The sequence below is a fragment of the Cydia fagiglandana genome, chromosome 15 (genome assembly GCF_963556715.1).
Source record: "Cydia fagiglandana chromosome 15, ilCydFagi1.1, whole genome shotgun sequence".
Lineage (NCBI taxonomy): Eukaryota > Metazoa > Arthropoda > Insecta > Lepidoptera > Tortricidae > Cydia > Cydia fagiglandana.
Window position 1 is genome coordinate 2460261 of NC_085946.1, and position 69201 is coordinate 2529461.

The window sequence follows — 69201 nt, forward strand, 5'->3', positions numbered from 1 at the left end:
GACATCTAGAAGCCCAAATTTCATGAAGCTAGCTCAAACGGTTATAAAGATATGAAGGTCAAAAAGTCGTAAATTTTAAGACTGACTGACATACCTATAGTACCTAAACCTAACCTACTTCCAGATGACCTAGAAGGATGAAATTTGGAATCCAGCTCAGTTATTGTGTGAAAGCGTAGGAAAAAATCTAAAAATTTAAAAAAGTTATAAAATAGGGGGGGTCCCCATACAAAAAAACCATTTTTTATTGTGACTGACATATAAGTACCTAAACCTAACCTACTTCCAGATTACCTAGAAGGATGAAATTTGGAATCCAGCTCGGTTATTGTGTGTAAGCGTAGGAAAAAATCTAAAAACAAAAAAAAGTTAATAAATAGGGGGGGTTCCCATACAAATTTCTTTTTTATTGTGACTGACATATAGTACCTAAACCTAACCTACTTCCAGATGACCTAGAAGGATGAAATTTGGAATCCAGCTCGGTAATTGTGTGTAAGCGTAGGAAAAAAACTAAAAATAAAAAAAGTTAAAAAATAGGGGGGGTCCCCATACAAAAAACCTGTAATACGCGCTAAACAACCGGCCAACGGTGTGTCGTTGGCGGCGCGCGGCACCACATAATTAATACAAAGAACAGAAGTAAAAAACATGCAGCGGAAACACAAGAAAAAACATTAAATCTCAATACCTGCCTAGTTTTCTTTACAAAAAGTATTGATATCCCATCAAAAACATAAATGTAAAAAAGGAGAGCCAAGTTCAATACAAAAATTATGCTTGGCTGTGGGGTTCGCCGCAAAAAGAATGGAGATTTAAATGAGTGCCAAGTTCTATGCAAAATCCAAATATGTATTTATAGGAACAAAATAACATTATAAACAAGTATTAAACTCTATTTCTTTGCTTTATTGGATACCTATAACAATTGCTGTTATTTAAAAAAAATGTGAGATCTTAAAGTAGGTTAGATTTGGCTTGGCCAGTTTTTATCAGAATTACAAAATATATATGTTGAATAACTTTATAAAATGACTGATGTAATGAAAACTGGCCAAGTCAAATCTAACCTGCTTTAAGATCTCGCATTTTTTTTAAATAACAGCAATTGTTATAGGTATCCAATAAAGCAAAGAAATAGAGTTTAATACTTGTTTATAATGTTATTTTGTTCCTATAAATACATATTTGGATTTTGCATAGAACTTGGCACTCATTTAAATCTCCATTCTTTTTGCGGCGAACCCCACAGCCAAGCATAATTTTTGTATTGAACTTGGCTCTCCTTTTTTACATTTATGTTTTTGATGGGATAATATTTACAACAAGTAATAACAATTTCAAATCATCCTAACCTAACAAAACAATTCACTGTATACATGTTACCTAAAAAATCAATAACTCAAGTAGGTATGGAACAATGCAGGTTATCTTAGTTGGCTTGGTAGGTACCAAATAATTTTATCATCGTGTTACTTAGCTATAGTTGAAAGTAGAGACACTGATAAAATATGAATACGAAAACGTGTAGTTCTTGTATTTAATTTTTAAACGTTTTAATCAAACAATCAAACGGAAACTAGATACCTACTTAATCTTTGCAGGGGCAGACTCTAACCAAAACGTGTTCAAAATTCGCATTGAAAGGGTTAAAAGATACGTTGTGTATTCTAATGACTATAGTTAGCAACATCGATAAAAATCAGCATCACCTAACGCATGCTTAAAGGCTTGGCCACACACAGAGCGCGACGCAGCGCCGCGTCCGCGCCGCGTCCACGCCGCGCGACCGCGGCACATGCTAACAGGTTACCGACGTCAAACAGACTGCGTCCCGCCGGTATCACGCCCCGCTTCTGTCGCGCCCCGCGCCGCGCGGCCCCTAGCGTCCACGCGGCGCGTGCGCAGCGCTGCGCCGCGCGGACGCGGCGGCCCGCCGCGTCTCGCAAGGTCACGTCAGTAGGATCGGACGTTAAGCAGCGAGCGGTGCGCCGCGTTCCCGCGCGGCCGCGCCGCGTTCACGCGCGCCTTGAGGGCGTGTTGAGAGCGTGAGGCCGGCGCGATCGGCGCGCGCCCTGTTTGACCAGGCTTCGCGTCGGCATCACGCGGCGCGGACGCGGCGCTGCGTCGCGCTCTGTGTGTGGCCAAGCCTTAAATGCAATATTGTCTGTTTTTTTCATTCTGCGCATCCGTATTTCATTTTGGGATTCTGTCCGTAAGTTTACGGCCGCTAACTAGGTCCAAGCATATTCTCCGGCTTTACCCATTGGTCGAACTGTTCCGCCGTGAGTATACCCAGTTTGATGGCCGTATCCTTGAGGTTGCCGCCTTCTTGGTGAGCCGTCTTGGCGATTTTGGCCGCCTGAATGTATAAAAATAAGATTAGATTACAGCTTGGCAAAAGAGTAGAAATTAAAAAGTGGCAACACTGTATATAGTGTCATCCCGTTTTCTTTTATTATTGGTTTGAAAGGGACGACACTTACGCTACGCCCATACAACCATTTCCAGTCGCCGTTACGACGCGGTGTAGACACATCTTGTGTCGACACCGTCTGTTTCGGTCACAATTCCAGTCGCAGAGTCGTCGCCGTGTCGACACAGTTACCAGAAATGGGGAAGGGTCGACACATGACACAAAGTGACATAAAGTGTGGTCGCCGTGTGCACACATTGTTTCGGGTTTGCGACTACTTTATGCCAAAATCATTCGTTCATTCGTTCATTTTGTTCCTGTCAAATGGAAACTGTCAGATGGAAAAATAGTTAAATAAAAATAAGTGACATTAATACGCCATCTCTAAAACGGATTACAAGACGTAATTATATATTGTTTGCATTTATATTAAAATAGGACTTAAATTATTATGGGGAATTAAACTGCTCGAGTGATTTGATAAACTAAGTGTAATATAATCAACGCGCCACCACATTGTTTTAGTTTAGCCGGAAATGAAATTGTTTACTTCTCAGTGCTTGTGTTCATAAATATATTATTTGATGCATTTTTAGTACTTCGATGCGTATACTATACTTAAATAACAGAAATAACGCTTTACATACCACGAAACTTGTTAATTATGATGTATAAATATGGTTTAAGGCTGAGAAATATTGCAGTCACAAAGTAGTCGCAAATGTTTCGACTTTGTGTCGACTCTGTGTAGACACATGACACGCGCTGTCAAAAGTAATAACAAAGTTACTGGATTTGCAAAATGGCTCCTTGTGTTAATTTGTTTTCAGATATTCTCAAAGTGTAAAAATGACGTGGTCAGAGATGGGACTTAATAGATTAACTGTTTATTCGACTAATTAATGGAATAAAAAAAGTTAATCCTCAAATTTTAATCACGATTAGTTTAGTCGACCTAACATACAGGGCGTCCCACGGCGATGCCACATGGAGGGAAAGTACCTTAAATATCATAGATAGCATATTTTGCTGAAAGAAGACTTCATTTTATTTTTAAAACTTAGTTAAATTGCATTCATACTTTTTTAATTTTTTTTGAAAAAAAATGTATGGAAAAAAATTATCGCGTCATTGGAGGAAAAGTACCTTAATTATTGTAAATGAACATCTTACTGAAAGAAGACATTATTTCGATTTAAAAAAGCAAGTTGAATTGCATTTTAAATAATTTCATGGTTAAACCGGGAATCGAACCCGCTACACGAGAAAAAAAAATACCTTGTAGCTTTGTCATACCGATCGAAAGGCTTCAATGTGAGAATTATTTTTTTGGTACAAGGTATTTTTTTTTTCTCGTGTAGCGGGTTCGATTCCCGGTTTAACCATGAAATTATTTAAAATGCAATTCAACTTGTTTTTTTAAATCGAAATAATGTCTTCTTTCAGTAAGATGTTCATTTACAATAATTAAGGTACTTTTCCTCCAATGACGCGAAATTTTTTTTCCATACATTTTTTTTCAAAATAAATTAAAAAAGTATGAATGCAACTTTACTAAGTTTTAAAAATAAAATGAAGTCTTCTTTCAGCAAAATATGCTATCTATGATATTTAAGGTACTTTCCCTCCATGTGGCATCGCCGTGGGACGCCCTGTATATTGAAATTGAATTAGTCTGAACATTAATCGAATAAATTATCGATTAAATCTCGGTTGGAAGTTGACAGGGGGCCATTTTTGTACGTAAAAATAATAGAAATGTCTTGCATGCAGTGGCCTATTTTATAAAGCTACAAGTTACAATTTACAAGCGGAAGTCTCGTTCTAACACATAGGGTTAGAAAGAGACTTCCGCTTGTAAATTGTAACTTGTAGCTTTATAAAATAGGCAACAGATGGTAGCCAAACACTTTGTCATAAAAGTCGAGATGGGTGTCGATTTATAGGTTTTAGGGAGTGCCGATTTCGAAAATGATGACCATTTTGGAATCCAAAATGGCGGCCATGCACTGTGTCATAAAAGTCGTCATGGATGTCGTTTTATACGTTTTAGGGGGCCCCAATTTTGAAAATGATGATCATTTTGGAATCCAAAATGGCGGCCATGCACTATGTCATAAAAGTCGTCATGGGTGTCGTTTTATAGGTTTTAGGGGGCCCCGATTTAGAAAATGATGACCATTTTGAAATCCAAAATGGCGGCCATGCACATGTAATAAAAGTCGTCATGGGTGTCGTTTTATAGGTTTTGGGGGGCGCAGATTTAGAAAATGATGACCATTTTGGATTCCAAAATGGCGGCCATGCACTATGTCATAAAAGTCGTCATGGATGTCGTTTTATAGGTTTTAGGGGGCCCCGCTTTCGAAAATGATGACCATTTTGGAATCCAGAATGGCGGCCACGCACTATGTCATAAAAGTCGTCATGGGTGTCGTTTTATAGGTTTTGGGGGGCGCTGATTTCGAAAACGATAACCATTTTCGATTCCAAAATGGCGGCCATGCACTATGTCATAAAAGTCGTCATGGATGTCGTTTTATGGGTTTTAGGGGGCCCCGATTTAGAAAATGATGACCATTTTGAAATCCAAAATGGCGGCCATGCACTATGTCATAAAAGTCGTCATGGATGTCGTTTTATAGGTTTTGGGGGGCGCAGATTTAGAAAATGATGACCATTTTGGATTCCAAAATGGTGGCCATGCACTATGTCATAAAAGTCGTCATGGGTGTCGTTTTATAGGTTTTAGGGGGCGCAGATTTCGAAAACGATGACCATTTTGGATTCCAAAATGGCGGCCATGCACTATGTTATAAAAGTCGTCAATGTCGTCATGGATGTCGTTTTATAGGTTTTAGGGGGCCCCGCTTTCGAAAATGATGACCATTTTGGAATCCAGAATGGCGGCCATGCACTATGTCATGAAAGTCGTCATGGGTGTCGTTTTATAGGTTTTGGGGGGCGCAGATTTCGAAAACGATAACCATTTTCGATTCCAAAATGGCGGCCATGCACTATGTCATAAAAGTCGTCATGGATGTCGTTTTATAGGATTTAGGGAGCCCCGATTTAGAAAATGATGACCATTTTGAAATCCAAAATGGCGGCCATGCACTATGTCATAAAAGTCGTCATGAGTGTCGTTTTATAGGTTTTAGGGGGCGCAGATTTCGAAAACGATGACCATTTTGGATTCCAAGATGGCGGCCATGCACTATGTCATAAAAGTCGTCATGGATGTCGTTTTATAGGTTTTAGGGGACGCAGATTTCGAAAATGATGGCCATTTTGGAATCCAAAATGGCGGCCACGCACTATGTCATAAAAGTTGTCATGGGTGTCTTTTTATAGGTTTTAGGGGGCCCTGATTTCGAAAATGATAACCATTTTGGAATCTAAAATGGCGGCCATGCAGTATGTCATTAAAGTCGTCATGGCTGTCGTTTTATAGGTTTTAGGGAGCGCAGATTTCGAAAATAATAACTATTTTGTAATCCAAGATGGCGGCCATGCACTATGTTAAAAGTCGACATGGATGTCGTTTTGTTGGTCATGGTCATCATTTTCGAAATCTGCTCTTCCTAACACCTATAAATCAACATCAATGACGGCTTATATGACAAAGTGCACGGCAGACATCTTGGAATCCAAAATGGTCATCATTTTCGAATTCTGCACTCCCTAAAACCTATAAAACGATATCCATGACGACTTTTATGACAAAGTGCACGGCACACATCTTGGATTCCAAACTGGTCATCATTTTCGAAATCGGCACTTCCTAAAACCTATAAAACGATATTCATGACGACTTTTATGACAAAATACGTAGCGGCCATCTTGGATTATAAAATGATCATCGTTTTCGAATTCTGCACTCCCTAAAACCTATAAATCGACATCCGTGACGACGCAAGTTATCTTTATTTTCAGATCTAACAAATTGCTACAGAATACAAAGGACAAAAAAAGAAGCGAGGAGGTAATGAAACAAGCAAAAAATACAGATGATTCCTCGACGCAATAGGATGCTTCTTAAATTGTGTCCAGATTTTTTTGTCATAAAAGTTTTTATTTTTCACGTATTACTCTCACAAGTTCCGTGACATTTCGACCTTGTAATTTTTTAAGTAAATGTTTTTGTTTATCTGTGAGGATCTCACTAGAATAATATAATCAAGGTATGTTTATATTTGATGATTGAAATAGTAACGCAAAAAAATATATATATATTTGTGTCTTATATTCCTGCCGAAGACTTTTATTTTTCCTTTTCCTTCTACACAAGTTTGGTCAAGTAATAAGAATTTAGGGCTCTCAATTTTATTTTGACTTCTACAACAGTAAAGCTACGAGGCCATGTTTGGTATCGTTTTCGTATAAATTCGCAGTATTTCATATTAATTCGTATAAATTTGAGTCCCGAGACAGGACATAATAAGTTATCTCAAAAATCATCCTTCAAAGGTGCGAAATGAGGTGTAGGGAGGAATTCAGAATTGACTTCTTGAAGTTAATACTGTTTAAGTTTAGGTTTGAAGTCATGTTTTTTTTATAATTTTTAACTAAATCAAAGATAGACCATCCCAAATTTAATATAAATCGGTTCAGCGGTTATTGATTTCCCGTACAAATTTCCACGCCACTTTTCACACCTTCAAAAGATGATTTTGGTTATAAGATCCATCCTATGTCCTGTTCCGGGACGCAAACTATTTCTATACCAAATTTCAACGAAATCGGTTCAGCGGTTAAGCGTCAAGAGGAGTTTAAAAAAAACCGACCAAGTGCGAGTCGGACTCGCGTATTAGGGGTTCCGTACATTAAGTCCGACTCGCGCTTGACTGCACATTTCTAATAGGTTTTCCTGTCATCTATAGGTAAAGAACTATTTTGTGTATTCAGACAGACAGACATACAAACGCACGAGTGATCCTATAAGGATTCCGTTTTTTGCTTTTGAGGTACGGAACCCTAAAAAGATTTTTTTAATTTTGTGGAATGGTTTCAATGTGATACCTTAAATGGATTCAGCAACCCAGATTTATACGAAAACGATACCATACACGGCCTAGCACCTTCACTGATGTAGATATATCAAGATAAAATTGAGAGCCCTAAATAAACTTTCAATAGCGGATATCTCAAAAACTATTCAACATATCGAAAAATTGACTGAATAAACTTGTAACAAATCAAATTAACTTTCATTTTGTATAAGTGGCCATGTCGCTAAGATGCATAGTTTCCGAGATATAATCGAAAAACCGGAAAATGGGACATTCAAAGCCCCCTCTCTTCCCCCCGCTCAAGGGCTACGGCCGGGGACTTTTGATATGTTCACCTCCTAACTTGTCCAAACCAAGTTACAGAGTCAAAAATTGTGTTCCGAGCATTTCCCTCTACAACTTTTTTGAGCATTCGTTGGCTGACCTAAGTAGCTTATTGCATTTCTTTAAAAACTTTTCTGTAAAAGGTTGACGGGTGTTGGGTGTTTATATGGTTTTGGTCGATTATTATCATTTGCATCGCCCATGATGACTTACTAGAATTACTTACGAGCACACGAGACACTAATAGTAGTTTGACAAACCTTGGTTTTCAAGAGGTATTTTATATTGACATTTGCTGTCACAAATTTGCTGTCAAATTTAGTCGCAAACCGCACGCAAAGTGCACACAAATGTGTCGACACCTTGTTACGGAAAAGTGTACACACGGCGACGACACTTTGTTTCGAAACAATTCTAGACACATTGTGTGGACTCTGTTACGACACATCTGACATTTAGTTACCACTTTGATGATTCTGCGACTGGAATGGTTATATGGGCGTCTTACGTAGGCGAACAACGCGCGAACGCGGCGCGGCGCGGCGCGGCGAAAGCGGCCTGACATTCGCGTGCAAATCGCGCCGCACCGCGTTCGCAACGAGATCGCTTACGTAGGACACTTCTATGGGCATCAAAGGATTGATTTCGCCGCGCCGCGCCGCGCCGCGTTCGCGCGTTGTTCGCCTACGTAAGACGTAGCGTTACAGTGTTGCCACTTTTTACTCTTTTTCTACTCATTTTTGGTGTAGCCGGTGTAGGTAGGTACGATCTTGGACATAAGGTGTCCAACACTGATACTGACAGGTATAGCTATTCAGAGCTCTAGCTAAATTGGACATTCCATATCGTAAGTTTTAAATAACCAATTTAGCTTCCTAACAAAAGGGCCACATCGTAGTTAACGAAGTTGACGCGGGCCGCACTTTGTTAATATTTATGACTTTATCAGACATTAACGTTTGTAATGCTTATATGCGATGCGAAGCATTCGGCAATGATATGAGAACCCACCTTATCGTATCCGATGTGGGGGTTGAGCGCGGTGACCAGCATGAGCGACTCTCGCATGATCTTGGCGATCTTCTCCTCGTTCGCCTTGATGCCGGCCGCGCAGTTCTTGTTGAATGCTTGGCAACCGTCACCTATGAAGTCGTTTGGTAATGGGGTTTTCCGCGATCGAGATTTTCACTAGATGGCAGCACTGTGAAGAGAGGTCTTTTTGACAGCTGCGGTCAAAATGGTTAAACATGATTGGTGGATTATGACTGCTAGACCTCTCGCCATGACGGTGCTGTCATCTAGTGAAAAACCCTCATTATCGGGACAGCTGTCTCTGTCTACCCCCACACTAGCGTCTTGAGAGCGTCGGTGTCTAGTCAGCGCTATGGAAGGCATCGCCGCGCAGTCGCGCCAACGTTGCTTTGACTATAATAGACGCCGACGCTCGGGAGACGCTGAGAGTGCGGATTAGCCCTAATGACTAACTCGAACGCTAACCAATGAGCCTATTAGACCGCAGCACATTAGCCACCAACATGTTGAGTTCGAAGTGTCCCGTGTGGCTTCGCCCATGGTGCAGGCCACGTGGTTGCCACAGTTAAGGCTTCCAACTACGTCGGGTCCTCCCACCGACTTGACATACTTAAACACTAACCAATTAGCCTAAGAATAGACCGCAGCACATTAGCCACCGTCATGGTCTTGAATACGTTAAGTTAGAAGTGTCCCGTGTGGCTCCGCCCATGGTGCAGGCCACGTGGTTGCCATAGTTAAGGCTTCGCACTACGTCGGGTCCTTCCACCGACTCGACATACTTAAACACTAACCAATTAGCCTAATAGACCGCAGCACATTAGCCACCATCATGGTCTTGAACACGTTGAGTTCGAAGTGTCCCGTGGCGCCGCCCATGGTGCAGGCCACCTGGTTGCCCATCACTTGCGCCGCCAACATGGTGAGCGCTTCGCACTGCGTCGGGTTCACCTTACCTGATAATATTTTAGAATTAACCTGTGAAGCAAGGGTACATACATATCGAAGTTGTGGGGTTTCAAAAATGTAGGTAAATTTCTCGTGATTGAGTGGAAAATTATAGTATAAAAAGAAAAGGGTCCATTTTGAAAATTGAAGACTCCGTTTCTCGTACGAAATTGAGATAAATTTCCGAAATATAAGTACATTGCGGTTGCTGTAAGTTTAGGTCGATCTGTCATATATTTATTTAATTCTTAATTTTTCACTTAGTGCAATTAATGATTCATGAAATGAATAGATGATTTCATGCAAAAAGTTATGTGTAGGTACATACTCAATATACTCATCCCACCTTTTAAACACTATGATTACCAACCAAGGCGAGTTATTATTTTTTCACCTCGGCAGCTCGAACAAGGGTACTTTGCTTCTTAAAAACAGTGAGCAAAATGCGATTTTGCTCACTGAGTCATTTTGTCTCACTCAGTGAGCAAAATCGCATTTTGCTCACTGAGTGAGACAAAATGTCATTCAAGTGACCTTTATAGTCAAATGTCATTTTTAACATGCGGGGTCTAATACAAGTTCGATATACCTACTTGGGTTCTATTATCTCTGTCCCTCTAGGTATGTCCTCACTACTTAGGGTGAAAAATTTTGTGTACTGCACGAGATCAAAGTTATTTACATCTCGTGCGCTTTTGAATCCCTTACTACGCTCAAGATTCTAAAGCAGCAGCAGCAGCTGCATGTATGTAAACAGTAATGTCAATTAGACCCAAACGTGACATTTTTAGCCAGTGGCCAATGTCTAAATAGGCAAGAAACAGTGGAAAGGAACGATGCTGCTAAAGGTTGATTCATGAAAGCTGGCACGAATGGAATGAATACATTTATTTTATTGTATGAGTGCCACATGTATAGTCAGTATCTTGAGGCATTTAAATAAAAGTAAACAAACAATTTGTACATCTTCGGGTAGTTATAAATAACATTTATTGGTTAACCGACCAAATAAAAAACCGCCTGGATATGTCACTGAACGACATGACACCTACATTATTTGATCGTGTAATTTTTTCATCTACCCTCAACTGGGCGCCATTTGAGGGTAGATTTTGTTTACTTTTATTTAAATACCTAAAGATACAGAGTATAGGTATCGATATTATCGGTAGTCAGAGCAAAATATAGATATTTTCATTCATTCCATTCTCTCTTGTCAGTCGGCCTGTATACGTTACCGACAAAGTAGGTGAAAAACTACCTTTCCCTGACCCTTTTATTGACCCCGTATAAATCAAATGCACTCAGTAACTTACACAAATATATTGCTTATAAATAATTATTATCTTTATTGGCGTATAGTAAATAAAACTCTTAAAGAAAAAACAAAATGAGGATGTACAAAATTTACAATACAATACGTTGGAAATAACCGAAAGATATATTATACATATGTACAGTAAAACATGATAATAAGTACAAATACAATTGTCGTGGTAGGTATACGTTCGGAATCTTTATTCAAATAGAAACAATAAATTGAAGTAGGACACAGAAATGACTAAATGCAAACACATTTATTTACTTTTGCTACAATTAGCAATACAAAAGTTCTAAATTCTATACATCCAATTCATGATTTTATAAATTACTTAATTTAGATTTTATGATAGGATGTTTATAAAAAGAAAATACTGGAATATTGAAATCCTCGAGATTTTCAAAACATAATATTCACTTAATTTTATTTACGGTACTTCTCCCCGTTTTTTAAATGACTAAATTGGCAGTTATCTTGAAAGGGAGAAATATTAGCTTTTAACGTTTTGAGCTCACTTAACCGTCAAATCATGTTACAGAAAGACGGTATCCTTGATGTCATTTATAGTTCGTTTTTTTTAGCATTAGAAAGAACTTCGCAGAAGTAAGCGTGTGGTTCCAAATCCGGCAATTTTAGCGGTAATAATTCGAAGTAAATTATATGTATTGACCGTGCTACATTAGATAATTCAATCATTATTAACAATTAAAGAGCCTGATAAAAACTGTACGCTTACTTCTGTGGAGTTCTTTCTAATGCTAAAAAAAACGAACTATAGGGCCCGTTATCACTCTCGAAAGAAAAGTAATTATAATTATTCCTTTCGTTATACGGATTTACATTTACGGTAGTCAAGTGTGTAATTATACAATTACACATTTGTATAATTACACAATTACACAGTTACAATATCTTAACTAGATTCGTACTCAAGGAAACTCAAGTTACAATATTAAGTCGCCGTACAACGAGTGCTGTAAACACACCAAATACATTTTGCAGCACTTTTCCACTTTACAGTACTTTTATTTATTTATTTGTGAAGTATGAAGATGCTATTTTTTTAACACTTCAGATGAAGCTAAGAAACCGACCTTTGACATGATAACTTAGATTTAAATTCAATGAATTATAGGTAAAACAGATTTTTGCACGTTATTAAGGTAATCGTATCACGCCACAGATAAAGCAGACCTTATTTGTGGAATGCCCTTATAGCTCAGGATAGTATACCGCCTATCCAATATCTTTGTCCAATGTGTATTGCGTCTCACATTTAGCTTAATGAGAGAGTGATACGAAATGACATTGGACAAAGAAATTGCACAGGTGGAATACCACCCTCGTTTTTCTCCAGTATTTCAGCACCCTCCGTAGATCATATTTCTTGATTAGTTGTTTACTTGGGTCCCAGCATGTCTTCGGGTCTGACCCACTGGTCGAACTGTTCCTCAGTAAGGATGCCGAGTTTGATGGCCGTTCCCTTGAGGGTGCCTCCTTCCTTGTGCGCGGTCTTGGCGATTTGGGCCGCCTGGAAATGGAAATGTTTTAGTTAGTTTTCAATACTTAATGTTAATATTAAGGAAGTATTGTTCAGTTGGCATCAAATATATCGGAGCTGCCGAGTTGCTCGTAAATACCTGAACATGTGCTTTAACATCTTGAAAATAGAGGCTTTGTTCAGATATTTGTGAGCACATTGGCCACTCCGATATATCCGATGGAGCGATGGTGACTGTAACAATTGAACCATTCAGGGTTTAAGTTCCAATTAAAGCATTAAAAAAATGGAATTTATTTTGTCGTGGTGAAAAAGTAGTCTAGGAGTGTGACCTTTTAATTCGGAGGTCGTGGATTCGAAACCAGACTGACAGTATTTTTTTAAAAGCTGGTCACCTTATCGTATCCGATGTGGGGGTTGAGCGCGGTGACCAGCATGAGGGACTCGTTCATGATCTGGTTAATCTTGGCCTCGTTGGCCTTGATGCCCTTGGCGCAGCCGTTGTTGAAGGCCTGGCAGCCGTCACCTGGAAATAACATAATAATATTCTTAGAACATCATCTAATAGACCGCAGTTCGTTAACCGTGTCTCCACGGGGTCACGTGGTTGCCCATCACCCGCGCCGCCGCCATAGTTATGGCGTCACTGTGTAGGGTTCTTACACTGACTTAACATAGGTACTCGAACACTAACCAATAAGCTTCAAAGACCGAAGCACATTGTCCCACGCTGCAGGCCACGTGATTGCCCACCTGCGCCGCCAACACGGTTAGCGCTTCACACTGGGTGGGGTTCACATGGGCCAGTAGAGTAAGTACAACATACCGATGAGCCTGATGGACCGCAGCACATTAGCCACGATCATGGGCTTGAACACGTTGCGCTCGAAGTGTCCCGTGGCTCCGCCCACAGTGCAGGCCACGTGGTTGCCCATCACCTGCGCCGCCAACATGGCTAGCGCTTCACACTGGGTGGGGTTCACATGGGCCAGTAGAGCAAGTACAACATACCGATGAGCCTGATGGACCGCAGCACATTAGCCACGATCATGGGCTTGAACACGTTGAGCTCGAAGTGTCCCGTGGCTCCGCCCACGGTGCAGGCCACGTGGTTGCCCATCACCTGCGCCGCCAACATGGTTAGCGCTTCGCACTGGGTGGGGTTCACTTTGCCTGAAATTTTAACAGTATTGTAAGAACATTGTATTAAAAAAAAACAACTGTGGGCGTCCGCTAGCTGGCGGGGTTACAAAAACTAGTATGAGCAATGCTAAAGCTCTGGTTTCCTAGGATAGCGTGGCCGTCATATAGCGGTCATCTCCATACAAAAAACTACAACATCCATATATAGCCTTATTATTTTGTATGGAGACGGCCGCTATATGACGGCACCGTTATCCTAGGAAAACAGAGATTAACTGGCGCGGACGCGTGCGACGGATTTTAGCGCCAGCTAGCGCAGACGCCTGTGACTGCTACATAATGAAAGGCATTAAAATACAAGTGGGTTTATGAAACGAACATTGTGTGTTTCATATGATCAGACGAGTGTTTTAATGCATGATTGTACTTTATAGAATACGACTATTAAAAATACTTAGTAAAATGGAGAAAAATGCCTGGATCTTGAATCCGATTGATTTTAAACAATACGAGGCTAATTATGATACAATTGTAATCTAGTGATCTTTTACACAAAAATTACAGTAATTTACATTGAATCTAATCAATTTTATATTAGGTATACTTTTAAAATTTAAAAACATTTGATGTATACAGTACAATTTGAAGTTTACAATAAAAAAGAATCAACAATATTTACCCATATATTAGGTATTCTTGCAAATGAAACATTTCAGATTTTCTGTAAACGTATCGCACGATATTTCATACTCTTCATTATTTTTTTCAACACTCGGGTAACAAAAGCCGTAATTTTTTACTTTTCAGTTTCATAAAATCACATTTAAAAAAACTGTTGGGCAAGCAAATAAAATTAAACATTACATTTAAAAAGCCTCGCGACGCAGTTCTATATAAGAACGTTTGATGGTAGTATAGTGTACTAGACGTAAATCTTATGATGTTATATAGTGACAAAAAAAAAGTGTTTTATCAAATATTATATTTTCGATACAAAAGCTTTTGTAGCTGACTTTTCTTTCAACAGACAACTAATACTCATCGAGACAATTCTATCAAACCAAAACTAAATTAGTTTGCATACACATACACACCCGGCATAATCGAAGAGCCAGGTTCATTCTCCGGCAGCATAAGTTCTCCTAACCCACACCAGGGCCCAGAAGCGAGCAGCCGTATGTCGTTGCCGATCTTCATGAGCGAGCAAATAACGTGTCAGCTAGAAATTTTGTATAAGTGGTCTGTGCTATGAAAATTCCCTAGCCTTATTATGTAGACGCAAGGACTGTTGATTAGTTTAGAGTGTTTTTGTTATACATACCGGGCATAATCGAAGATCCAGGTTCATTCTCCGGCAGCATAAGTTCTCCTAGCCCACACCTAGGCCCAGAAGCGAGCAGCCGTATGTCGTTGCCGATCTTCATGAGCGAGCAGGCGATGGTGTTGAGCGCGCCGTGCACCTCCACCATGGCGTCGTGGGAGGCGAGCGCTTCGAACTTGTTCGGGGCCGTTTCGAACGGGATGCCTGGAAATAAGTGTGTTAAGGATTGTAGTCTTAAAATAATTTCGCCTGGCAACATTATCGTTCAAACTTTAAAAAAATATACTTCCCCCCCTTCTCGTATCGCAAATGTAACATGTCGGGCGCATCTCGCTGCGCTAGTTATTATTTTCGAATATTATCGTCTCGGTTCATCTAAAAGATTCAATTTCGTCTGTAAACTGTGTGTACTCATTGTGGAAGGCTAATCAGTTGAAGAAGCACTGCTCCTGCTCCTTTTCGGTGTCCACGCTGGTCCAGGTAACTCGGATTCGAGGTAAGTCTAGACGAGCCGAAGGTCTGAGAAGCCTGCGCCAGCCTCCACCGAGAGCTGCACCGTCATCTACAGCTCAGCAAGGTGAGTGCTTTTACCAATTGACCTAGCCTGTCCTAAGTTCCACGGTATATCGTTTCGTATCGCGTCTCGTAATTCGCTTGAATACAGTCCACATAATTTTTAAATATCGAAGTAAAATAATCCCCTTAACATTTTTTGGTCCCACGATCCGGATAACTTGTAAGGTGACCGTGGTTATTTTCGCTTTAAATATCAATTTTCGTCAATAAATTGTTCATTGTAAAATCATAAAAACATTGGAGGGTAAGATTGAAACACTTGGCTTGGGCGTTTTTCCGTTAGTTAAACTATCGAGCGTTTAGTTCATAGACTAAAATTGTGTGTCGAATTAATTACGTTTCTGAACGCAACTTTTAGCTGTCATTTTTGACAAGTTGTCAATTGAAAATCATAACCTATCATTATTATCGAATCAAATAGTTTTGTTGTTGTTTTAGTGATTCAATATACATATTTTTACAAAATAAACATGACACTTGGTGGGGATTCGTCCGAAAGTTTCGACAAGAGCCGTGTAGGTCGGGATTATGCGTTCGTGCGGATGGAGTATATAAAGAGTTCCGATCTGCAAGGTTATTGTTCACAAGATGTAATTAAACTTGAAAGTGAATTTCATGCCTTTCAAATTGAATTGCTTTCGGCGATTCCAGCTGGTGATAGGTCAAGTGAATTAGAAATATCATCACAGTTCGAACAAATGGTAAAATCCATAAAAATACGTTTAGCAGAAATAAAACCTGAAGTGTTAAATAAAAGTGACAGTTGCGGTTCAAGTTCGAGTGTTAAATTACCTAAAATTAATATAGTTCCTTTCGATTCGAAAATTGAGAATTGGGTGTCGTTCATCCAGATCTTTGACTCGCTGATTCACAGTAAAAATATCCCGGCAGTAGAAAAACTGCACTATTTGTTGTCGAGTGTTACCGGCCATGCTTTCGACTTAATTAAAAATTACCCATTATGTGATGAAAATTATTTAATGGCCTATAACACACTAAAATTACATTTTGGGAAAAAAAGGGTGATTGCCAGTATATTTTATGAAAAAATATTAAACTGTGAGGCGGCGAAGTCCAAGACTGCATCGGAATTAGTTAGAGTTTGTCGAACCTTTAAGGAAAACTTAGAAATTTTATCAAAGTATCAATTGCCTGACAGGAACTTTATGTTATTTCATGCACTTTGGTCAAAATTAGATGTTAGTAGTAAGGAAGCTTTTGAGTTGCAACTTGAATCAAACACAGAAATTCCTAGTTATGAGGAATTAATTTCGTTTATTGAAAAGCGGAGCCAGGCATTAGAGAACAGCGTTGGTAAGTCGTTAACATTATCTAGTAAACCAATGTATAGTAAGCCAGTGTCGAATAAGGCTAAGCCTGCTCTCCTTGTGCCGCCAGTGAGCAACTGTGCTATGTGTTCCGCACCGGGACACAAATTGGATAACTGTACAAAATTTTTGGAACTGCAGCCATTGGAAAGGTTTGCTCAGGTTAAGGAGAGGAGACTTTGCATACTTTGTTGTAGGCCATCACACTCGGTTAAAAATTGTAAATCATCGGTGACTTGTGGCATCTGCAAGCGCAGACACCACACATTATTGCATTTCGAAAAGGATAAGGAGTTGGAACCAACAGCTCCGCCGACCCAAGTGGCATTGGCTGTGCATAATGCAAATGCACCAAGTTTGTTCTCGACAGCTATTGTGATGATAAAAAATAAATTTAATAATTTTGTACCAATTCGAATGCTGATGGACAATGCCTCGGCTTGTAACTTTGTAACATTGAAGTGCGCTCAAAAACTTGGAATACCAATTAGAAATAATTCACCAACGGTGAACGGTGTTGGTCTGTCATCGACTGACACTTTTGGAATTGTCGATTGTGAGATAGTTCCTTCGAATGGGGACTCCTCATGCAAATTGTCGTTTGAAGCGTTCGTGCTTCCCAAGATCTGCCATGATATGCCACCAGAACCACTGAATGTGTCTTCTTGGAGGCATCTGAAGGATTTAGATCTTGCTGATCCGTCTTTCCACAAATCTGGACCAATAGACATGTTGGTTAACGTCAACCTTTTCGCTGCTGCACTACAATCTGGCGTTGTCAAGGGCAACGCAGATGAGCCCATAGCTGTCCGCACTGTTTTCGGCTGGTTGGTAATGGGTGAGTGCCCTATAAACGTTAACACTTCTCGTTCTCGTTGTCATAAAGGTTCAGAAGGTGATACTCAGAGGTGCTATCTCGTGTCGAGTCTATCATTAGACAATAATATCAAGCGCTTCTGGGAACTGGAAAGTGTAGATCCTCCCAAAAATATCGTTTTGTCGAAATCAGAAATGTCGTGTGAAAACCAAATGGAAACTTCATATTGTCGCACTCCTGAGGGTAGGATGGTCGTACCATTAACTTATGTCGACCCTCAGGATAAACCCAGGTTTTCAAATTCTCGTGAGATAGCTCTCAAGCGTCTCTTAAATTTAGAGAGGAAATTCAAATTGAATCCTCAGTTTCGGACAGCTTATGTCAATTTCATGGATGACTACCTTAGTTGTGGTCACATGGTGGAAGTTGATCCTCCCTTGTCGTCTGAAGGTCAGTTTTATTACATCCCCCACCACGGAATTTTGCGCCCTGACTCCTCCACTACTCCTCTTCGCTGTGTTTTTGACGCTAGCGCCCAGGATTCTTCAGGGAAGTCCTTGAACGATACACTGCTTGCCGGCCCTAAATTGCAAAATAACATATTTGACTTGCTGGCTCGTTTTCGATGGCATGCAGTAGTGTTCACCGGTGACATCAAACAAATGTACCGGCAGTTCCTTGTCGATTTACAGGACTGCGACTATCAGCGCATTTTGTGGCGCCCGTCACCTGATGATCCCGTGAAAGATTATCGTTTGCTCACAGTGACCTATGGTGTGTCCTGTGCTCCATATCAGGCGCTCTGGTGCATATCGAAGTTAGCAAAGGAGTTTTCGTCTCGTGCTCCTCAAGGTGCTGCAGTGTTGGCTAGGGATGCGTATGTCGACGACGTTGTGTCAGGTGCAGACTCTGTCGAGGATGCGTTAGTGTTACGACAACAGTTGGTGGAAATATTATCGTCTGCTCAGCTTCATCTGCGCAAATGGACCTCTAACAGCCCTGAATTTCTAGGAAGTTTGCCTGGTTCAGAGCTGTACTCAGATCAACTTCACAATTTCGAAAACGTCCATGATTTATCGTTAAAAATTCTCGGTTTGTCGTGGCTTCCCAAGGAAGATACTTTCACATTCAAGACCTCCTTGAATGATTGTCGTTGTACGAAGCGATCGATCCTCTCGGACATCGCTCGTATTTTTGATCCTCTGGGTCTATTGTCGCCTGTCGTATTTTTCGCAAAATATTTAATACAACTTCTATGGGTTTCTGGTGTCGATTGGGACAGCGAGGTTCCTATCGCTATCGCTCAAGAATGGCGTAAATTCAAATCGCAATTGGCGGAAATGAGCTCGTTGTCCATTCCCCGTAGAATGGTTGTATCTTTCGTATCGTTACAGCTCCACGGGTACTGTGACGCCTCGGAGAAGGGTTACTGTGCTGTCATTTATTGTCGTGTCGTTCAAAATGACGGATCCGTTGTCGTGCGTCTTTGTTGCGCTAAAACGAAAGTGGCCCCACTTCGTAAATGTTCTATCCCGAGATGTGAGCTGTTATCTGCTGTCTTGTTGTCAGATTTGATTGTCTCGTTTGCAGAAGCTCTAAAAGATTTTCACACTTTTGATGATATCCACGCTTGGTCAGATTCTACTGTCGCGCTGACTTGGATTCGTTCGTGTCCATCAAAGTGGAAAACTTTTGTGGCTAATAGGGTTGCGCACATACAAGAGAACGTCCCCCCTGAAAATTGGCACCACGTGTCTGGTTCGGATAATCCAGCGGATTGCGGCTCCCGCGGTTTGTTACCTGCTGATTTAATCCAGAATACGCTATGGTGGGCGGGGCCTACTTGGCTGTCTAATCCTCAAGAATCTTGGCCGCAATCTGAGATCCTTTCTGATCAAGCCGCTTCGAACGAGCAAAAAATCTATAGTTTGTTCACAGACTCTAATATATCGTTGATTGACAACATCTTAAGCAGATTCTCGTCTTTACAACGCATATTGCGTATTTTCGCTTATTGTTTTCGGTTCATGCATAACTTGCAAAAATCATTGTCGAAAATCACAGATCCGAACCTGTCGTCTGAAGAAATTACGAAAGTTCTTCACTTTCTCGTGAAACATGTCCAGGAGCGAGCTTTCGCTTCAGAATTGCGGTGCTTGTTGACAGATAAGTCACCCCACTCTCTATCGAAGCCCATGCGGAAATTGGCGCCGTTTGTGGATGAGCGTGGAATGCTAAGGGTGGGCGGTCGCCTTTCTAAAGGAGACCTGTCGTTCGATGTGAAACATCCACTATTATTGCCTCGTGATCACAGGTTGACTACGTTGATCATTGAGGACTACCATCACCGGTTTATGCACCCTGGATTGCAAACATTGCAAAATTTATTAGCCCAAGAATTCTGGGTTCTATCGGCAAGAAGGGCTATAAACTCGGTTATTTCATCTTGTATGAAGTGCTTTCGCGCTCGGCCTAAAGTGGCATCTCCTCCAATAATGGGCAACTTACCATCGTTTCGAATTAATCAAATTAAACCATTTTCGTCAGCGGCAGTAGATTACGCTGGTCCCTTTGATACTTGTTTGGCCCGGGGCCGTGGTCTACGCACATTTAAATCGTATATTTGCGTTTTCGTATGCACTGCCACCAAAGCAGTACATCTTGAGCTGGCCTCAGAGCTCACCACAGAGGCATATCTCGCAGCTCTGCGCCGTTTCATTTCGCGCCGCGGTCGGTGCTCTAGGCTGATCTCGGATCAGGGTAGAAACTTTATTGGCGCATCCAATATGCTCCAAGAATTCATGGCCAAGGCTTCACGTGCAGAACAAATAAATTTCGTTTTTAACCCGCCCGGCAGCCCACATTTCTCGGGGTTAGCCGAGGCTGGTGTAAAGTCAGTAAAGACACATCTCGCTCGCGTCGTGAGCTCTCAGCGCCGTACATTTGAGGAATTCTATACCATTTTGACCCAAATTGAGGCGATGCTGAACTCACGGCCTTTGTCCCCTGTCAGCTCGGACCCAAACGACCTGTCAGTTTTGACCCCCGGACATTTCCTTACTTTGGAGCCGCTCACCATATTGCCTGAAAGCAACATGGTAGATGCGAAATTAGGTCCACTTCAGAGATGGAAATTATTACAAAAGATCCATCAAGATTTCTGGCGCAAGTGGCACCTCGAATATTTGCACACATTGCAGCAACGCCACAAATGGTTCGATGGTCAGAAAAACATTGTCGTCGGGACGCTCGTGCTCATTGTCAATGAGCAATGTAGCCCCATGAAGTGGAAAATTGGCCGGGTGGTACAACTCCATCCAGGAAGTGACGGGATTTGTCGAGTTGTCACAGTTCGCACAGAATCGGGCGAACTTAAACGTCCGATAGTTAAACTGTGTCCCTTACCTTTGCAAAACTAGTGTTAATTCACTATCATATAGTCATAAGTATTAATTTTATCGTAGATTTAGATTAAAGTAAAAAATATATAGTAATAGGAAAATAAACCCTGAGCCATATCGATTCTATTTTATCCTCAGTTGACAATAACAGTACAAACTTGTGGAAAATACGTTGTATTTTGGTGGGCGGAAAATGTTAAGGATTGTAGTCTTAAAATAATTTCGCCTGGCAACATTATCGTTCAAACTTTAAAAAAATATACTTCCCCCCCTTCTCGTATCGCAAATGTAACATGTCGGGCGCATCTCGCTGCGCTAGTTATTATTTTCGAATATTATCGTCTCGGTTCATCTAAAAGATTCAATTTCGTCTGTAAACTGTGTGTACTCATTGTGGAAGGCTAATCAGTTGAAGAAGCACTGCTCCTGCTCCTTTTCGGTGTCCACGCTGGTCCAGGTAACTCGGATTCGAGGTAAGTCTAGACGAGCCGAAGGTCTGAGAAGCCTGCGCCAGCCTCCACCGAGAGCTGCACCGTCATCTACAGCTCAGCAAGGTGAGTGCTTTTACCAATTGACCTAGCCTGTCCTAAGTTCCACGGTATATCGTTTCGTATCGCGTCTCGTAATTCGCTTGAATACAGTCCACATAATTTTTAAATATCGAAGTAAAATAATCCCCTTAACAAAGTGTATAGCGTATTTGTTAACACAATTTATATTTAACCCTTTTCCAGGTCACACCAATCTACAAGGTTTTCCCGAAAAATCCAAATATATTCCAATTAATCCAGCTTTGATCATTAATTTGAAGACAAGTCACATTTCTCGAAAATCCAATCTATTTAAACCTTAACCCGGATTGCTAGGGTTGAAATTCTCTTGGCACGTATGTGGTCGAGAAATCGTACTATGCCTGGAAAAGGGTTAACGTCAAGCAAGGAATATTGGCAAAAAATTGGACAATCGAACTGCGATCTCTAAAAACAGAGCGTATCCACAGAATTCTTGTATCAGGCGATCATAAACAGTACTGAGCTTAACAGTGAGTGAGACGATGCAGCCTCAGAGTTCAGGGGTCTAAATTTGCCAGCCAAAAAACGATCTTGAAGTTTTTAGAATTGAATTTTGATGAGCTGTTTAAAGCTTATCAGTGACCGAAGCAATCTCCGCAGCGCATTTCTCAGCGAACCCTATGCGGGTGTTAAGGCCCTTGCCTATCGCAGTACCGATACTGCTCAGGGTCAGGTAGTGTAGGCGGGGTAGGGTATTAACCTATTTATTATGCCCTAGATACTAGAATGATCAATCATTTCAGTATAAATTTCACACAAAAGCAGGATTGAATAGTAATTTGTCAATCGAACTATCTTCTAGTACCTAGAACACAATATCCACTGAACACATGTACCAGGCACCCATAAATTGCGAAGAGCTTACCAGTGAGCGAAGCGATCTCCGCAGCGCATTTCTTTCGTCCTATACGGGTGTTGAGGCCCGTGCCGACCGTTAGTATCGGGGAAGAGTAACCTATTTATTATGTTCTAGATCAGTGGTTCTTAACCTTTTCAGTCCGGTCACCCCTATGACTAACTAGGGAACCTGGTTTTACCCCTCCTCCCAATGGTAATAAAAAATAAAACGTGTACGTTTGTTGTATTATTATATTAGGTTAGTTTATTACCCCCGTAAAATACCAGTTTTACCCCCACGGGGGTAATTACCCCCAGGTTAAGAACCACTGTTCTAGATAGAAGAATGATCAATCATTTCAGTATAAATTTGACACAAAAGCGGGATTCAATAGTAACTCGGTCAATCGAACTATCTTCTAGTACCTAGAACATAATATCCACTGAACGCATGTACCAGGCACCCATAAATTGCGAAGAGCTTACCCGTGAGCGAAGCGATCTCCGCAGCACATTTCTCGGCGAAGCCTACACGGGTGTTGAGGCCCGTGCCGACCGCAGTACCGCTAAGGTCTAGGTAGTGTAGGCGGGGTAGGTTAACGTATAAAATTGATACAAAAGCAGGATTAAATCGATCGAACTATCTTTTAGTACCTAGAACACCGAACGCATGTACCAGGCAACCATAAATTGCGAAGAGCTTACCCGTGAGCGAGGCGATCTCCGCAGCGCATTTCTCGGCGAAGCCTACGCGAGTGTTGAGGCCCGTGCCGACGGCCGTGCCGCCGAGCGCCAGGTAGTGCAGGCGCGGCAGCGTGGCGCACACGCGCTCGATGCCGTACGTCAGCTGCGCCTCGTAGCCGCTGAACTCTTGCCCGAGCGTCAGGGGCACGGCGTCCATCAAGTGGGTTCTGGAAGGCATTAAAAGGGAGTTTATATAAAATACAAACCGAAACGAGGTGTTCCAAAGAACAGCCCGAGAAGTTACATAGTATCCTGAGGGAAAAGAGGAGTTCCAAAAGACTATCCAAGGGTTCAAATAAAAGCGAGGCGTTCTAAATTTAAATAAAATCCTGAGCGAAGTGAAGCGGGTTCGAAAAAACAGTCCAAGAATTTAAATAGAAGCGAGGGGTTCTAAATAACATTCCGAAGATTTAAATACAATCCTGAGGGAAGCGAGGGTCTCGAAAAAACTGTATTTATTTTCCGTATTACTTGTATTTTATTTTTGTTAGAATAACATCTTTATTTAACATTGATATGTGACGTTCCACGGGAAAAGGTACCTTATGAGGGTTTCTAGTTTCGGAGATATGAAATGTTTTGTAAAGAGGTGAAAAAATGCTCAATTTTTTTTTATTGTGTGATCTGAAACCTTAATGCGTAACGTTTGTTTACCTGTTTTTATTTTTGTTATAAGTTAGTTATAAGCCTAGTAATGTCGTCTCAGAGTTTAGTCGAAAAGGTACCTTATGGAAAAAAGATTGAAAATTCCCAAAAAAACTAGTCAATACGGGAAAAGAAGTTTGGTAGAGAACTGTATTAGCATTCTGCAAAACTAATTTGATAATTTCAGTTCTGGTTGGGGCGCCTAGCAAATATTATAACCGTACATCGACCGACATTACAAATCCAAGTAGCCTGCTATTATACCAAAGTTACTCTCGTCAAGTCTTTCTTAACTAGAATAATCTTCATTTGGTTTGGTCGCATGCAATAAATCAGCCATTGGTTTGCTGAAAAATGCCAATACCCGACGCCATTACCTGCCATTACCTTATGAAATATCTGAGGTCATTGAACCTCAATGCCGCTTGTCTTCAATGGCAACCAAAATATATTATTGATAAGAAATAGACTATTTATACCATCTTTACCCCAAAATATTATTAGTTTATCCTAACTGTTCCATCATCATCATGCCTCATCATGTAACTTAACCACAAGGTACCTTTTCATTACATACAAATTATTGGTCTTTTTTAAGATTATTATGACGAAGAACTAATTAAATTTGTGGCAGTTTAATGTAAATTAATATTTTCTATTCATAAAAGATAAACTTCAATGTGATTGATGTTTTGTAGTGATGCATTATTAGATTTATTTCCATAAGGTACCTTTTCGTAAATGTATGGAGCAAATACTGTAATTGTTATGTAAGTTTAAAGTGGCATAAGGGGTTAAATATAGTATTTAGTTGGGGTTTTAGGATTTATTTCATTTGAATGATAGAATTTCTTTCATATGTGCTCAGAAAAATTGATTGTTTGTTACATTAAAAGTAAAAATATTCAATTTTCTGATTTTATATGAAAAAGTCAGAAAATACATTTTCACCTCTAAATCGGTATTGCTTTTAGCTTAAACTGTCTCTCAGTGTCGTTTTCTAATAGATACAATTTAAATCTTGAGAGCTCATTGCAATCAATCGTGAAAATGAAATAAAACTTTATTTTCAAGAGATTGGTTAGTATACACATAAATCAGTCGATATCAAAGGTTTCTATTTGCATTACAGAACAAGTCGCAACATTTTTTTAATCTCAGATATATAAGGTATTATTATTTGTAGTCAACTATGTAACTTACTTCAGGAACATAGTTTTTTAGGCGGCTAAACTTAAAACTTCTCTATTGTAAAGTTGCTCATTTCACAACATTATTTTCAAAAAATCATATCTCTGTAACTACGCAACTTAGAAGGTTGATCTTTTGTGTTATCGATAGCTTATTTATTGTAGATTACTGGGGTATGCATAACTCCATACCCGCCATAAGGTACCTTTGCCTGTGGGACGTCACATATATTTTTCTTGTAGATATACCGTTAGTGATTTTACCTTTATTACCTTCTAATCTTTCCACTCACATATTTGCAATGCATTGATTTCTCTTATTTTTGTTATTTTGATGTTTATTATTTATTTCTTTTGACGATCATAATATATATTCTTGTAAATTGACATACAATTTATAATGTAATGCTATATAATGAAAATAAATCTAATCTATAGCTCACCTGCCGATCTTGATGATCTTGCTGAACTCCTTGGACTTGGCAGCCACGGTGTCCCTCAAGGCGACCAGGCCGGGCGTGAGGCGGTCCCGCAGCTCCATGGCGACGGCTATGTGCATGGCCGTGGGGTACGTGTCCTTGGAGCTCTGCGACTTGTTCACGTGGTCGTTGGGGTGCACGGGGCTCTTGGAACCGAGGATCTAATCTATAGCTCACCTGCCGATCTTGATGATCTTGCTGAACTCCTTGGACTTGGCGGCCATGGTGTCCCTCAAGGCAACCAGGCCGGGCATGAGGCGGTCCCTCAGCTCCATGGCGACGGCTATGTGCATGGCCGTGGGGTACGTGTCGTTGGAGCTCTGGGACTTGTTAACGTGGTCGTTGGGATGCACGGGGCTCTTGGAGCCGAGCTCGCCGCCGAGGATCTGGATGGCCCGGTTGGCGATCACCTGGAGGTGGTAAACTGTGGCTTAGTTTTTTATTTATTTACTAAGAAACAGTAAGTTATAAAACCGATAAGTATATAAAGTAACATCTTTCTAGTAATTGACCTATAATTTCGTATTTGGAAATTACATGCATATGTACTAGTATGTGTGACGAGATGTGACGGAATCTTAATTTAGTAGGTAGTTATACAGGTATTTTTATTTTAAAGAAGAATAAACTAATTTCTTAAACAATCTTAGGCCGACTTGCACTATTCCACTAACCCGGGGTTAAGAGGTTAAACTGTGTCAAATTATACTGGAAACTATGGTAACTCCAGGTTTAACTGGTTAACCCCGGGTTAGTGGAATGGCGAAAGTGGCCCTTAATGAGCTAAATGCTGAAACAGGGCAAGTTAAATAAAAGCTTGTAAGGGAAAATGTAACCTACCTCATTGGTGTTCATGTTGGACTGTGTGCCGGATCCGGTCTGCCAGATGACGAGGGGAAAATGACCCTCCTTGTACAGCTTTCCGGAGATCACGTCTTCACAGGCTTTCATTATGGCGTCCGCTGAATTACAATTAAAAAATACAAGTTAGGATAAATAGTACATTGTATTTATCCTCGACGTTTAACCGTCCTCGCTTCGCCTCGTCCGATAAATTTTCTCCGATAAAATGGGTTTTTATGATAGAGTTATACACTTCGATTGAGAGACATACATATACAGGCATGTTACATATTTAAGCGCATTTAAAATACAGGCAAGAGTAGGAAACTAGTGTTCGGGCATTCTCGGCTTTGTTCGGCTCAGCATTGCTCCGAGCAATTATTAGGGTTGGCACAACTTGACGTCCCTTTGAGTGCACAACCACATATAAGATAATTACTTGAATTTTGACAACCCCAATTAGCCGAAAGGGACAGTGCCATACATTAGAAACAGCATGATTCGCCCTGAACCGATGTCAAACTACGGTTTTTTAGGAAGTTTCCTTTCTGTACGGTAGTACTATTACTTATTATGGTACAGGTCTGATTTCTCAACCTATTCTCGTGAGCAGGTTCGATGATTGTATGGAATTTTAATGTCCATTCCGTTTTTAGTTTTTTAGACATGGCGGAGCCAAAAGGATTCGTGACGTCTACAGCTCATAAAGCCTTTAGTTTTTTTTTATAATAGCCGCTAGCCACCCAGAGACCTATAAAAAGGCACTTACCGATTTTTTTATCAAGACCAAACTCGACGTTCACTTTGGCGGCGGCCTTCTTCAGGATACCAAAAGCCACGATAACGGGGTACTGAAACACAAAAACAAAAGTCATATAACGTCGCTTCCACCATTGTCATCACTCGAGGCGTTCAGAACAAAAACCGGAAAAGTGAGTTCGACTCTTCCGGTTTTTGTTATTTGTCGTTTTGTTTTGGGTTTGTTGTCTTTTTAGTAAGGTGCAGGGGGACAATTTCGACTGCGGGGAAATTTCAATTAAAATTCATCAATTCAAATCATTACAATTTACATTATTAACTAGAATGACATATATGTCCAGATAGCGATAAACAGGCTCTCGCACTCTAGTTAATAATGTAAAACATGGTAAGTAGATATTTCGATTAGTCGCAATTTTCCCGCAGTCGAAATTACCCCTCTGCACCTTACTTGTTGTTATAGCGGCAACAGAAATACAGCCTGGTGACAGACAGACAGACGGCCAGTGGAGTCTTAGTAATAGGGTCCCGTTTTTACCCTTTGGGTACCGAACCCTATAAACTAAATCTGGGCATTGGGTTAAGGAAAAAACTTGGGTGCTGGTACAGACTCAGAACGCGAAAATAACTCTTCCGAATAAATGTAAATCTAAAACAAATATTCATTATCTAAGTTATAACTCTAACCGACTATTAATAGATACAGATGGCACCCAAACCACAAGCGTTTCCAATCAATTCTAAACCAATTTAATTCGACATAACCGCTGCACCTAAATGTGGTTAGTTTTAATAGATAGCATGTGGTCGCTGCGTTTGGGGCCAATTGTTTTGTATTACATTACATCACTTGTTTGTGTATAACTTGTGGGAATATAACTGACCTTACGTTAACCTTTTGTTGAATGAATTGATTGTCAGTTGATTTTCGGTAGGTAAATAGTGATAATGTCATTCCGTACAAAAATGGGATTACATCTCTGTTTGCTTGTCATACAAGCAGTGGCGTAGCGTGGACTAATCTAGCCGTGGGCGAAGTCGCATCTGCGAGGCCCTTTTCTTTTACTGTGCCTGACCAAAGGGGCCTCACGCGAGGCCCCTCGGGCGCGAGGCCGTAGGCGACGGCCCACTTCGCCCTCGCCTAGCTGCGCCACTGCATACAAGTTTGTAAAAATAGGAATGTATTTTATCGTACCTGTTAAATTATATATGTAAATGTACAATTGTACCAATATTTTAACTCCTTTTTCGAAATATCAGCATGACTAAGCCGACTAAGGTTTCAGTATGAATTTGTACAAATAGTCTACAATCGACTGTTTTGTCTGCAATGTAGCATTTAAGGTCAGCAAAGTTATTAGAGACAGGGGCCCTAAAGGCCTGTGCACACCGGATGCGTGTGCGTGACGTGTACGTGCGCGTGCGGTGTTGTAGTATACAGATTCTTATGAGAGACGGCACACCGCTTGCGTGACGTGTGCGTGTGCGGCTCCAACATTTTAGCGCACGCACACGTGCACGTCACGCTCACGCAGGCCTTAACCCTAATAAAATAATCCTTTACGTTACGTAGTCGGGTAAAATGTATAAAATATACATATTGTTAATTAATTTATGTGTCTCATTCGCACTGGTCTCTGAAATAGGAGACACAAATAGGTATTAAACATGTAGCAATACTGTCAATTCGTCATGTCATGCGTACTGAATAGCAAAACACGTTATAATGCCGATAGAAAGTGGGGCAGGGTCTAGCAACACACAATTATAATCAAGGTGACATTAGGACTAACTTTGATATAAAATGAGGTTTTTAAAGAAGTGTAATAACGAACATTATGAAATCCCAAAAAAAATCCCAAAAAAAATTAGGCATTTTTTGTGATTTCAGAGTTGGTCCCATAGAAAAAGTTGTTCAGTATAGCCTACCTAATCACCTCGCACAATATCGCTAACGGTCCAAAACTGACCCTGTATAACAAATTCAACGACATATATCCTCGTATTTGTACTCAAGGACTAACTTCCGTATAAAATGTCATAAAACAGGAGATAGGTATATATTTATACTCAAGGACTAACTTCAGTATAAAATGTCATAAAATAGATTTTATATCATGGACATAAACTAGACAATACCATACCTTTTGTCGGAGTTTATGATCGCCGTAAATTTCATTTAATGATAACATTGCGATGTCTGTGCTGTTTAAATGAAGGTATTGTCTATGCTTTGGGTTGGTTGGACAATTCTCATTGTTCTTCTTGCAAAGTGCAGACGATGTTATTAAAAAACAATGATTAGTCTGAAGGTATAAACTAACACTCACAAGAACGCGCACTCAGCTTCTTTGGTCATATATGATGCGGTCTAAAAAGCACGACCTAGAAAGGCAGATTATCTTGGGCCAAATAGAGGGCAAGCGAGCGCGAGGAAAATCACCCACGAGATGGTCTGATGTTGTGAAGAGGGTGGTTGGCGGCAACATGCAGCGCGTGACCCATATGATCGCAGACTGTGGAGACGTAGCATACATGGTCGCGATCCTAAGCAATGAGGGACCGAGGAAGAAGATAAACTAACAGAAAACTATATTTCTACGACACGTTGAAGATCATTCTCATGTCGTCAAGTCATTTCATTGTGGTTTAGTATGACCAGATCACGTTTTTAACAGGAAATATTAAGTACCTACATATAAATATTTCGTGTGAGAGATGATATGAAACGAACGCAAGTGAATGATGAAATGACGGGCGACTATGAAACGAACGCAAGTGAATGATGAAATGACGGGCGACAGAGAGGTGTGGAAGAGAAAGACATGCTGCGCCGACCCCAAGTGAATGGGACAAGGGCAAGAATGATGATGATTTAAATATTTCGTGCCCCTTCTTTAGATTTTCTAGACTTACCGGCATACGTTCCTCAATGCCGCCGATGGGGAAATTCATGATGGATCTGACGGTCTGGGCTCCATAGAGCTTGTCATCGGGGACGTCTAGTTCGCCCATGGTGTCTTTTTCTTTGCGCTGCGGACAAAAAAGATTTCCAACGTTATTTCATCGTAATGTACCATCATAAATGTCTGTGCACACCGGCTGCGTGTGCGTGACGTGCACGTGCGCGTGCGGCGTTGTAGTATACAGATCCTTATGAGAGACGGCACACCGCCTGCGTGACGCGTGCGTGTGCGGCTTCAACATTTTAGCGCACGCACACGCGCATGTAACTCACACGCAAACCGGTGTGACTCGGCCTTAAGTGGGTTTGAATTTGCCTAATGTTAAGAGTATTGGGACCAATCGAAGCGACTTTGCAACCGATGCAGCACTTCAAACATGTGTCTTGTGTTTAGGTAATGAGTAATTCTTCTGATGTAATTTTTGGACGGTCAGCCCCGGTAAGAGTTAAAGGCTTCGTCACACAGGCGCGTTTTCCGGACGGGGCGTAAGCGGGGCGCGCCGCTTTTACATATAAAACGCTCACGCCCCGCCCCGAAAACGCGCTTGAGTGACGGAACCTTAAGCCCCTAAGGGTCGGTTGGACCAAACCGTTGGTATAAAAACTGGGCAAGTGCGAGTCGGGCTCGCGCACGAAGGGTTCCGTACCACAAAACAAAAAAAAAACAAAAAAAACGGTCACCCATCCAAGTACTGACCACTCCCGACGTTGCTTAACTTTGGTCAAAAATCACGTTTGTTGTATGGGAGCCCCATTTAAATCTTTATTTTAATCTATTTTTAGTATTTGTTGTTATAGCGGCAACAGAAATACATCATCTGTGAAAATTTCAACTGTCTATTCACGGTTCGTGAGATACAGCCTGGTGACAGACGGACGGACGGACGGACAGCGAAGTCTTAGTAATAGGGTCCCGTTTTACCCTTTGGGTACGGAACCCTAAAAAATGGTAAAGTATAAGGTTATACATAGAAGTTTTAGCGGATATAATCATTTTTACGTGGATTTCATTACTTACACTAAGTTTTATTAAGTGGTAGTACTTGTAGATAGGCTCTGAGAAGTATATAAGTATGTTACATAGTTGCTTCTACAATATAGAAGACATGGAAGAAATGCAACTACATTTTTTCTTATCATTCGTTCATTTTACTTGGCGGTACATGAATATTGCAATTAGCTATTCGTGTAGATACTGACTGATAAGAAAACATTGATGTTATTGTAGCTAAGTAAAATAAGTCGCTATTCCGTAATAAGAAGGAATTATATAAAATTTAAGTTTTAGTGACTAAACAAGTGATATCGACAGTTATGTAAGAATACATACCATTTTTACCGGTTTCCCGTCGGCATGCAAACACTTTGTACACGCCATTTTTATTATTTACGTAAATATTACCCCAAAATTTCACACAACACGATTTATTGTTAAAAATACACTAAAAATTTCCAAAATCGCTGCAAAAACTGACAGCGAGAGCCAAAGAGACTTTTTAAAATTTGAATTTATCAATGACTATTTGTTTTTTTTTTAATGAACTACGACGCAAGTCCGCGCGCAGACAAGACGCGTTCAAGTAGCGAAGTTATTTTAGTTCAAATGCGACTAAAACAAGTTTCAACGCTGGGAGAAAGGCAAAGAACCGGTTTGCGCTCCGTTTCTTTAATTATTTGGCCACGTACGTCGCAGTTGAAAGCCCGAGCACAACTGGCGTGTGATCTTGAAAACATAACTAAGATAACAGCTTATCAATTTATTATTTACATATGGTGACCCCCTCGCAATTTACATACATAATTGACTATCAAGTTTATTTAGAGCGTGGTGTGAGATACTTAATAGAACGGTTGCCAAGCAAGTTTTGTTTGGTTTAACATAAGTTTCGACTTGGAAATTTAAAAAAGTTACTATAATTAATGAAGTTTAAGGATCATATTCGAAATGTAGGATTTGTATCGTTTTGATACGAGTAGGTATAGCAATTACAGTATCAAGAATTATGCAGTGTAATTTCCCCGCAAAACTTAATGAAGCGGAAATCCTTAAAGGGAAAGATAATACTTATCAAACAAGAATTAATTCATTTTAAAACTAGGTATTCCGGCGGTATTGCACTTTGAAACTAATGGAAATACCTCCTCATTTGTGCCTACCCTACCACCATAAGTACGAGTACCTACGCGAAAATAACATTGTCTGTCTTTTATATATTTACAAATACATTTCATTCATGTCTTCAAAATATTGACTTCTTGGGCTCATTTTACTCAGAATCATATGTACATTCACGCCTCATACATGAATAAGTTTTTGGCAAAAATTTCATTTTTGGTACAAGCTTTTATCGCTGACTGTACTTTTCTTTCCACAGGCAACTAATGCTCATCGAGACAATTCTAAAAACCCCAAACACAATTAGGTTTCGTTGTTTTATCACATTGTTCCTATGGCCACCTGCTGTCTCCATCATCAGATCAGCTCGATGACACCATAATATTGCATTGTCACCCGACTTACGTATGTATGCAAATTTTAAGCTCAATCGGACACTGGGAAGTGGATCAAATTTAACTTGCAAGATTTGATTACAGACCAACAGACAACGGTCAGGTGAAAGTAAATAAAAGCTTGTAAAAAATTGTGTCCCAGAATTTTGTGTGAAAAAATACTTTTCTAGTGCGTCACGCACGTTCATACATTACAAATAAAAAAACATTTCATACAAAAATGTGCCGATCTGGAAAGGAAATCTTGGGACACAGTCATGTATGAGGCGTGAATGTACAAATGATTCTAAGTAAAATGAGCCCAAGAAGTCAATATTTTGGAGACATGAATGAAATGTACATTTTTTTTGGAAACACTCTCTTACGCTCTCATTTTAAAACAACTAGCTAGATTGCTCTGAAACTTTGTATTTTGTTACAATAGAATAAGGTTTATCTATGCCTGTAATTACTTTATGTAGCTTCATATAAATAAAAAACTATTATAATACAATTTTAAACAGATTGTTTTAGTCCCACAGTAAGCTCAATAAGGCTTGTACCATACTATAGATACCATAGTTAATAAATATTTAGGGACAATCTTACACAGATTGACCTAGTTCTTAACTAAGCAAAGCTTTTACTATGGGCACTAGGCGGCGATATACATACTTGTATTGATAAATACATGCTTAGATACATAAATACCTAACATACATAACTCAGGAACAATTATCAAATTAGATAAGCCAATGGGAATCAACTGTTATCATCTCAACTCCTTTTTCCAATAAATATTTGTGCAAAAAAAATTAAGAGACTCACAAACCGAAAGTCGAAATTATGTTAAGTATCAAATATATATTATAATTTTACAACATACATATGATTTTAGAATATAATATGATTTTGGGGTGGAGCACATATGACATGGTCAAATGCTATTAAGAGGTCGGCTGGTGGCACTCTGCACTGAGCAGTTCACATGGCTTATGCCTGCACAAAATGGAGACAAATCACATGTGGTCACGATCATCAACAATGAGGGAATGAGGAAGAAAAAGAATTATCAAATGGCTTGCTCTCACTTGCTCAATTTTCGTTGTAACATCACAATTTTGTAGAACAAGAACTAATACCAGACATATATACTTAAATCATGCCAAGTTTCATGTCATGTTATTTTAGCACATTGTTTTAATATGAGTGTGACTTTGATTGTATGGCGAAGGTATCGGTCACTCTTGAATAATTACAAAAGTTGTCATTCCAACTACACCAAAATGATCTATGAAAGAATACATGTTCCTCAAGGAAATAAACACCCTTCTTTTGGTATTTACTGACTAGCAACCTTTTTTAGGGATTATCATTAGGTGTTCTCCTCTCTGGAACATTATTAAACCATTTTATTTACTAATGAACTTATTCAAGGAGATTTCCTTATGTAACCCACTCACACATGATTTGGCAATAAGGAAAAACAATTAATTAAAAAATGAGGTGTGATTTGTACAGTTTATTTTATTGAGCTGTGCAATAAAGAGTATTGTATTGAATTGTACATGAAAACATATAGTATTCCAGTATTATCCTCGTGCATCAATTTGTGAGGAGCTTGGCATTAAAGAGTGGTTGCTTTCTACGGTCAAAACTCGGACCCTCAACTTGTTTGGACATGTGTCTCGCTAAGACGGAACATCCATAGAATGTCTAGTTGTGCAAGGAGTGAGTGACAGGGCTAGAGGAAGATCGCCAATGAGATGGATCGACCAAATCAAAGACAGTGTGTCGGGAGGAATGGCGATGTGTCAAACGAGCCACTCAAAAGTTTACATAATGGCCACAACCATTCAGTCAAGAGTGTGACAAAGAAGAAGATTATCCTTTCAAGAAATAGGATCGACACAGTTGAAACACAGCAATAGGGCCAATAATGCTAATCTCTTTAGATTTTAGGACAAAGAGCATTATTACCAGGCGTAAACTAAAAACGTCAACATCATGAATGAAAAATTGATAGAACAAAGTTAATCCGTGTAATAAATCAAATCTCCGACAGGTGTTTTTCATGGTCAAAAAAACACTTGCAATTGTAGTATTTGTAGTAGAACACAGTAAATTATGTTATGCTATCTAGATACGGAAAGATAACCTCAAACACTACAAAAAGTTTTATTGGAAAATGATTATAACTGCCACTACGATAAGCCTGGAAAATTGCAGGATACCGGCGTTTGCTAAATTTGACTGATGGACTATACTACCCTATAGGACCAATGTTATTATAGATCATTGATTATGCAACTTACCGCTACGACTTTTGTTGTGGTGAAGTTCCGCTGGTCTGCAAGTCGAACGACGCATCGTAAGTTCTTTGATGAATGAACCAAGGCAGACGTTACTTTGAACATGGACATCGCCATGATTTAGTGAGAAACGTATAATAAATAAATTTATTATATCCTTTTCAAAATTTCGAACGTCTGCCTTCTATTTTAGTTTGACATTGACAATTTTGTCATCTGTTTCGGTTTTTTCGTTCACTCACTCAATCTATAATCTATGGATATAAATTCATTCGTTCTTTTATGTTGCCGGCGTAGAAAATAAATGCGGTGTAAATTAAGTAAAATTCAATCCGACGTATCTATCTGGTGAATAATTGTTAATCTTGTATTTAAATATAATACAATCGACATAAAGAAAATAAATCAAATTCAATACTTATTCAAATAATTAAAACGTAAAATCTTATTTCTCCATAGACAATGTTTTATTTTGAACGCATATTAAGATAGTGCTGCCTCTAGTGGCGCATCAAGAAACTGTTGCTTCGCCTCGGCAGTGTTCGGCTTTTCTCGGCTCAGTCACGCCTAGACTTGTTCGAAAAGGGAAACCAAATTCATTCCACGGCGGGCGATGTACGACGGCTGATGCCCTTGTCGCGGACTCATTGTGCAAACGGGCTCCTCTCCACGGACTAGGATTTTTATAAGTGTAATGTTGTGAAATAAGTCGTCAATAGTGGTGTTTAGTGTTTGCATTACAATAACAGTGAAATATAGAAAGAATTGTGTTCAGTGGTTTACTAGTGTTTGCAGTTCAATACCGAACGTGGATTCCAAAGGATTGTTTCTATAATCGAGAGATTATCAATACCAAGGTGAGTTTTAGTGTTAATCTCGCTTTACTGCAGTGAAAAATAGGTACGCGTGGCATTTATATTGGAATGGCTTCCGACTATCGACTCGTGTGCGCGATAATGGCTGACTTTTCTCCGTTCCCTGCGTCTCGAATGCATTCGTAGTTACAACGCGCCCGTTTAGCTACTTCGCAATAGTAGCGCTAGTGATAATTGTGTAGTTTTTGTATCGGTCGCGTGCGTAGGTGGTTAGATTAGGTCGAGTGGGTGGGCAGGGAATGCAGCGAAGTCAACAAACGAAACTACGACCGGTTGGTGTCGGTCGTGGTGCGTTAGGTAGTTATAGCGGGCAGTAGGCGGCGCCGGGTCCGCTGCGCTCGTGGCGTGCATCGGCGGCTCGCGCCAGCGGATCGATCGAGCGTCCAAGCGGGCCCAGCTTTAAAATGATGTTTGTTTGCAGGTCTCCCGCTCTGCTGTCCTCGCACTATGCTAGTGCTGTTATAGCGAGCCACCATACATATCGAAGCTCATTATTCCGCCATGGCAATCCTGTGAGTATTCGTAATCGGTGTACTATCGGTGTATTTAGTTGATCCAATGTTTGTTTTTATCGTTGCCACGTTGAGTCCCGTTACGAGCATGCCATATCGCACTTTTGTTTTATCCCTCCCCTGTCTGATAATGCTGACTGAGGCTTTCGTCGGTGTGACCTTATAAAAGCACTGACCGCGCCGGGACAGCCGTGACCGAACGTTCCAACGACCAACCTATTTTCGATCGGTTCATTGATTGAACGTCTAATAATAATTACAGTTCGCTTTGAATTGTCAAGGCGAGACGCTACTATCAGCCCGAAGCTGCTTTAATGATGTGAGAACAATGAGATGATTAATAGACGACCGGTCATGACTAATTGATATTCGTAATTAATCAGCTAGTAATGCATGCCAGAATAGGTTGTTAGCCGTCGTTGGAAGCGGTCACTAAGCGTCGTCGCCTGATGTCGCGAACGCTCCGATCGCACTAGACCTCTCCGAACTCGAAACTCGCGCGGACATTCGTAACACACTCGAATATAGGCTCAATAACACACGAGGGCTTTGCCGGACGCAAATATAGGTGTATCGAACATTTGTACAGTCCCGCTGCATCTCATGAGGGCATCTGACTTCTATTATAGGTACATTAAAATTACTGTTTACTTGACGCGACATCTTTTGGTCCTGTTCAGATGCTGCGGGAACCGCGCGGTTACGAAATCGTGCGATTCCGATATATTTTACCATCCTAGGAGCTCTATGCGTCCTCGCGGTTGTCTCACTCTGAACGGGGCTGGGAGTCAGACGTCGCCGTGAGATGCAGGTAGCCGAGTGACAGGGTGCGGAGCGGTGCGGTGCGATGGGAAGCGGACGCGGCCCATGCTGAGCGGTGTGTCGCTTGCAGGCTCCGGGGGGCTCGCGGCGGGGGCGGCGCGCCGCGGTAGGCCGGGCACATGCGCGCGCGCCATGTGGCGAGCCCTGCTGGCCCTGGCGCTGGCGCTGGCCGCCGCCGCCGAGCAGGACGTGGTGCGCAGCTTCACCGACCCCTCGGCGTCCACCCTCTTCAACCACCTCGTCGTCGACCGCAACACCGGCCGCGTCTACGTCGGCGCCGTCAACAAGATCTACCAGCTCTCCCCCGACCTGGAGGTCGCGCAGTCGATCGTCACCGGCCCCGTCAACGACTCCGCCCAGTGCACCTTCGACTGCCCGCCCAACTTCATCAAGAAGCCGACCGACAATGCGAATAAGGCGTTAGTGATCGACTATGCCACCAGCCGACTCATCACCTGCGGGTCCGTGCTGCAGGGGCTGTGCTCCGTGCGCAATCTGCACAACATTTCGAAGGAGGTGCGCGAGGTTCGCGAGCCGGTGGTCGCCAACAATGCGTCGGCGTCGACGGTCGCGTTCATCGCGCCCGGCCCGCCGAACCCGCCCATGACACAAGTTATGTACGTCGGCGTCACCTTCACAGGCAACTCGCCCTATCGCTCCGAAGTTCCTACTGTCAGCAGCCGCTCGCTAGAGGAGGACCGTCTATTTATGATAGCCCGAACGGCGGTCACGACCGGCACGAGAATGTTCGTCAATTCACTATCCCGCGAACGCTATCCCATAAAATACGTGTACGGCTTCAGCTCAGAGGGATTCAGCTACTTTCTAACCACGCAGCTGCGAGGCGTGGGATCCGACAGCTATTACAGCAAGCTAGTGCGAGTGTGCCATGATGACGAAAATTACTACTCCTATACAGAAATTCCGATGTCTTGCACGGGCGAAGGCGGACGCAATTTTGGATATAATCTAGTGCAAGCGGCGTTCGTCGGGAAAGCCGGCTCGGTGTTGGCGGGCGAGCTCGGTATTACGGCGCAGGATGATGTATTATTCGCCGCCTTTAGCCAGAGTGAGGATATAAATATGAACACGCCGTCAGACTTGTCCGCTTTATGCGTGTATTCCCTCAAAGCGATTCGACGCAAATTTATGCAAAACATAAAGACTTGTTTTAGCGGAAACGGTTCTCGGGGCTTGGATTTCATATCGCCATCCCATCCTTGCATCGGAACCAAGTTACAGTCTATAAGTGAAGATTTCTGTGGCTTAGACGTGAATACTCCTTTAGGAGGAGAGCAGCCAGTAGAGGCGGTCCCGGTGGCCGTGTTCAACAAGAGGCTTACTGCTGTGGCGGCGACGTCCACGGGCGATTACACTGTAGTATTCGCCGGAACGGCCGAGGGACATCTCAAGAAAATCGTCGTTGAGAGCGCCACTTCTGCATTTGAATATGGTGACATCGTCGTGGATGAAAAATCACCAGTTAATAAAGACTTATTCTTTGATACTCAATTGATGCATTTATACGTAATGACTGAACGTAAAGTGTCTAAAGTGAAAGTTCAAGAGTGTAGCGTCTATAAATCGTGTTTGACGTGTCTCGGAGCCAAAGACCCTTACTGTGGATGGTGTTCTCTAGAGAACAAGTGTAGTCTGCGATCGGACTGCCAGGACGCAGCCAAAGATCCCCTATATTGGATCTCGTACCGCAGCGGGCGTTGCACTACCATTACTCAAGTGACACCTAATCAATTGCAACGAACGACTGCAAGGACATTAGACTTAGTTATCGAAAACTTGCCTACACTTAATGGACAATTTCTGTGTGCATTTACAGCTTTAGATCGTACTTTAATAACCAATGCTACTAGGAAGCCTTACGGCGTTAATTGTACTACTCCGCGCACCGACACGCTCCCACCGATCCCTGCGGGCCAACACCACTTTACGGCCAAGCTGTCGGTGCGCACGACTCAGGGACCCGATTTTGTGGCGACTAATTTCACCTTCTTTGACTGCAACACGTACAGCTCGTGCACTCAGTGCGTCAGTTCCTCGTTCCCGTGCGACTGGTGTGTCGACGGACACCGTTGCACTCACGACACGGCCGAGAATTGTAGAAACGATATATTAGTTACCGGTGTCAGCAGAATAGGTCCCAGTTATCGCTCCGGGCCCGGTTTCTGCCCCACTATAAACTCCACTTCAGACGGCTCGAACGAAATCCTAGTTCCTTCCGGCGTCAAAAAAGCAATAAAAGTTAAAGTACACATAATAGGGCAATTCATAGTCCAGACTCGATTCGTTTGTCAGTTTAATATCGAAGGCCGCGTAACCCACGTGAATGCTCAACTTCTTGCCGATACTATATATTGTGAGCCCGTCGAATTTACCTACACCTCCCGCGCTCCGAATATTACCGCGTCTTTCGCCGTAATCTGGGGAGGCTCTAAACCGTTAGATAATCCGGATAATACTCACATACTCATTTACCGCTGTAACGATATGGCGGATAATTGCGGAATTTGTCTTGCGCTCCCTGAGAAATTTGGATGCGGCTGGTGCCAGGGCTCGGATAGGTGCGAAGTTCAAGAACAGTGCGGCACGCCTAGTGTTTGGTTAAATCGGACTCAAACATGTCCTAACCCGGAGATTCATTCGTTTAGGCCGCAGTTAGGTCCGTGGGATGGGGGCACTAACATCACAATTGAAGGCATAAATCTAGGTCGCAATATATCCGACATTTATAACGGCGTCACTATTGCGGGTATTAAATGCCAGCCAATTATAGAATTGTACGTTAAAACAAGGCGTATTGTTTGTACCGTAGACGGCCCCGGCGAAGAAGTACCCCGGGATGGCCCTGTTGTCGTCAGAGTGGCAGATTATCGCGGGGAATCTAAGCATCATTACGCGTTCGTCAATCCGAAAATAAACTCTATTCAACCGAAATACGGTCCGCAATCAGGCGGCACTATTTTACGTATCACTGGCGAGTATCTGAACGCGGGAAGTAACATTCAAGCTTTTATCGACGATTTGCCTTGCGCTATTCTGACTGTGACTCACGAAGAAGCAGTTTGTAGGACGAGTCATTCTTATCAGCTTAAAATGGGTACATTACGTATGCGTTTCGACAACGGTATGCGCACTTTAGAACGCGAAAAATTTGAATACATAGAGGATCCCGAAGTAGTTGCAGTCGAATCTGGCCCGCCTCTCGCGACACAGCGCAAGCAGCCTAAAGGAATTCCATCCGGGGGCATAAAGATTAAAGTAATGGGCCGTAATTTCCATTCTATTCAGTTCCCTCGGATGTACGTATATCACGACAATCGACCTTACATCGCGCCTTGCCATAGAGTCGACTTTCAAACTCATCTCATTTGCGAGTCTCCCGGGATTGAAAGCGCCGGGCTCAGCCTAGATCCGGATAGGCCTTTGGAATTAGAATACGGTTTTTACATGGACGACGTGCAAAGCGTGCAAAATCTGACCAGCAAGACGCATGACGCTTTCCTGCTTTATCCCGATCCGTATTATGATAAATTTGATGAGGACGTAAAGTATTATAAATCAGAGTATTTGACGATAAACGGTCAGAATTTAGATAGGGCGTGTACTGAGAGCGACGTGGAAGTTCACATAGGAGAAAGCCTATGCAACGTGACGTCACTCGCAAGACACCAGTTGACTTGTCGGCCTCCCTCGCGAGACGAACTGCCCGACGGAGTCGACACACCCGAAGTGGTCGTCAAAGTAGGTCGCCATCTCATGTATAAGATCGGCAAGTTGTCGTATTCCTCGCAGGCGGGCCTACAGGCGGCTATCGGGAAGCCAGTATTATTCGGCGTAATCGCCAGTATAGTTATACTCATATTAGTATTTGTCGTGTTTTTAGTTATGTATAGGAGAAAATCAACTGAAAATATTAGGGTACTGAAGAATATGCAGGAGCAAATGGATATTTTAGAGTTAAGGGTAGCTGCGGAATGCAAGGAGGCGTTTGCGGAGCTGCAGACTGAGATGACAGACTTGACGGGAGACGTGACGGGCGGGATCCCCTTCCTGGACTACCGCACGTACGCCATGAAGATCTTGTTCCCCAACATCGACGACCATGCCGTCCTTCAGTGGGAACGTCCAGAGCTTATTAGGAAAGATAAAGGCCTCAGAATGTTTGGACAGCTTATTATGAACAAAACATTCCTTTTATTATTTATTCGTACTTTAGAAAGCAATAGATATTTTTCAATGCGCGATCGTGTCAATGTTGCTTCCCTTATTATGGTAACTTTGCAAAGTAAAATGGAGTATTGCACTGATGTTCTGAAAACCCTGTTGGCGGAGCTTATCGAGAAGTGCATGGAGGGTAAAAGCCACCCTAAACTGCTATTGAGGCGAACTGAGAGCGTTGCTGAGAAAATGTTGAGCGCCTGGTTTACTTTCCTCTTATATAAATTCCTCCGCGAATGCGCTGGCGAACCGCTCTATCTTTTGTTTAGGTCAATGAAAGGTCAAGTAGACAAAGGCCCCGTAGATGCAATAAGCTCTGAGGCGCGATATTCGCTCAGCGAAGAAAAACTTATTAGGCAGTCGATAGATTTCAAACCGATAGCGGTGAGCGTGTCCATATCCCAACAAACGATCTTCGTGAGCGGCTTAGACGCTACGACGGAAAACGTACAAGTAAAAGTTCTCGACTGTGATACCATAAGCCAAGTGAAAGAGAAGTGTTTAGATGCCATTTACCGCGCTACTCCATATTCGCAAAGGCCGAGTCGTGACGAGCTAGACTTGGAATGGCGCACGGGCGCCTGCGGTCGATTAATTCTGTACGACGAAGACAGCACTACCAAATGCGAGGGCGAGTGGCGTAAACTTAACACCCTCAATCACTACCGCGTGCCAGATGGCGCTTGCCTCAGTCTAGTTGCTAAACAGAGCTCCGTTTATAATCTCTCCAACATGGAGAAAAACGATAAGTCGCACACTTATGAAACTCTCAATAGGGGTAAATACGGCTCCGCCAGTCCGCCGGCGAGTCCTTTCAAATACGAACACGGCGGAGGCTTCAAGTACTGGCATTTAGTTAGGCACCACGACGGTGACGCGCACAAGGAAGGGGAACGCGGAAACAAAATGGTCTCCGAGATATATCTCACCCGCCTCCTCGCCACTAAGGGTACGTTGCAAAAGTTTGTGGATGATTTATTCGAGACTATTTTCAGTACCGCGCACCGCGGCTCCGCGTTGCCGCTCGCCATAAAGTATATGTTCGATTTCCTCGACGACCAGGCCCTACAGCACGCTATCTCCGATCCCGAAGTAGTACACACGTGGAAGAGCAATTCGCTACCTTTACGCTTCTGGGTGAATCTCATTAAAAATCCTAATTTCGTGTTCGACGTGCACAAGTCTAATACGGTCGATTCGTGTCTCTCAGTAATCGCTCAAACGTTTATGGATTCGTGTTCCACGTCCGATCACATTCTCGGTAAAGATTCGCCATCCTCTAAGCTCTTGTACGCGAAAGATATTCCGGTATATAAGGAGTGGGTGGAACGGTATTACGCGGATATTAAGTTGATGCCGGCGATATCGGATCAGGACATGAACGCAATGCTAGCGGAGGAGTCGCGCCTCCACACGAAGGAGTTCAACACGAACTGCGCACTGAACGAGCTTTACGCGTACGCGGTGAAGTATAACGAGCAGCTGATGGTGACGCTCGAGGAGGACGAGTTCTCGCAGAAGCAGCGGCTCGCGTACCGCCTCGAGCAGGTGCACGGCCTCATGACGCACGACTACAACGTGTAGGCTCTGTCTGCTCTGCTCGGGTAGTCGCGCGTCGGCTGCCAAGCCACCCACCGCCATGTATATAACGCCCTCGCACATATCTATGCTGGCAACTTTTGTATATATTAGATAGTGTACAGTCTTAAATATTGTAATTTTTGTATAATTTCAGCGGTCCGATGTCGTTTTTTAATTTTATATAATGAACTTTGTATTGTTTTTACACGACGAACTCGGCCGGCCCCGGTCGTGCCACAGTATGCATCGTAAAATAAAATTGTGTATGTCTGTCTATGTGTGCTCGCGTCGTACGAGTTAATGTTACGTCGAATCGGTGTAAAATGTGTGTCGCAAACGAAATCGCATGTAAGCTCGCCGGCGAGCGCGAGGTTCGCTCGCCGACGGGCAATTTTTAAATTTGTACTTGCAGTCTACTTACGAAATAACCGACAGTGAACCGGTGAACGATTCCATTAATAAATATCGTCGAATGTACGTTGTGTTTTGATTGTGCACGGCGCAGCGCCAGGTCCGCAAGCCGCCCCGAGCCCCGACGAAAGCCCCCGCGGCAGTATCAGCAGGGAGGACGCACTGAACCGTCTCGCCCGGGCCTCTCGCGAGTAACCAAACCCTCGGTCTCACTCTGTGGTGTTCGCACGTCACTGTACTCTCACATGGTGGTCGCTTTGTGTCCGTGTCGCGCGGGGCCCGGCGTGGCGCGTGCCGTGACGTGACGTGTCGTGGCGAGACGTGAGGTGACGCAGCCCTGCTGTTTCAGCCGGTACGTGCGGATCGCGGCGCGCACGGCATTCGCGGTCGTGAACAACTTGTACTGCATCCCCGCATACGTGGTGTGGATGATGGCGCTGCGCCTGATCAGACCCTTCTGCGCCCCCCTCTATTGGAAGATCGAAGGGCTAATGTACCACTGGCTGCTCGCAATGGTGGCGCTCTGGTCGTGGACGGCAGGATATGAAAGTAAGTCATTTTCACCTACGAGCGCACGCCGAGCGGGCAACAGGAAATCGGTCACCGTAACCCGCGGCTAAAAATAATTGCTCCACGCTGAGGATGCTTCCAGATGTGATGAATTACACTTTTAGTCACACTACGTAATTTGAATACAACTTTCTTAGAAACTCCTCGTGGTATTAATGACGAAGGAAAATGTAGTCTTAATTTAGCACAAGTAATCAACATTAAGACACTTGAATTACATAGTCATAAAAATTGTTATTACAAGCTTCTATTGCAGCAATTCAAGCATGGTTCTTAATTTAAGTTTTTAGCCATATTTCTTGTTCCGAAAATAAACTGTAACATGTGTTGTAAACTTGAAACGCGATCCCGTTTCTGTAGTATATACTACGCTTTTTCTTTTAGCTGTAACTTGGTCCGCCCCGGGCACTAATGCTCGAATGGCGTTCGAAGGTAAACAGCGTTGCATTGCACTTTTATGTAAACTTAACCATTGTTCGTGGAAAACTGCATTGTTTGCAGGAAAGATTCTATTACAGTTTATCAGCTCGGCGTGCCCTCAACTTTACAGTTGATAAAGTAAACAATTCGCATTTGTCGACGAAAAACAGATAAAGCTATAAATCATATTTTTAAATTGCCTTCGCAACAGTGAACCGTCGCTTTTCGCAGTTAATTAATTCGTAATGAGCTCAGAGTACGATAAAGTAAATATTTCTGTAAGCCGAGTCGAGCGGATGTCAAACAAAGTGAACAATAAACGGGCGCTCGGCCGTTCTGTTTAAAATTAACTGATACTGTTATCTTATTAGTCTTGTAGCTGATGAATCAGGCCAATACCTACCTACACACAGTATCTATGTACGTTCATTTGACTGATAAGTACTTTATGTCCGAAATTGAACTCTATTTCTTGAAAATACGTGTCAAGGAATTTGATTTGGGATCACGGGATTGTTATGCCATTTAGTGTTCTTGCTAAATTAGATTTTTTTTAGCATAAGTATTGAACAACCAATTTAGCTAGGACTCTAAATGGCGCAACTATTGCGGAGCGTGATGGTACCGTTTCGTACATTGTCACTGTCACAGACGTCACAGTGACAATCAGTATGAAAGCTGGGATCTCATGATATGATTACCTACCTATCACTGTGATGATGAGTAGTACAGAAACCAAATTTCTTGACCCATATAATGGGCTAATTGATCAATAGTATAACCACAGGTAACAGAGTTTGGGACGGTTGCCAATGCGTTGGCCTTGTGGTTAATATCACATTATGTCATTACTAGAATGTTACATGATTCCTACACGAATATGCAGGTTTGATGTAGAAATAGGACGAACACTGGACTCGCCTTTATTTCGCTAACTTGATACCAACTGACATTTCTTTGTTGTTAATTAGGTACTTACCCGCCTAGAAATGTATCTGTCGGCGGCCGATCGTAAGAGCAGGCAGATCGTAATGTTCTTGTGTAATGTTTTGACGATAGTCACATTAATCCAAGATATAGGTAGGATAGGTTCGTTAGGTTGCTTCAGATGCCCGAAGGTAGGGTTTGCACGACGGATCCGAAATGTATGGGAAGATCCGCGGATCCGGATCCGGATAATTTCATACATTTCGGATCCGGATTGCAAACCCTACCCGAAGGGCAAACTGCCCAGAAATAGGAACCCCGAGGAATTTCACGATATGCCTGATCTTACGATCGGCCGCCGACATATCGATCAAGTTACCGAATTACGGGCCTTGCGGCAAAGGTTAAAACCTAACCGACAGGTATAGCTTCCAATAGTGGTTTTTACACTAAAACTAAGACAAAGAGTTCGTCCCTTACCAGCTAAAGGAGTATGAGAAGGACGAAAGTTTTATGCCGGACGTAAAAGAGATGCTACTGGTGCAGGATTATACATTCTAGGTTTAAAGGCAGAAGGCCACTGCGGCGTACCGTAGGCACGCGAGCCATTTAAGATACATAATTGCAAGTTTTTTGCTCCTGTTTTTACTCTTTTTAATACGAAGCGAATGTGATCAAACTCGCGTCTCTTAATCGTGCGCTGCAGTGGATTTCCGTCTAAAAAGGTACGTCGATGGTGAAGAAGAAACGCTCGCGGTAAGGTAAGTACCATTTATTCTTACATTAGTATCTTACGAGGTGTCACGTCACGATGACATCATACGTACTATGACCAGGAAAAACTTGACATGAGATTTTTTGTCGTTTTATCATCCAAGTTATCGTTATCTCGGTATGCGTATGCTTGGCCACTGTATGGTATAATATGTATGTACGTAGTGAGTCATGGAGTCAGGTGACGTTAGTTAGCAGCTGGTCGCTCACACAAGCTATTTATTATTTAGACAACGTCGTAAGGCTGATGTTACGGTCAATATTGACTAATCCTTTGTAAAGGTGATGTAGCATACACACAACCAAAGACATACGTTGAACGTTGACGATACAAATGTATGCAGGGTATAAAAACTCTGACAAAAGAATTAAAGTACAACTCGACGCGTACAAAAATACGAGTAGATAATATAATTTTATAATCTTATTCATAGAAATATGCACGCTTGGCGAAGCGTTCCAAGTAACTCTTTTTCCATTTTCGTATGAATAATTAACCAGGCGCTTAAATTGTAAATTAGGTCATTTTCTCTTTCACGTATTGTCTGAGAAACATTCGCAGATGTAACACGCGTGTAATACATCAATATTGCCTCATACTGATGTGTATTACCGCGCCAAACCGAATAAGAGACTTAGCGACAGTTTCGACGCGTGACAATACGCAGACAATCGAATATACAGATAGGTATCCTCTTGCGCAATACATTAGATTAGTGTGTGGGCCCATAATTGGTTTTCGGGTTAAGAACAATAGTTGCGAAAGCATTGGGTTCAGTTCGGTCGTATTGACCTTATGCGGCTGCGTAGTTTATGCGCGCCGCGCGGAGGACGGTCGATGACCGCCCCCCCACTCGGCCGTCCTGCTAGGAATGCCGTCCCCCCTCGTCATGTCACGTTGCATTTCGAGTGGCGAATTTGCATGCCACCGACTCCGTGTGGTCTCGGCGTCGTGCTGGTGAAAGTATTGTATCATGTTTCTCTAGAGGCTGTTTCGTCTCCGCGACCTCGTTCTAAGTGATTGATAGTTCGCTTTATTTTCAATCTTTTGTTACGTTAACGTTACGATTAATCAGAACTTTACCGCTCGCTCGACAATGGGAGCGAAAATGAATAAGCAACATTTGGAATTCGAAATTGTTTACGTCGGAAATTGATTAGGAGCAATACAATTAGACAGTCGCGTCACGTTTGAAATTAACATTGAAAGACAAAAGTGAAACAAATGTGTATTCGAGGGGTGTCCGCCTACGTGGGCATTACTTTGATCGTCGCGTGTAATAATTCAAAGAGTAAATTCCTTCGGCCACATCCTTCGATTGTAGTGTCAAATTGAGATCTTCCTGTGGTTGGAATGAAGCGGAACGACTGGAAATCTGTCCCTTATCGCTGTTTGCTTGCACAAGTGTAAAATAAAATATACAGCCGCGTTTATTGAGGTCGCGGTGCCAGATGTAGGAAAATAGCTTTTTTGCAGCGGCCGGCAATTTACATTAATACTGCTGTATCGAACGGGAACACAACAATTCCGGGCCGCAGTTTTTGTTAAAAGTTTCGCGACATTGCAATTTGACTTTGTACCGTGAATCACATCCGTTCGGGAATGAATCAATGATCAACTTGGTAAGTTAGCTTACTTCTGTGTATACTCGTGACTCATTTTCCTGTTAAGATAACGTATGGTGTATAGCACCAACCACTTTACATATGCTTATATTATCTATTGTCTTCATGTTATCAAGCCTTTATGTAACATAGCTATTAACGTTGTACAATATCATCCGATACAATCATACAGTATGGTGCGTGCTCAAAAAAGACAATGGAAACATGATGGGCGCATCGGAAAAATAAACATAAACAATACATTCCCACAAATTTAGAACACGTAACAATAAAATTTACGTTGGCAGATATTGCGTTAGGCTAGCGTGGCACATTATGAATTGGGGACGAATTCTCATATAGATATTATGTAAAGGCCGTATAGCTGGCGCCCATGAATTATTAATAATTTACACATGTAGCTTCCAAAGGCTAAAGGTGTCGCTACGTTCTATCTATTTCATTTACATTGTAGATACCACCGGGATTTGTCCTTTCCGCCTCACTGACTTTATGTAGCGTGTTCTAAAAGCCGTGCTCGGTCTAAAGCGGCAATTTCTGCGCAAGGACGACTAGCCCTCTACCACGGGATTCGACAATCTGCCATATACATTACAGCACGCATTTAACGGTTAGAGCGGTGTATTTGAACGGAGCCTGCAATGAATGTCGTAATCTCGTAATCGCAGCATTTATCGGCCAGTCTCCTGGTACTGGGTCAGGCCTATACTATATCATATTCGTGTAACAAAGAACTGGTTTTCTCGTTGAACAGAAACTTTATGGTCCGCTCATCGGACAACGAAGACTAATTTTAGATCACTTATATGCGTCAGCTTGCATTTGTTTTCAATGAGTAATTGCCCGCTGAGACATTTTACACTTTTTAGTTTTATCTTATCTCTTGTAGCCGGGTACCTAGTTAATTCATTCATCCCGTTTATTTTTTGTTGTTACAAGCTTTAACTTTAACATTGTAAATAACTTGTAAACCTGTGTACAGTCGACGTCAAAGATATGTTTACACTTTTGCACCTTACTCCCTTATAATAAGGCTAAAAATGTAAACATATCTTTGACGTTGACTGTACCACAATAACAAGCAAGGAAATTTGTTAACAATCAATATATTTAAATCCTTCGCGTGTCAAGACCGTTCAGTAATCTTTTAGTAACATTTAATTCAAGGTTGCGTAATGTAATCTAAATCTATACTTCCTTATCATTCGTCAAGCGAGTTCGGACAAAGCAAACCACATGAATAACACGACACTTACGTATCAAATACCTACAATAGTTGACATATATTTGTGTAGGTACCTATTTTTAGGGTTCCGTACCCAAAGGGTAAATCGGGACCCCTATTACTAAGACTGCTGTCCGTCCGTCCGTCCGTCTGTCTGTCACCAGGCTGTATCTCACGAACCGTGATAGCTAGACAGTTGAAATTTTCACAGATGACGTATTTCTGTTGCCGCTATAACAACAAATACTAAAAACAGAATAAAATAAAGATTTAAATGGGGCTCCACACAACAAACGTGATTTTTGACCAAAGTTAAGCAACGTCGGGAGTGGTCAGTACTTGGATGGGTGACCGTTTTTTTTTGCTTTTTTTTGTTTTTTTTTTGCATTATGGTACGGAACCCTTCGTGCGCGAGTCCGACTCGCACTTGCCCGGTTTTTTTTAATGAACAAGTTTATGATCAATTTCACATGACAAAGATAAAATGACCGTTCTGTTTAATGTCAGATATTAATGATGAATGTGTGAGAATAGAATTCACCGCAAAATCACTAGAGCCTGGCGCAGAATCGTGCCACCCGACCGCATTGTCAATGTAATGACGCGTACTATGTAACGAGCGATTATCTACTTTATATCGAAAGGAATAAGACCTTTTTTATTCGTGCTAGTAGGTAGTAATGTAGTTTATATATTGTAAGTGTTTCACCCTCGAAAAACCAGTGTAATAACTGTAACTTCGAGATCTATTACTGCGTAATCAGAGCTCATAGATAAAATGGTCCGCCTAAGTTGCACACTGAAACAGTTTTAGAAATGATTCTGCTCGAGAAGAACCAATAGTAACAACACGTTGCGTGTGTGCGTGTGTCATTGTTTGTGACCATCGTTCTGTCACGAGCGGCTAAGTAGATGTTTTCATTCTTGAGGACAATTCGAACTTACATTTTGTCATTAAAATGATGTTTGTCAGTTCGTCTTGCTCGCGCCAGTATATGTACGAACAATTACGAGCAAAATGCACGCGCGAACGATAAAGAATTATGACATTAAGATATAGATATCCAAATTTAAAGCGCTGGTGGCCTAGCGGTAAAAGCGTGCGACTTTCAATCCGGAAGAATCGCGGGTTCAAACCTCGTACCAATGAGTTTTTCGGAACTTATGTACGAAATATCATTTGATATTTTCGGTGAAGGAAAACATCGTGGGGAAACCGGACTAATCTCAATATAAAGGCCTAGTTTATCCTCTGGGTTGGAAGGTCAGATGTCTGTCGCTTTCATAAAAACTAGTACCTACGCCAATTCTTGGGATTAGTTACCAAGCGGACCCCAGGCTCCCATGAGCCGTGCCAAACGCGAGAAAGGTGATGAGATATCAAAATTAAATAGTTGGATGTTCTGTACTGTAGGGAATTTCAGCTTTATCACAAAGGGACAGAATCCAATTTTAACTAATTGTCGTTTTAATGGTATCCTCAAAATCTGTACAATTTAAGAAGCGTCGCCAAAAACCCTATTAAGAGAAGGATTTACCTGTTTCATTTTCACTAACCGTTTCAGAAATTAAATTGACACTCGGAAATGTTGTAATCGGGGGGCACGGCAGTGCCCCCGCCAAGTCGAGCGCGAAGCAAACACTGCCGTACCATCCTTTACTGGAACCATTTCGCCGCATTTTCAGGCCCCTATTTGAGAACCTCTGGATAAGACCAGAACGCAGAAATTTTGGTCATCCAGTAAGCTATAATCACATACTTAAAATCCAAACTTTCAAGTCTGTAGGTCATTTAGTTCCGAAGTTAAGCGAAAGCAAAGTTTCGCATTTATGAAACTCACTCATGATCATCAGAATAGAACTAGTACTTCCCATAAACTCAGAGAGCTGAAATTTGGTACAGAGTTAGGGTTTAATGGCCACATAAAGGGAAAACCTTAAAATATTGCAATATCAGTCACGTTTTAAAGATCTAAGAACTGCATAAGTAAGTTTGTAATCCCATATAAATATATGATATTACAAAGTTACTGTTGCAGTTCCTACAAATAGTAGGTAAAGTAAAGGTACACTACGATGTACGATGTGAGTATCAATGAAGATATGTTTAGTTATGATATGTGTATACATAGTATGGGTATGAGTACCCGAAAAGAAGGACTGCCTACAAAAAGAGATGAGATCCCATCAAAAACATTACATGTAAAAAGGTGCAAGTCTCGCAACACTTTTACTACAAAAAAGTTTTGAGATGTAATGTGAAACCAAGTCGGTTATTTTAATCAGTGCCAGGAGGTTTCTACAAAAAGAAGTGAAATCCCACCAAAAACATTCTGTAAAAAACTAGCCAAGTCTCGATGGAGCTGCTTGTTTATCTCTAAAAAGTAATGAAATCTAGACAAAGTCGTGCCAAGTCTAAGGTTCCTTACTGCGATTTCTTTATTATTATAGTTAATGTTGTGTGACTTGGCCGTTGAAGGGTACACAAGGGTACAAAACCAGGTGCTCCATGACACCATTGCACCAATCTGTCGCCAGAACCGCTACCCATTGACGATGGAAAATTGCCACTTGGAAAACGTTGATTCAATAACCCAGTCAATTGTAGGCTTGATAAAGCTGCGTATTTCAATAATACTTATGTATGGGCGAGCCTGAAAAACACTTCTTTTTGGTGCAATGGCAGATTGGTGCAATGGTGTCATGGAGCACCTGGTTTTGTACCCTTGTGTACCCTTCAACGGCCAAGTCACACAACATTAACTATAATAATAAAGAAATCGCAGTAAGGAACCTTAGACTTGGCACGACTTTGTCTAGATTTCATTACTTTTTAGAGATAAACAAGCAGCTCCATCGAGACTTGGCTAGTTTTTTACAGAATGTTTTTGGTGGGATTTCATTTTCACGAAAGCGAGAAATGTAACAAGCCAACGCAATTCCTACTTTATTACTACCGCAATAGGTTGAGAATGCTCTGTGTTGGGTATGACACTATTGAAATGGATATCGATTGTATGTAAAACAGCGTACAATTTTATTTACCAATTAGTCATTGTTCGTAATGAGTTTTTATAAAGTGGGTTGATAACCAATAATGATTGACAGGAAAAAGAGTTCTACCATAGAGAAATATAGTAAGCATAGAGTGCTCACTTCATACATCAGTTTTAGTGCCAAAACAACTATTATATTATTTTCATAGTCGACTCTAGCATCGAGTAGCGGAATCACCAGTACCGCTACTTGATACTATATAATTGTCTCAAGTGTAGCGACTTACGAAAATTGTATTGAACAACAATTTACAACTAATATTACAGGAGTTGAAAATAGAGTTCCGGTCATAATATTGGTTGAAAATTGTTGAGCATTAGACTTTTCGGTCGTCGCAAAATATTGCAAGTAGCATTACTGATAATTCGGTTACTCGATGCAAGATGTCGACTACGAAAATAATAGTCGCTTTGGTACCAAAAACTGATGTAATGTAAGTACTCTTATGGATTTTTTTCTATGGTTCTACTTAAAGTGACAGTCCATTTCCAACGACAGCTGCATTACTGTTCATTTTACTATGGAAATTGACAATGACAGCGACGCGTTCAGTGCGGCTGCGGTTTGTTAGAGAGCGAGTCTTCTGTACTTAGTACTATTATTTATTCTGTGGCTGCAGTTAGAAATGGAATGTTACCATTATACAACGCACACTGTTAATAATAAATATGCTGCTGTTTCGATGCTGACTACTGCATCATCTTTCCGAAGTACAACAAAATGTTCAAACGGAGATACTTAGATCTTTTTGTCCACTTGAGCTAAAAATAACATCACAAACACATGTTTCGGATGCTCCGGACCTCGCGAAGCACTGTAAATCACTTGCTCACTGCACAAAATAAGAGAAGCTGTGTAAATGTGAAGTGTGAATCATATTGTGGAACACAAATTGCCTCGTGCCAGGCTCCTGTTTTATTAATTAGGTATAATATTGTAGTGGATTTAGCGCTGTTTTAACGGACTTGGCGTATTATTTATATCGATATTAATTGGTGGGTCATTCTAAGTTAAGAGGTAATCGCTTGTATGAAAAAGTGGCACAACATAAATGTTTAAAATTTCATCTAATTATACAATATTTATATTGAAACAACTCTTTTATGTATATTTGTAAGCTAATCAGTCATTTCTTTAATTTTATACCATTTTAGAAGACACCAGGGGAGAGACCGTACTTTTTCTATGTAATAAAGAGAGAAGGGTCTCTCCCCTGATCTCTTTAAAAACAAACAAAATCGAAATTTTGACCAGCCGTCTTACAAATTCGAGCAAATTAAAGTGTAATGATTCATTTAAACAAGAATTCATACCTTCACTGTACATTTTGGAAAATTATGCACCAGGGGAAAGACGCCAGGGGAGTGACTTTTTCATGTCAAATCAGATATAATTGCGAAAGTATTTATTGTAAATAATTAAAATAAAGTATTTATATAATCTATGCATAAACTATAGTAAATATACAAATACAATTAAGTATTTAGGTCAATAATTTTGAAATAAAACTGACCAGGGGAGATACCACTTTCATAAAACAACATTGTCAAGTAAAGAGGTCAATGATCAAAATGACTGACAATCAGAACCAAAAGATGACTGTCGCAGGGTTAGTGGTCAGTATTGAATGAAATGCATTGCTATTGGAATTAAAATGGCAATAATTAAAATTATAAACCCAATATGTTTACATTTACATAGTGGCCAGGGTACGAGACATAGAATTTGGGGGACAAAATTTAACATAAATATTTTTTATGAAAAAGAAAAGTTTAAAGGATTTTATTAATGAAATTACAATCAATATTTGTTTTAATTTATGAAGTATACCAAATTTAATGGATTTATGGGAATTACATCTGGATAAAATTACTGATTTATTGAAAAACCTGCAAAGGGACAGGCCAGGGGAGGGACATTTTGCATGTTTGAGGTGCAATTGTGACAAAACTGAATTAATTAATTAATTGAAATTGACTGTATATAGAGGAAATGCAATTTTTTAAGGGAAATTACCATAATTTATTTAAATTGTTTTAGAAAAGTATGGATATTTATCATGGACACCGTTAATACCTCTTAACTTAAAATGACCCTGGTATGCTTTTTTTTTTTTTTATTATGCATGGGTTTACTCATGGCCACAGACTAGCCGAGGCGTAGACGTGGCCTACGATGGAGCGAGCTCGCCCAGAAGGTGCCTGTTCACTCTTGATTTGAAGGTTGCCGGGTTATAAGAGCACGGAAATATAGACGCCGGCAAGGAATTCCATTCCTTGGCAGTGCGCATAAGGAAAGTAGAAGCAAAGCGCTTAGTGCGAATTGGCGGAATATCTACCAAGTAAGGATGGAAACCGGCCGTGCGTCTAAAAGTCCGATGGTAGAATGGGGACGGTGGAATGAGCTCGTGTAGCTCTTGGGCACACTCCCCGAAGTGCAACCTGTAGAATACCGACAGGCTGGCGACTTTCCGCCGATGGGCCAAAGTCTGAAGCTTAGCCGTTAGCTTCTTGTCGCCAATCATCCTCCTGGCTCTGCGCTCCACTGAGTCCAAAGCGGCGAGTTGGTATTGGTGGTTGTGGTTGGAGTTGGTATTATGCTTATGTTTCATGGACCAAGCAGTTCGTACATCATTGTTTTGTATGCGTTAATTGCAAAATTTTTGGTTTTAGTAGTTCATAGTATCATTTTATAAACTAAATCCAGGTTTACAAAAAAAAATTAGGTACCTACAGTAGTTGAAGTACAAAGGCAAACTTGTCCCTATAAGGGATCTTTTCCAGCTAACCTTCAGTTCGGTTCAGTCAGACACCCTGATATATCAGATTTAGTTAAATAACTAACAATACAAGGAAAAAAAGACAATAATAGGTATCTACAATAAAATAAATCCTGTATGATTGAACTTTATTATATCAATTATAATATTTTGTCAATTAAACTTGGCATTTTCCTTATTGTACGTATTAGAGATGCACCGGATATCAGGTTACTATCTGATATCCGGCCTATCCGGCCATTATTGTACTATCCGGTCAGATACCGGATAGTAACATTGCTTGCTTTCGGAGTAAACAAATTCATCATCATCATCATTTCATCCTATATACGTCCCACTGCTGAGCACAGGCCTCCTCTCATGCGCGAGAGGGCTTGGGCTTGGTAAACAAATTGGATTTAAGAAACAGACTCGGTCATAATCGTAAGTAGAAAGTATTCCCCGATTCTGGCCCCGCCTCTCAGTGGTCCCCGATCCTGACCCCAAGGCCGAGCCACCGCCCCTGCTGAACCTAAAAAAAAAAAAAAAAACAATTAGCCCCCCATTTGAATTGATTGCGCTAGGTCTCAGCAGTGCCCGGCGCCTCCTTCAGGGACTTACGAAATACGCTAATTAAACAATACACCTTGTTCACCACGGTAACAATAGGCTTATCGACCCTTTTCTATTGTTCGATCTCGACTCGGGCGCGCTATTGTGTTACCGAGCATACTACCTGCCTGGACCCTTTCCTTAACCCACCGACGTCTCCATTCATGCCTTCTTTATGTGTGTATACTGTAGGTGTTTGTGATAGGTATTTTGCAATAGGTATTTGCGACAGCTATTTGCAATAGGTATTAGCGATAGGTACTTATTTGTGATGCATAGGTACTCTAACTATCAACTCTAATAACCCGCATTATCTTATTACCTCTTGGAGCTATTTCGATTTATAAGGAATACAGTTCTAACCTTCTTCTGACGTAGAATTTACACTAGTAATCCTTTGGCAGCCTAAACTAACCTTAACCTTTTACCAAACCTAACTTATTCTTCGAAAACCTAACCTAAACCTAACTTGACCAAACCTAACTAAAATCAACCTAACTCATTTCAAACTAACCTGCTTTCACCTAGTCTTCCGATATAAAGTAAACTCGTAGTTACTTGTTTCTTTCTATTATTTAAAAAAATAACGAGGCGTGTGAGGCATTTCTTGTGCACTTGTGTTCATTGTTATAATAGCTTAATTGTTTTATTGATAGACGTCTATTATATTTTATACTGACAATGGATTTATTGTTTCCTATACCTATTCTTTTATAATTTGGGTTTGAGTAAAGAGAACGTCTGTTTAGATGAACTTGTTGATACATGTTACTTTGTGTGATTTAAAAAAAAGAACGAGACGTGTCAACTGGTTTCAACATGATTTAGTCTAATACATCAACATTTCTTGTGCGTTGCTATTCATTGTTATAACAGCATAATTGCTTTATTAATAGACGTCTATTATATTTTATGCTGACAATGGATTTATTGTTTCCTATACCTATTGTTTTATAATTTGGGTTTGAGTAAAGAGAACGTCTGTTTAGATGAACTTGTTGAGACATGTTACCTTGTGTGATTAAAAAAAAGGAACGAGACGTGTCAACTGGTTTCAACATGATTTAGTCTAATACGTCAACATTTCTTGTGCGTTGCTATTCATTGTTATAACAGCATAATTGCTTTATTGGTAGACATCTATTATATTTTATACCGACAATGGATTTATTGTTTCCTCTTATGCTTTTGAATTTGGGTTTTAGTTAGGGCTCGCGGTCGGGTCCGGGTTTCGGGTACCCGTTGCCGGGGCCCCGTTCTCGTGCTACACGAAACCGGATTTGTGGCCCGTTCGGAACGGATAATTAGGATCCGTGTAATTAAGATCCGTGTACCCGTGTTACCCGTGTGTCCGGATCCACGGATCTTAATTACACACGGGTCCGCCCGTTTTCGATGACGACCGGTCGCGTTCTTTATAAAAGCAAAGAATCTTATACCTTTAAACGAGCAATTCCATTATATTCAAATACTAAATGTACTATTTAACTAAACAGACTTCTAACCATTGTTACCAATAAACTTTTCATTTTCATTTTTTCAATTTCTATTTTTCGAGCATCTCGGAAATGGCTCTAACGGTTTCGATGAAATTTGCTGGGCGGGGGGGAACAAAACGAAAAAAAACAGAACGGCAACAACTAGGTATGACTATATGAAACCAGCTGAACTAAGATTAGAAACTTTGACCGACTGAGTGGCAAACTAAAATCTTAAAAAATCCATAACTGAAAAAAATCCAATTCTTGTTTGTAAAACAGCACGGCTACTTCTTTAACTTTCCAAACAAAAGGTATGCCGGGTAAAATACCTGTGTCAAAATTGCCACGGCTATTTTATTGCATGTGCCGCCGCAAACCATTATTATCTTAATCTACACGTGTACATTTCTATGAACTTCGCACGAAATAAAAATTATCTAAGTAATAAGTGGGAATGTGAGAAAAAACTAGAGTCGGATAAAAAAAGTCTGCAGCGCTGCAGACTATTCTTGGTCTGACTCTAGTATCTTAATATTTATTATAAACCTCATTGTTATTATTTAATCATTTTTACAAGCAGTAACATCTAATATACAATTGGTGTCTCATTTAATATAATCCGACTAAATTTCATTTCAGCAACACCTCCATATTTCACAAAATAAATCAAGACATTATCCACCAGTAGAATACCACCTCTTAAATATTGTTTAAACTCGAACCGGCCGGGGGAGTCGGTCCGCCGGCGCCGTGTATTCAATACCCGAACGAAGCCGAAGTCCGCGGCTCCGGAGCCGAGCGTATATCCGGAGCCGAGCGTAGATCCGGAGCCGAACGCACTACACGGGAACGGATCTTGACGGGTTCGTGTAATTCGGAGGCTTAGCACCGCCGGGGCTAAGAACACGGATACACGGGGTGGCGTGTAGCACGGATATCGGGAGCCCTAGTTTTAGTAAAGAGAGCGTATGTATTAGATGAACTTGTTGAGACATGATTTTAACGGTACTGTACCCTGGTCATAGTGACACAGTATAAAAGCCGAAGAGAAATGAGTTTGAGTAAGTATTACCGTCGTGGCAGTCCACTGTATCAGAGCTCCTTGTATCTATTGCAGTATATAGAAATATAGTGTTAATTCAACAGTGAAGTGTTTAAGTGTTTATAGAAAGACCCAACAATGGATGTAAGTATGTCTTTTATTACCGTAACTTACTTTGTTTTGTTTTCACTTGTGTTCTTTGTGTTTTAATTATCAAGATTGTAGACAGTGTGTAAATTATTGTTTTATATTGTTTCAGTTCACTGAAAATACTTTCAAGAACTATTACTACCCGGATAATAATAAAGACGAATCAAGCGATGAAGAGGGTACGCTTGGTTTCAAAGTTAAACAAGCCATCGCAAAGAAACGTTCAGGAAACAATATCGATAGTTTCTTTGAACGACCTAAAAAGCAACCCAAAATTGTGAAACGGTCTTCGAATGTGAGCAAAAGTTCACCAGACGGTGTTGCAAACTTATCATCCGGACAAGACGACGGGGCGTATGCATCACATTTGATTAAAATCGAGATATATGATATGCAAACAATTAAAAACGTCCCACCCATGGAACACTGGAAGCATGCGGACTTCAGATTGAAATATTTTGCGTTGGAAGACGATTTGGAGCTACAAAATACGCGAAATATTATTTATAACATAACAAAGCAATTAGCTTCTAAGGACAGTAGTGTGAAATATTTTATAGATAATAAGAAACAGTGATAGTTATAATTATTAATGATAGTAGTAGCTTAATGATTGTGTTAACGTATTTCTCATTTTTTACCTCTCCTTAAGTACATTTTCCATGTAACAGATTATTTTTATTGTATCACATTACAACAAGTATTAATTTAAACTTCTCACTTGTAAAGGTCACAGTCCCCACTCTTAGAAATCTTATACGTGTAGTCAATCAACTATTTAAATGAAAGAAAGCACTGTATGATTTCTCATTTCATAATGGACTCTTTGAGCTGTGATGTCTACGATCTTGAACTTATCAGACTCTGTGAAGAAATAGAAGAAAATGAAGATCTATGCGAGGCTGCCCGTCTTGTGAGCCAACTTCACCGAGAGGCGTAAGTAAAAATATTCCTGTTCATACATGTTTATAACTCTTAACCGGTACCTGTTTAACAAAGGATGGGTCCCTGACTTGTTGTGACCTGAACTTATTGTTAGGATAAACGTGGGGTGGGAGAGGACTGGTTATATAAGCGGGGTATCTCGAGTTCATATCATTCAGTGTTTTGGTGCCGTGCTTGTATTGTGATATCCTTTTCCATAATGGTGTTTACTTATTATCATATTGGTCTCACCTTGCCTCGTGATAAGATTGAGGAATTAAGTAAAGAATTTATTGTATCATATTTTCATAGAAATATAAGAATGTGGTACATTTCAAACAAATTACCTCACTCGTTACTGGAAGATTCTGATATTATACCGTATTATACACCATGTGATGGGCATATAAAAAATTCCAAGGGGAATACTGAGTCATCAGATGTGATTGATGGAGTTTTGATGATGCAAGCCTATTGTCAGCAGTGTCGAAAAGACTTACGTTAGTATATACAACCAACCATTTTAGTAATTATTTTTATTTTATCTCACATTAAGATATTTATGTTTATTTTGTATTGTTATAGATCTTCTCAAATAGGACGGGGAGTAAAAAGGACAGCTGCAGTTTTGGAGACTGAAGAATTCTTATTGAAGAAAAACCGTCCAGCAGCTGCTGAACCTGTCGCATCAACATCATCCGAACCAGTTCCCGATGTCATTGTGAGTACAAATAATAATCATGAAATTGAATGTTCTGTGTGTAATAAGTTTGTCTCTAAAAGATATTTTAAAAATCATTTAAATAGTAATCTTCACAAAAATAATGTTTTAAGGGCTGACATTGAATGGGTTAATGTTCAGTTAATTGAAAATGCTTTTAAGAATAGGGTGGCCACTTACAGAATACTATTAAATGAAAATGTTCACCAACCATTTACTCCCGAATCTATTTTACTAGGAAATAAAGATAAAATCTTTGCATTATTGGATCGTTCCCTCACTGATCACCATGCTTTAAAAGTAAACTTTATTTTAAATGCGGATTTTACTCAAGAGAGCAAACAAGTTAATAATACATTTGATTTCCAATTATGTAACAATGTAGTTGATGTTAGCAGCGACAAAGATGAGATTTTCGAGTCAGTTGTTAAAGATATATTAACAAAATTATTTAACTTTGAGAGAAAAGATAGTGGATGGAGTTTAGTAAAATTTAACTATCTAGATGTCAATGTAAACAAATTTAATCCATTGCGTGGTTCTTCCTATATCGAATTACCACGTGATATTCAGAACAGAAAAGCAGTTATTAATGTAAAAAATAGTGATCATGAATGTTTTAGATGGGCTGTATTGTCAGGCTTGTATCCACCTACAAGTCATCGTTCAAACACTACGAAATCGTATATAGCGCATAAAAATAAATTAAATTTTGGAAATTTAACTTTCCCACTTAAAGTTGGAGATATTCAGAAATTCGAAAAAATGAATGATATAAGTATAAACGTTTTTGGTCTTGAATACAATTCGAAAAGTAAAATACATGACGTAGTAGGCCCATTACACTTAACAAAGTGCAAAAAAGCTACCCACTTGAACTTATTGTACATATCCAAAGACAGTAAGGGACATTATTGCTATATCAAAAATTTATCTAGGTTAGTATCTAAACAATTATCAAATACACAGCATGCCGCACATATTTGTGATGGTTGTTTGTCGAACTTTACAACTCGCGACAATTTAATGAATCATCAAAGAAACGATTGTTTCCATGTTTGTACACATTTACCTTCAGAACAGGATAAAAAGAAAAACTGGTTCAATGAAAACGTTTCCTCCAATATACTTACTTTCGATAATTATGAACGTAAATTAAGGGTACCTTTTGTTATTTATGCTGATTTCGAGGCCTTTCTAAACCCGATTCAAACAGGTAAAATTAATCCTACTACATCCTCAACAACAAATGTACAAAAACATGAGGTATATAGTTTTGGATACTACATTAAATGTTCTTATAATGATAAATTGTCAGTGTACAGAACATATAAAGGTAAAAATTGCACCCAGGAATTTATGAAGTATATGGAACAAGACTTAAAGGCCATTTGTAGGAGAAATACTTTTGTAAAAACTCCATTGCCTTTATCTAATGCAAATAATGTACATATTTCTCAGAGTAGTACATGCTATATTTGTGATAAAAATTTAAACGAGGATTCAGTCATTTCCTATAATTACCATACTGGTATTTATGAAGGAGTGGCACATAAATTTTGTTCTGAAAAATACAGGGCACCTAATTTTGTACCTGTATTTTTCCATAATTTGTGTAACTATGATAGTCATTTTATAGTACATGGGCTTGGTTTGGTGGAAGGCGACATTGAATTGATTCCAGAGAACAAAGAGAAATACATTTCATTTTCTAAGAGCTTGCAAATAAATAATCGCACAGTTAAATTGAGATTTGTTGATTCACTTAAATTTATGTCCAGTAGTCTTGACAAATTGGCAAAAAACTTGTTGCCTGAACAATTTCATGAATTAAAATTGAATTTTTCATGCGAGGAGGATTTTAAACGCTTATTACGAAAGGGTGTATATCCCTATGAACACATGTCATCATACGATTCTTTAAACTTGACAGCTCTTCCCTCTAAAGATGATTTCTTTAGTTCCTTGTCTGATAGTCACATCTCAGAGGAGGATTATGATCACGCAAAAGATGTTTGGTCTCATTTTCAATGCAAAAATATGGGTGATTATTCTGATTTATATTTAAAAACTGATGTTTTATTACTAACTGATATATTTGAAAATTTTAGAAACCTTTGTCTTAAGACGTATGGATTAGACCCCGCTCATTATTATACTGCTCCGGGATTAAGTTGGGATGCAATGTTAAGAACTACAAAAATAAAACTAGAACTCCTAACTGATATCGATAAAATAGCTTTTATAGCGAAAAATATTCGAGGTGGCATATCACAATGTAGTAATAGATATGCGAAGGCTAATAATATTTTTTTGACAGATTATAATCAAAATATCCCATCGTCATTTCTTATGTACTTTGATGCAAATAACCTTTACGGGTGGGCTATGTCTCAATGTCTTCCTACCGGTAAATTTGAATGGGTAAATACAGATACTGACTTTAATATATCTGATGACGCTGATCATGGTTTAATTTTAGAAGTTGATCTCGAATACCCTAACGAGTTGCATGACTCTCATTCAGATTTGCCATTCTGTCCTGAAAACGTTTGTTTGGGTAATTCCAAAGAAAAAAAATTAATTCCTAATTTAAATAAAAAAACGAATTATGTCATTCACTATAGAAATCTAAAACAGTGTTTAAAAAATGGTTTGAAATTGAGTAAAATCCATCGCATTCTTAAATTTCAGCAGTCTATGTGGTTAAAAAGTTACATAGATTTGAACACCCACATGCGATCACAGGCATCATCCGATTTTGAAAAAGATTTCTTTAAACTAATGAATAATTCAGTGTTCGGTAAGACCATGGAAAATGTTGCAAAACGTGTAAATGTCAAATTATTAAATAACTGGGAAAATAGAGGAAAAACGCAGGGGGTTCAATCTTTGATAGCGAAACCTGAGTTCCATAGTTTATCCATATTCTCTGAGAATTTAGTGGCCGTTCAGTTGAATAAAACTAGAATATTTTATAATAAACCGATTTATTTGGGATTTTGCGTATTAGATATATCAAAAACTTTGATGTATGACTTTCACTACAGCTACATGAAAACCAAATATCCAGACAATCTTAAGCTTCTTTATACAGATACTGATAGCTTAGTATATCAAATTTTCACGGAAAATTATTACGCAGATATAAAATCAGACCTTAATTTATATTTTGATACATCTGACTATCCTCCTAACAATAAATATGATTTGCCGTTAATAAATAAAAAGCGATTAGGGTTTTTCAAAGATGAAAATAATGGTAGAATTTTAAAAGAATTCGTAGGTCTGAGATCTAAAATGTATACCTTAGATGTTGAAAAATATGACGAGAATGATGAGAAAACTGAAAAATACGGTGTTTTATCAAACGCCAAAGGAGTCAATAAATGTGTTACAAAAAAATTTACTCTTGACAATTACAAAACGTGTTTATTTAATAAAAATTTGCAACGCGCTCAAATGCTAAGATTTAAGTCTATAAAACATATAATATTCACTCAAAAAATAAAAAAAATATCATTATCGCATGAAGATACAAAACGATACTTATTAGAAAACTCTTCTGACACTCTTGCGTGGGGTCATTACCGCAATAATTAAAAAGTTTCAAAGTTGTAATTTAATCACACAGAACATTCGAATTCCAAATTATTGTTTGTACATTGTATATTTTTAAGATATTACTTGTAAACATGTAAAAAAAAAATGTATGAATTTTATTTTATTGTATCTTTTAAGGTAGTTTTGTAAATAAGAAACAAAAAAAATTAATGTTAAAAGTGTGATCATATATAATAAATTTTTGTTTTTTACGTCATCCTTTTGTTTTTTCTACTATATCTGAGTTGTTTAAATAGTAATCTTCTTTCTGAATATTACCATTTAAAGTCCATCCGTTAACATATCAACACTCACCCACACACTCACACATACACATAGATTACGATATTTAATAATGATTCACTTTTATCATCCTTTCACCACCATTGTCGCAGGTCCTAGTGGCTGTGGTAAAACTCAATTTGTCACAAACTTTTTGAATAACTCCAAAGAGATATGTAATGTTGAATTTGATGAAATTATTTGGTGTTATGATGAAATGCAACCTCTCTACAATCTGGAAAATGTAAATTATAGTCAAGGAATACCAGATTTTTCAATTTTTGATGGGAAGAAACCTAAACTTCTTATTATAGATGATTTGATGAGAGAATCAGATGGACGAATCGTTGACATTTTTACGAAAGGTAGTCATCATAGAAACTTAAGTGTTTTTTATATTACACAAAACATATTTCATCAAGGTCGAGGTCAACGTGATATTTCATTGAATACAAGCTACATTGTATTTTTTAAAAATCCCAGGGATAAAACTCAAATACGCTACCTGTCACGACAAGTTTACCCAGAAAACTCAAAGTTTGTGGACGAAGCCTACAAAGATGCTACAAAGGAGGCTCATGGTTACCTCATGATTGACCTGAAACAAAATACAAATGACATATGCCGTTTCAAAACAAAAATATTTCCGTTCGATGGGCATTGCACAGTGTATGTACCTAAAAAGGGGTTTAAATATGATAAAAATCAGCATATTTTAGTCAGTTCTACATGATGCATGCAAGAGTAAACACATATAAACATTTACTTGAAGCATTGCAGTTGCTTAAACCCAAATATCGTACTGCGTTACTTAAATCTTGTGACGATGAAGAGATCAACATTATTTGTGAGTGTATTTATAACGTCCTAAATGGGAAAATTCCATTAGATAAAAAAGAAAAGACGAAACTAAAAAAATATAAAGATATTTTAAGAAAATTAGTTTCGAAAGGGAAACATAAAATAAGAAAAACTGTTATAGTTCAAAAAGGAGGCGCATTTCTACCTATTATTTTAGGTGCAGTTTTAAGTGCTTTAGTGAACTCTTTATCATAAACAAAATGGAAAACACAAAAAAAATGTTATTAGTAGAATCAGATTTTATTGAAAGACTGAAACGGAATGAGAGTCCACCCGAAAATTCCTCATCTCGACTAGATGGAGAGATGCAAAAGATCCTTAAAAGTAAAATGAATGATCGCGAAAAGTGGACGTTATATTCTCAAGCATTACAAAGATTTCTACATTTTATTGAAACAGATCGAAAACCGTTTAGAATACCCATCGTGATGGAGGGGCTAGATCAAGTCATCAACGAAAGTAATGATATTATAAAAACAAAAGTGAACAAAAAGGAGGAGAATGAAAATAATGAGTCAGTTACAGATAATATAACTGAAGCAGCCACACCGTCATCGTTTAATACACCACCTGGTGAAATAAATCAAGAACTAATGCCAATTAGTCCATCAAAAATTATAAACATATTACCTAAATCTTATGAAAGAAAAGCTCGAACGTTGTTAGATTACATTGTTTCAAGTAAACCGAAAATTTGGTGGAAACAGACTGGTGAAGTTGTTATAAATAACCAAACCATTCAAAATAGTAATATTACTGATTTGGTAAGCGACACCGTTAGATGTCTTAAACGTCCTAAGCCAATTGGATGGGAAGTGTTTGCTTTACTTTTAAAAGATATCGAAGTTCCTAGGTCATGCATAGGTAATCCTACAAATTTAGCATTTATTAAAGGTACTCCTTTGATTGAACCCTTTACCCCCTCCACATCTGTGAAGACGAGAGCCTCAACAGATAAAGATAATAATACTTCTACACCTCTTGCTACACGGGAGCAAAAGCGATCCGGAAAGAAAATAGAGTGGGAAAGATGGACTCCTTACTAGACATTAACAGAATCTACTATGATGTCTCTAATCCAGCTGGCTATAGCAGTTTAAATAATTTATCAAAGGAAATGAAAGGTCAAATGAACAAAGAAGAAGTGAAAAAATGGTTACAATCTCAAGATACGTACACACTGCATAAACCTACTCATAGACGATTTACTAGAAATAAATACATTCTCTCGAACTTTAATGAACTTTGGCAAGCCGATTTAAGTGATATGAGTACTTATAGTCAATATAATGATGGGTACAAATATATTCTTTGTGTTATTGATGTGTTCAGTAAATATGCTTTTGCAAGAGCCATGAAGAAGAAGGATTCAGCAACTGTTAAACAATGTTTTGAAAGCATATTTACTGAAGCCAACTCTGTTCCCCGTCACATCCAATCTGATAAAGGTACAGAATTTGTTTCAAAGGCGGTTAGAGATTACTTTAAGAGCAAAAATATTAATTATTATACCACTAATAACCCCGACATTAAAGCAAGTATAGTAGAAAGGTTTCAAAGAACACTTAAAATGAAAATGTGGCGTTACTTCACTCATAAGAATACGTATAACTACTAGTGATGTACCGACTATTGATTTGGCCGACTAGCCGACTAGCCGACTAATCGGCGCTCGAATGGCCGATTAGTCGGCCGACTAGTCGGCTAGTCGGCCAGATCATTAGTTTCGTATAAGATTAGGTGAAAAACAATAGTTTTGCTCTTTTGGTTGCGCTATTCATAAATTAGCTTGGCAAAAAGGTGTTCTCTATTATAGGTTCAAAAACCTATCACAAGAATCCTCGTTCAATTTCTGTCTTTCTTTTATTTTGCAATCCTGAGCACACCGTCAGTAGGTACAACTTGTAGGAGGTATTTCCAAGGCTCTATTTCTCGTACGTAGTCGCCAGTTAAGAACCTATCCCCTGTGGTCAGCGTCTTTACGAGCAACGTGCCCTGTTTATAAGTCTCTAAATTCTGCAATAACATTAATAGTTCCCCATGGCTCCACCATTAAAAAAAACAAGAACTGATAATAAAATCCTTTAAGTATAGAACTTGGCCATGAAATTACACGGGAATCAGTTGAGATCGACCTGAGGAAAACACCAGCCCACCACCACACGATAACGATCAAACGGTCAATTATATGAACAAAAGTTTTCACACCCTGAATAGGTATTTTAGTAAAATAGACATAAAACATATGGTAAATATTGACTGTTGGTTTCTGTTTTTTTCTGTTCTTCTTTCACTAATAAAGTGCCGACTAATCGGCCATTTTTGCCGACTAGTCGCCGACTAATCGCCGACTACAAATGTGGCCGGATAGTCGGCTTTCCTGACTAGTCGGCGACTAGTCGGTACATCCCTAATAACTACACAAATATATTACAAGATCTTTTACATTCTTACAACCATAGCTATCATTCTAGCATTAAAATGCGCCCAGTTGATGTTAGCTCTAATAATATTATGACTGTTTGGTGTAATTTATATGATCGCAAAAAAGATAGGCAAATTTCATCAGAAACTAAAAAACTAAATGTAGGTGATCATGTTAGAATCACTAAATATAAGCATGTGTTTCAAAAAGGTTATGAAAGTAATTGGAGTGATGAAATATTTATTATTGATTCGATTATTAACAGATCGCCACAAGTTGTTTATACAATAAAGGATTTAGAAGGTGAACCCATCATTGGTACATTTTATTCTAAAGAATTACAAAAGGTAACTTACCTCCCCTCCAACGAGTATAAAATTGATAAAATAATACGCCCGCGTCGAGTTGCTGGCAGAAAGGAAATACTAGTTAAGTGGCAAGGTTATCCTAATAAATTTAATTCTTGGATACCTGAATCAAACTTAAAGAAAATATGAGTGAAAATAGTTTTTATCTAACTTTGTTAAGTAATAGTTCATCAGATTACTACACAGATAACACGACTGCACATTTCTTAACTAAATTACCAAAGACCATTAAATTGGATGGAGAATGGGTAGTTGGGTTGGTGGAATTTCAATACCCTTGTTCCATGTATAATGTTCAAGAGCACGAAAACATCATTTATTTAAAGAAAACGGTGTTATCACCCACCGATAAAACAACAAAAATAGTGGATATAAAAACTCATATACCAGCCACTACATATGATAATATAGATCATTTTCTTCAAGCGTTTAATGAAAACCCACAGTTAAAAAATAACGTGAAATTTCGATATGATGGATTAACAAAACTGGTTGGAATAGCAACAACAAATAAAGAAATAACATCTATCATAACAACTCCGATACTAAGTTTGCAATTGGGTTTTAAACCGAGAACAAATTTAAAACAAAATACATTAGGAAAAAACCCTGCAAATTTATATTTAGGTTTACCATCTCAAATATTTGTTTATACTGATATAATACATCCACAAGTAGTCGGAGATGTTATTACTTCATTACTCAGAATAATACCTTTAGATCCAACTAAGTTCATTTATGGAGCTTATAAAACTCACATCTTCTCACCCGCTCATTATGTACCAGTTTTACGAAGAGAGTTCGATACAATTGAAATAGATATAAGAACAACGACTGGTGTCAGAGTACCATTTCAATTTGGATCTTCTTGCGTGAAGCTACACTTTCAACGAGTAAAATGATTTACAACAGATCGTCAGTCTCTTGTCCTTACGAACATTATTATTCACACCAAGCCGGCTCTGGGATAGGTATTGTCTATAAGGGAGTTCCATATACCAACGAGGACATGGTATAGGCAGTTTTTTGGGTGGACTATTTAGATCAGTGCTCCCTTTGTTATCTAGCGGTTTAAAAACCATTGGAAAAGAAACCTTAGGGGCAGGGGTTGGTCTGTTATCTGATATGGTAAATTCTCGTCCTATGGATAGTTCCATTCGATCACGATTTAAGGAAGCGAGCGCTAACCTAAAAAGAAAGGCTGATGAAAAAATTGATTCTCTCATGTCAGGATCTGGGTATAAAATGTCGAATAAAAGAAGAGAACCGCTCATTACTCGAAAAGCATCGCGACGAAGAGGAAGTAAAAATAATAATAAAAATAACGATATATTTTCAAGTTAAATAATGTCATTTCTACACAGTCATTCATGTGAATGTGCAAAATCAGAATTAGATATATTTGCCCTTCCATCAACTCAAACAAGTATTGAAAGCGGACATTGGATTCATTACAAACCAATTTCATCTTTAAGTGATGATGGCCCCATTGAATTTCAAGTACCTGGATCAGGAGATGACTACATTGATCTATCACACACAATGTTACATATTACTGCTAAAGTGTTGAATCAAGATGGGACAAAATTAAAAGCAGATGCCGGAGTTGGACCCACCAATAACTGGCTACATTCCCTTTTCAACCAACTTGATGTATATTTAAATCAAAAACTCATATCACCCCCAAACAATACATATGCTTACCGTGCTTATATGGAAAATCTTCTCAACTATGGACCGGCAGCCAAAAAAACCCATCTTACTTGTGGGTTATGGTATGAGGATACCCCAGATTTTATGGATACCGTTGACGCCAACAACAAAGGATTTCAGAAAAGACTAGAATTTATCAAAGAGAGTAAGCAAGTGGAAATGATTGGACATTTGCATGGCGATATATTTAACCAAGAGAAATTCTTGATAAATGGCGTTGAATTGCGTATTAAGTTAGTCCGATCAAAA

At 39.9% G+C, this 69201-nt stretch overlaps 2 protein-coding genes across 4 annotated transcripts; one reads left to right on the forward strand and one right to left on the reverse strand.

Annotated features, from left to right (window-relative positions):
* Positions 1–2173: 2173 nt before the first annotated feature.
* Positions 2174–35195, reverse strand: LOC134671175 (fumarate hydratase, mitochondrial-like). 3 transcript variants are annotated; one of them, XM_063528952.1, is made up of 11 exons: positions 34980–35195; positions 30126–30242; positions 27220–27301; positions 26448–26569; positions 25785–26017; positions 23255–23460; positions 15019–15222; positions 13566–13727; positions 12950–13080; positions 12457–12584; positions 9615–9740 (listed from the first exon to the last, which is right to left on the reverse strand). In XM_063528952.1, exons 1-11 carry the CDS (start codon positions 35091–35093, stop codon positions 9737–9739), a joined length of 1503 nt encoding a protein of 500 aa, XP_063385022.1. In that variant the 5' UTR covers positions 35094–35195; the 3' UTR covers positions 9615–9736. The 3 variants fall into 3 exon arrangements, with proteins under 3 accessions (XP_063385023.1, XP_063385022.1, XP_063385024.1); XM_063528953.1 differs by lacking the exons at positions 12457–12584; positions 12950–13080; positions 13566–13727 and adding exons at positions 2174–2362; positions 8764–8894 and having other exon boundaries at positions 9579–9740; XM_063528954.1 differs by lacking the exons at positions 9615–9740; positions 34980–35195 and adding an exon at positions 31505–31748 and having other exon boundaries at positions 12338–12584.
* A 347-nt stretch (positions 35196–35542) lies between these two features.
* LOC134671221 (plexin A3) lies at positions 35543–43479 on the forward strand. Its single transcript, XM_063529017.1, has 3 exons — positions 35543–35833; positions 36273–36363; positions 37256–43479. Exon 3 carries the CDS (start codon positions 37318–37320, stop codon positions 43003–43005), a length of 5688 nt encoding a protein of 1895 aa, XP_063385087.1. The 5' UTR covers positions 35543–35833; positions 36273–36363; positions 37256–37317; the 3' UTR covers positions 43006–43479.
* Positions 43480–69201: the final 25722 nt, after the last annotated feature.

Excerpts from the sequence above, each read along its gene's own strand:
- LOC134671221 (XM_063529017.1), top strand. The coding sequence starts at position 37,318 with ATGTGGCGAGCCCTGCTGGCCCTGGCGCTGGCGCTGGCCGCCGCCGCC.
- LOC134671175 (XM_063528953.1), bottom strand. The coding sequence starts at position 35,093 with ATGGCGATGTCCATGTTCAAAGTAACGTCTGCCTTGGTTCATTCATCA. Across the intron at positions 23,461-25,784 it reads AAGATCATCAAGATCGGCAG|AACCCACTTGATGGACGCCG; the intron begins GTGAGCTATAGA and ends AATGCCTTCCAG. Across the intron at positions 9,741-15,018 it reads TGGATCTTCGATTATGCCCG|GTAAGGTGAACCCGACGCAG; the intron begins GTATGTATAACA and ends AAATATTATCAG.